Here is a 71,855-nt window from a genome sequence, read left to right as displayed (position 1 = left end):
GTCGCGGGGGGACGGCGCTTGCCTCCGTCTTGAACGCGAGGTCGACGTCCGGCGTTCCTTCCGTCGGGGCGTCGGGGGCGTCGATTCGCTCGACGGCCAACGAAGCGCGACCTCCCGCCTGGCCTTGATGGCCCCGCCTCCTCCTCCGTTGGCGGGGGAGAGGACGGTGCGAGCCCGAATGTTGCTCTTCCACCACGCGGGGAAGATGTCGTCGATTCCGCCGCCGGCGGGCGGGTTGTCGGCCGCCATTGTTGTCGTCGCGCGGCGGTGGAAGAAGTATCATGTCGTAGCTGCCGTCGAAGGACATGAACTCAAGAGTCCCGAAACGAAGCACCGTCCCGGGCCGGAGATGTTGCTGGAGACTGCCCATCTGGAGCTTGACGGGGAGCTATTCGTCAGCACGCAGCAGGCCCCTACCTGGCGCGCCAACTGTCGGCGTTTCGAGACAGGGGGGTCCCTAAGCCGACGAGTGAGTGTGCTACGTGCCCCAGCCCAGATGGGTCGAGCGCGTGGGCGAGCGCGAAGGGGGGAGAGGCGAGGTGGCCGGAGTCGAGCGTGAGAGAGGTGGAAGTCCCACGGCCTTCGTGTTCGTCCCGCGCCCAGGTCAGGTGCGCTTGCAGTAGGGGGGTTACAAGCGTCCACGCGGGTGAGGGAAGCGAGCGGCCCCAAGAGAGCGCCTGTCCCGTCCTCGGTCCCGCGCGGCCAACCTTCTCTAAGAAGGCCCTGGTCCTCCCTTTTATAGTCGTAAGGAGAGGATCCAGGTGTACAATGGGGGGTGTAGCAGAGTGCTACGTGTCTAGCGGAGAGAGAGCTAGTGCCCTAGGTACATGCCAATGTGGCAGCCGGAGAGATCTTGGCACCTTGCTGGCGTGATGTCGTGGCTGTCGGAGGTGCGACGGAGCCTGGCGGAGGGACAGCTGTTGGAGCGGTCAAGTCCCTGCTGACGTCGTCCTGCTTCCGTAAGAGAGCTGGGGGCCGCCGTCGTCACAGAGCTGGTGGAGCGCCATCATTGCCCATCCGGCGGAGCTGGCCGGATGGGATGCCGGTCTTGTTCTCCGTGACCCGAGTCGATTCGGGGTAGGATGATGATGGCGCTCCCTGTTGACGTGGCGGGTCTGTGCCCTAGGCAGGGTGACGTGGGGGCTCCTCCGAAGCCGAGGTTGAGTCTGTCTTCTGTTGCCGAGGCCGAGCCCGAGCCATGGGGTCGGGCGAGGCGGAAGTCGTTCGGCCGAGGCCAGGGCGGAGTCCGAGCCCTGGGGTCGGGCGAGGCGGAGTTTCGTCGTCTTCCGGGTCTTAGCCAGAGTCCGAGCCCTGGGGTCGGGCGGAGCGGAGTTCGCCGTCTTCCGGGTCTTAGCCCGAGTCCGAGCCCTGGGGTCGGGCGGAGCGGAGTTCGCCGTCTTCCGGGTCTTAGCCCGAGTCCGAGCCCTGGGGTCGGGCGGAGCGGAGTTCGCCGTCTTCCGGGTCTTAGCCCGAGTCCGAGCCCTGGGGTCGGGCGGAGCGGAGTTCGCCGTCTTCTGGGTCTTAGCCCGAGTCCGAGCCCTGGGGTCGGGCGGAGCGGAGTTCGCCGTCTTCCGGGTCTTAGCCCGAGTCCGAGCCCTGGGGTCGGGCGGAGCGGAGTTCGCCGTCTTCCGGGTCTTAGCCCGAGTCCGAGCCCTGGGGTCGGGCGGAGCGGAGTTCGCCGTGGCGCCTTTGGCAAGGCCTGACTGCCTGTCAGACTCACTCTGTCGAGCGGCACCGCAGTCGGAGTGGCGCAGGCGGCGCTGTCCTTCTGTCAGACTGGTCAGAGGAGCGGTGGAGTGACGGCGGTCACTTCGGCTCTGCCGGGGGGGCGCGTGTCAGGATAAAGGTGTCAGGCCACCTTTGCGTTAAATGCCCCTGCAATTTGGTCAGTCGGTGTGGCGATTTAGTCAAGGTTGCTTCTGAGCGAAGCCAAGGCCTCGGGCGAGCCGGTGATGTGTCCGCCGTAAAAAGGGGGGCCTCGGGCGAGACGGAAGTCTCTCGAGGTCGGCTGCCCTCGGCCGAGGCTAGGCTCGGGTGAAGCGTGATCGAGTCACTCGTGTGGACTGATCCCTGACTTAATCGTACCCATCAGGCCTTTGCAGCTTTATGCTGATGGGGGTTACCAGCTGAGAATTAGGCGTCTTGAGGGTACCCCTAATTATGGTCCCCGACAGTCATGAATAGAACACGATCCGTTTCCGAGCTTCGGTGAACCGACGATCAAACTTTGGCGACCAAGTGATCAAACTCTTCGAGTTCTACAAGGTTGAAGACTCTGAGCATCTGTTTGGTGAAGGCAAGTGTCCTCTGACCTATTTATGTCCTATTCACATGATAATTCATTTCCCCGCATTATATAATTGAAACCTAAGGATTGACTAGCTTTCTTGTTACCTCGTCCTTGATTACCTTTGGGTTTTCTTCAACTTGAGCTTCCTCTTATTGGGGCATGCCTTTGCAAAATGACCCATCTCATGGCATTTATAGCACATGAAGTGAGATATCTTATTTCCTTTTAATTCCAATTGCTTGCCTTTGATATTGCTCTTGTTGAAACCAAGGCCACTCTTGTCATCATATCTTCTTTGATTTTTCATTATAAGATCATGAGTGACTTTTGATTTATGCCACCTCTCAAATGTGTTGCTTAAATTCTTAACTTTGTTTTTGAGCTTATTATTCTCCTTCAAAATGTTAGTCTCACAAGACAAGGAATAATAATAATAATAATCTATAGTTGAAGAACATGGCATAGCTAATAAATCATCACAAGAGGTGGATACATGCTTCTTGTCTTCATCACATGGATTAGCAACATTTTGCAATTGGTCATATAATTCATGTGATGAGTTCTCACTAGTTTTAATTTCTTCACTATAAATCTTGTTATTGATAAAAACATGATCTTGTACCATATTTTCATGAGCAACACTAAGATCCTCATGACTCATTTTTAGCTCCTCAAGTGAACAAGTAATAACATAAAGTATATTTTTTGTTCACATGAATACTTTAGAAATGAGTTTTCACTTTCCAAAATTCTTGTTTTATCTTTCTCATTTTCTAAAGCAATGTTCATGCTAGCAAGTCTATCAACAAGCTCATCATATGAATATGAATGATTAGTCACATTAGCATTGTATACCTTCGTATTACCTTGTGACATGAAGTAATGTGGTGTAATGGATGGGCTTTTAGTAGCAATATCATTGTCTGAACATGAACAATCACCATAATCATCAAGTATGCATGAGATAGAACAATCATTTGCATCACTTGAGTTTGAGCCAACATAATCATGATTATCAAGTGAACTTATGGTATGTCTTTCATCATCGTCACTTGACCATGAGGTGGAGCGATCTTCCACAACCACATATCATGGGTGGTCTCCATATACATAATTTCGTTGAACACCTTATCACTTATCCATTGATATAAAATGTTAGTAACTTGGTGTTCAATATGTAAGCATTTCTCTTTGACTTGGGTGAGATCTTTTGTTTTCTCATCCAAGGGACTAGAAAAGCCAACACTCACAATCCACCATAATTTTGCATCAATAGCACAGAAATAATAACTCATACAAGCTTTCCATGGTGCAAAGTGTGTGCCATAAAAAATGTGTGGTTCACAAGTAACCTCTAGCCCTTTAGTCACCATCCAGCTTACTCTCGGGTCGGTTAAGACCACCAAATGAGGGAACCAGGCTCTGATACCACTTGTAGGGTCGAGATGGCAGACTAGACTGGGGTGAATAGTCCTTTCTAAAACTAATTATGTTGGCTAACACAAATGCAGAATTAATAATATGTTGGTCTAGCCAAGACTACACCCCTCTAACTATAACAAACACTTGACAAAAGATCCTAATTGAAGCAACTAAGGTGCCAAGTTAGAGAAAGAGCTCTCCCACACAAATCTAGTTAGCAAGGTCATACAAACTTATGCAACTATAATTCTAAGCACAACAAGAGCTCCTAAACATACTAGTAAGCAAGTCGCACAAAGCACAAGCACTACTAGCAAAATTCACTAGTTGCACTATACAAGCACAACAAGAGAGAAACAACTACTTAGCTACATAAGCTAAGCAAAACATATTAGCTACACAAGCTAACAAGTGGGTAAATATTTTACAACAAGTATGACTAGATATACAAGAGCAACAATCACTCAGTAGCATAAGTATATCAACAAATAAATACAAGCTAGTGAGGAAAGTTGCAAACCAACGGGAAGATGATGCCACTTGACACAATGATTTTTCCTGTAGTGTCGATGACTTGTCGGTCACCCCTAGTCCATATTGAGGTAGATTCAAAGCACCCAACCACTCCTCTATCAAGTCTCCATTTGATATCTTGAGTCGGATTGGTCAATGAACCCTCAAACCTTGATTCCACTAGAGTTGCTTTTCACCGCTCCAGCGAGGCAAGCACAACGCCCCTCACAATCACCACCACGGCCTCTTCACAATCTCCGTTAAAGAGCTCACGGGGAAACACCACCAAGCCATCTAGGAGGCGGAAACCTCCAAGAGTAACAAGCCAATGACCTCACTTGATGATCTCCCTAGTGCCTCAAAGATCAACAACTTGATGCAATGCATTAGATGGCTCTCAATCTCACTAGAAGGCAATCCCAACCAATATGAGTGAAAGAGAGGGAGAGGAAAGGCTCCAATATGCTCACAAGTGATCCAAATGGCCTCCTTCAACCTATCAACCTGGGCAACACAAATATATATAACCCCCTCTCCAAAACTAGCCGTTATGAGCCAATTGCCCCTTTTTCTGCGCAAACGCGGTGGGTCTGCAATTCAAGCCCGGACCATTCGCACAAGAATCCCAACGGCTATAAACGGTTATAAAATGTTAGAGCATTCAAAAATGACTTGAGTACGGTCTGCTCCTCAAGGCCGGACGGTCTGTGATGCATAAAACCAAGCCAAAATGAAGTTTTTGCTGACTCTGCACATTTGCTGAAATTTCTACTGTGGACGGTCCGAAATACAAAATATTTGTACTGAAGACGGTCCGCACTCAGGCCCTGGACGGTCCGCAGTTCAAAAATGAAAACTGAAACATAACTTACCAAGTTCTGTCCAAATACCATTCCTTCAACTGCGGACAATCTGCCACCTGGGACCAGACGGTCCATAGTACAAAAACTTCACGAAACACAGAAACTCTAGGTTTCTATCCATCACCTCAAGTAAGACCTGCGGACAATCCGCCATGCTGGCCCGGACGGTCCGCGGTACCTCAATTCAGCCCACATTCAAAAAATCGCTTTTGAATAAGTTTTTCTTTCATTAACCAAAACGATGTTAGCCCTCATGCAAATGCACCAACTATATGAGCAATGAGGCACTAAAGACATGTCAAGTAAGATAATTGACCCCTCTTGATAGTACGGCTATCTAGCCTACTAACCCGGTCAATTATCAATCTTTAAGAACCTCTTGACCGGTAAAACAAAAACCTATTGTTATACCTTTGCCTTGAGCATTCAATTCCATCTCCTCAAATGATGAACAATGGTCATCCATAAGTATAGCCAACCATGATACCTTTTACCATTTGTCCATAGCATGAAGTTCCTCCATCATCGTCATCAAGCCACTTGATCAATAACCCAGATCAACACATGGCTTGATAATTCTATAATGATATGATCCACTCCATGTTATCACATGGCCTTCTTGGTTCATCAATCTCAACATAGCTTGCTCTTCACCATTGCTTTATGTCCATCGGTGCTAAGTCCTTGCTCTTGCTTCACCGCCACGCGGTCCCTCACACATGAGCCTCTGACTTGCCCTTCACACTAGTTACTCGGTCCATCGAAGCCTAGCCATATCTATTGATCTTTTCCGTATAGCCACATGACGCCATGTCATGTCTTCATATGCAATGAGCTTAAATAACTCACATTAGTGTACATGAGGACTAATCACCTGTATATCTCAACATAAACACTTATTAGTCCATATAAGTTGTCAATCAATTACCAAAACCAAACAGGGTCTCACAAGGGTAGAAATAGTTTCAGTACTCAGATCACACGACGGTGGGATTGCATAAACCGAACTAGTGGGTAAAGTGAACACCTCTACGTAGAGTCATAAATCTATTTGAATAGTCAATGTCCACCGGTATGGATGAGTTATGGCTTGGATTTGAAAATTTGGGTTTTGTTTTCTAAAATGGTTTGAAAAGGTCCAACGGTTCAGCCATGAGCTATAGCGGACGGGAAGTCCAGTAGCTGCTTTTGGTTTTGAAAATGAAAACCGGTGGGAAACTACCGAGATTCTTGGATGGTTTACTCCAGGGGATTTGAGTTGATAATGGAAAACTTTATGCTCCTTTAGGAGAGAATGCACTTTGAAAAGGTAAAATGTTTTACAAAATAGCCCTGCATTAAAATACTTTTCTACAAAATAATCTGAGCTCCACTTACTCAATGCATGTATATCTGAATCCCCATTTCGTCGGTGAAGGTGGGCTGCTGAGTACATAAGTACTTACCCTTGTTTATTTGTTGTTTTTCAAAGAAGGAGATCATTGATCGTGTAAGAGTTATGTCTGTTTCTCAACCATACATGTAGTTGTTGGACTACTAGTTTGTTCCGCTATGTAAATTGGGCAGCTCTAGTCCCACTCTGATGATATGTCCTGAGTTGTGGACCAACTCTTAAAGTTGATCGCCACATGTATAGGTTTATCTCGTTTAAGCAGATCTAGAACCATCTGATGTATAAATGTGTATACTATCCTCCTGGGACTAGTATTTATATCACATTTGAGTACCAAAGGATGGGTATGCTTCACTCTTGGGGATAATTAAAGCAAAAATTTCATGAACACTTTTTCTCAGGAGAGTATGAACTAGAACTAATTGATTTGGCTTCACTACGATAGGAATGTGAGGAATGGATTAACGATTATATCTAGAGATTCTGGGACAGTAGAAACCTACTAGTTGCTTGTAAGTGAAAGCTGAGATCATCTATGTTATCTAAGGGGTCATGTAATACCCAAAATTCTATAAAGAAGATAAGGAATTATTTCTCTTATAGTAAATAATGTGTGCCTTGCATAAATTGAAGCATTTACCCTAATAAATAATGTAAATAGTAAAATTTACCTTGCATCCATGCTGGAGTTTTATTGATGCATTTAATTGATCTGAGACTTTGACTTAAAATTGAAATTGAAAATTTGTAAACCAAAATGGAAAGAGAAAACAAAGAAATATAAAAAAATAGAAAAGAGGAGCTCTCCTCAGCCTAGGCCGAAACCATTGTAGGCCCAACTCACCTCGCACTCACCCAGCCCAGGCTTGAAAGAGCGTCGACAGGCGGGGCCACAATGTCAGCCTCACTGGCGTTGTTTCCCCGACCTCAGCCACTACTTCGTGGGGCATCTTGTCAGTCGAATGGTCCTCGCGCTCCCGGCCCACGTGGGCCCTATGCTTAGTGGTGCTACCTTCATGCGTGATCATTCACTAGCTAACTGTAACACCGGGAATTTGGGGTATAAAATTTCTTTCTAAATATCTACCAAATTCAGGTGTTACCTCTTGTCTCTCTCTCTTTAGTCTCTCTCTTTCTTTTTGAGTAGAGTTAAGTGAATTGTTGCATCATGCTGAGCTTAAGTTATTTTTTTTGAATTGATGCACATGATTGAAAGGGTTTGAATTTAGATTGGATTTGAATTTGAATTGAGTTCACTAGAGAAAATAAAAGGAAAATGAATTAGAAATTCAGAAGGAAATAGGAAAAGCCAAAGAAGCCCAGCTGCCCCTGTCCCGGCCTTTCGGCCCATTTGGCCCGCGACCGTGCGCCCATCTCACCCCGCCCTCGCCGCCAGGTGGGCCTGCCCTGTCGGCGCAACCTCGTGCCCGCGCGTGCCCCTCTGCTCTCGCTGTCGTGTAGGACCCGCTTGACAGGCGCTTCGCTCGCGCGTAGCCACTTACGGACGGGTCCTGCCTGTCATCTCTCCCCCCTTTCCTCGCCGCAACCACGCCCCGCGCCCGCCGTGCCCACGTCCACGAGGATCGTGGCCACGATCGCGAGCCGAGGCATAAACCCACCTCAACGGTCATCTCCTCCTCCTGCTCGCATCATTCCACCACATTCCCTAGCCAATTCCTCTCCCCTTCGCCCACCGCGCCTCGCTGAAGTTCGCCGAGGAGCGCCGCCGTCCGCTCAATTGCCAAGCCTCGAGATCACCTCCGTCGTCGCCTGTGCACTTGCCGCGCTCGGAGCACCGCCACCCTTCTGTCGAGCTGCTCGGCCGAGCTCCACCGTGGGTGAGAACCGCCAATCCCCTTTCCCTCCTTTCTCTCCCCAGCCCGTTCTCCCCTCCCTTCTCTGCCATCGTCGGCATGCGCCTAGGGGCTGTGTCACGCCAAAGAGGCGAGCTCCCCGAGCGATCCCCACCGACCGACCCGCCCTCGACCCTCGCCGTTCGCAGATTCTGGTCATGGCGCTCTGCGCCGTGCGCGTGCGGGAGGAGGACGAAGGTCCTGACACCTAGGATCCTCGGGCCAGCCTCTCTCGCGCCGCTGCTCTCGCTCTCCCCTCCGAACCTCTGACGAGTAGATCCCACTCGCCAGGTTGCGCCTGTGCCTCACCCTTTGCCGCTGACTAGTGGACCCCCATGGCCCCACGCGTCAGCATCGCGCGCCGCGTACCCCGCACCGGAACCGCCACTGGTCAGTGGGCCCCGTTCCGCTGGGGCCCTTCTATCAGTCCGCCCTACGCCCAAGTGTAACACCCTGAATTTGGGGGTATAAAAATTCTTTCTAATTATCACCCAAATTCATGTGTTACTCTTCTCTCTCACACTCTAGGTTTTATCTCTCTCTAGATTCTCTCTCCCTTTTTCCCTTTTAAGTAGAAATAGCTTAAAGTTGGGGGATTTAATTATTTATTTTTGCCAAAACATTTATGAGTCATGACATGTTGCATCATGCTGAGCTTAAAATATTCTTTGAAGTGTTGCACATGTTTGAATTTATTTGAATTTGAAACCTAATTTGAATTTGGAATTGAAAACCCTATAGAAAAGAAATATAAAAGGAATTAGAAAATCCAGAGAAAAAGAAAAAGGAAATACAGCCCAGTCGGCCCAACTCGTCCCAGCCAGGCCACGCGCCCGCTCGCCTGCGCCGGCAACTCTCCCTCGCGCGCACCCTCCCTCTCTCACTCGCCGCCTAGTGGGGCCGACCTGTCGGTGCCGGTTTCTTCACCCGCGCGCCCCTCCTCTCTCTGTCTCGCGGGCCCGGTTCGCCAGTTGCTGAGTCGTTGCCCCACGTGTCCCCTTTTCTCTCTCTGCGTCGTGGGCCTGCCCTGTCAGATCCGCCCTCCCCGCGACCGCCGTGGACCGGCGAGTGCGCACTTACACACGTCGCCGAATTTCTCGGCCATGACGCCCGCCCACGCGCCCAGCTATCTTCTTAAAGCCCCGCCAGTGCCCCGCGCTCACCCCCGCCTCATTTTGCTCAGCTCCGCCCTCTCTCGCGCTCTGCCCACGTCGCCCGTAGCCGCAGGAGACCCACGCCCGCGTTCTCGACCATCCAGGTCGCCGGAGACCGCGCCAAGCCTCCCCGAGCTCCGCCCCGAGGTGAGACACCTGTCCCCATGCCCAATTTTCCCTATTGCGCTCTATGCTCGGCCAATTTCGGCTTCACCGGTGCTCGGCCGCGGCGGACCGCCATGCTCGCGCGGTGGCCGGCCGATTTAGCCTGCTCTAGTTCCCCGGCGTTAGTCCCTAAGGTGCCTCTGCCTCTGCTGAAGCTAGCCCAGGCCTTAGCGCGCCTTAAGCCACCTCCCCGTGGCTGAAATGCCTCACCGGAGTTACTCCGGCCTGCCCGAGACCTTCTCTCCGCCGTTCTCCCCTCTCTGCCCTCGGATTCGTGGCCTCTTCCCCGCCATTGAGTTCGCCGTGGCGTTCTCTCCCTCTCTGCCCAACTCCGACGACCCCGGAGCCACCCTAACTCGCTCCTGCCTCAACTCTGGCGACCTCACCGCTGTGGAGAGGAGCAGCGCCGCCCGCAGCCGTTCACCCCTCCCCGGTCTGATCCCCTCCGTCTGATCCTGATTGCACGGCCTAGATCGTGGGATACCGCTTCGCGCACGCGCGCCCTACGCCCCTGGCCCGCCTGTCAGCGCTCAAGTCCCCTGGCGCTGGGCCCGCTCGGTCAGTGCGCCCTCCCCCCTCTGTCGCTGACGTCCCTGGCCCGCCTGTCAGTGCTCACCCACCCACGCGTGCGCGCCCTCGGCCGTAGATCTAATCTCAGCCGTTGGTTTTAGATCCGACGGTTAGATTCATCTGATACCCCTTCGCTCGGTAGTTTTATTAAAGAGACCCTCGGTTTACTGGAAATCAATCTGCCGTCCCTGGTTTTCGCGCGCAGGCCCCTGTAATCTTGCAGATTTAACCCTGGACTTTTAAATATTCACAGAATTAGACCTAATTTCATATTTTGAATTCCCAAACTTGTTTATTTCATAACTTTTGCATACGAACTCCAAATTTAGCGATTCAAATTGCAAAATGTTCGTAGAATTATTCTCTGTCTAAATAAAATGTTTCATTTATTGTCTACACATTCTAATTTTTATGACTAAGTATGAACTAATGTAGATGTAGATTTATTTATTTAATAAAATAAATAAAAGGAAAACCTTATGGATTTAAACATGTTTAAGCTTGTGAGATTAATAATGTGTATTACATGAGTTCACCTCTGTTCTAATTTTTAGGTCACAAATAAAATAAATTGAACTATGATTATGTACTTGTAAGTAACACTTAGGGAAATAATAATCTATTTCCAAATGAAGTTAATTTATATTATAGTTCATGTTATACTTTGAATTCATTATCCCTTATGTAGTATTGGGTTTTTTAAGATGTGTTCCAATGTTTGTACATGTTTGGTGTGATGTTCATTTGTACCTTACAAATGTATTGAATGCATGCTCGCTTTATTTAGACAACGAGTAGTCTGAGGTTCCTGAGTGTGTTGTTGGAGACCTCCCTAAGCAACAACCTAGTGAAGGCAAGTGTCCTCTGACCTATTATGTCCTACATACTCTATGATTCACTGTCCCGCATTACTTTATGAAACCTAAGGATTGACTAGTCTGTATTTACTTAACCTTGTTTACCTTTTGGGTTATCATTGTTAGCATTTTGCTATTGCCTTAACTCTAATCAATGAACATGATGTGAACATTTATGATACGATACTGTTATCCTGATTATGTTTATGAGCTTATGATAATCTAGGGGGCTCAGGCCTTTTCCCTGAGTACCTCTCCGTAAGGACCTGTTCATGGAGTGACCACCCGGGATAACAGTGCAACCATGAGGGTGGAATGGGACACCCTTAGCTGATTAATTAGATGAACCTGGGGGTGTAGTTGGCTTTGCCGGAAGGTCGTTAATGGGGGTCGGGGCGTAGTGCTCGCTCTATCAAGGTTGGGGTGCAGAGGTTCATTCGATTTGGCTTTGTTAGTCACCCACCTTGGGGAGGTGTACTGCATTTGTACGACTGGCAAAACCTAACGAGCAGCTATGCACCAGGGGAGTCTTTGTAAAGGCTACATAGTGAAACCTTGTCGACTCACCTTGGTTGTGTTTGAGGGTTTGATCGACCCGAGGCATAAAGGGATCACGACTTGTGGGTAAAGTGTGCAACCTCTGCAGAGTGTTAAAAACTGGTATATCAGCCGAGCTCACGGTTAAGAGCAACCTTGGTGATTAGAAGAACTTTGGATACTTTTATGATGATGGTTAATAATGATGATATAAATCTGATCTCTGGTATTTCCTCTTTTGAGGAAGTACTTCTGGGTAATAACTGGGTTTATTACTAAAAACTTGGCTCTACTAATAATAATAAATATTTGACCAACTAAAAGCAACTGCTTGACCTCAACTCCATATACAGCTAGTCCACTTTAGGCAAACGGGACATTTGCTGAGTACGTTGATGTGTACTCACCCTAGCTTTACAAACCACCCCACCCCAGGTTGTCCCCACTGCACCTAGTGCTCAGGAGGTGATGTTGGCAACATGGATGACTTCGAGGAGTTCTAGGAATATGACGAGTTTTAGTTTACTTCAGTGGCAAACCCCCAGTCAGCTGCCTCTGTAGGCTTATCATCTATGTTTCATTTCTTCGCACTTTGATAGTTATGCTAAATACAATGGTTATGTAATAGACTATGTGGATGTCTTGGACATCTTGTTGTAATAAAGTACATTTCCGTTATTTACTTCGAGCATTGTGTGATGATGTCCAATTATGTAATCGCTGTGTACGTGAGTTCTGATCCTAGCACGTACATGGTTCGCATTCGGTTTACCTTCTAAAACCGGGTGTGACACCAAGCCACCCAACCGACCCGCTGGCTCGTGGGCCCGATGCGTCGGCGACTCGCCTCGCCCTCGGTCCACCTGTCAGGCGCCCGCACTCCGCACGCCCGCGCCCTTAATTAAATAATGACTTAAATAATGGTTATAATTTAACTAGATAATCTTTAATCAAATAATGACTTAGATTAAAGTTGAGATAATTATTTATAGAATAATCTCTCATGTGATCTATACTAACCAATTTATAATATAGTTTAATATTTAAATCACGTAGAGCTTTTATAGATCATAACTCCTTAACCATGACTCCGATCTTAGTAGTTCTCGATCACACGATCTCGTAGCAACGCGTAGATTATTATTATGCAGTATGTTCTTATGTTTGGTGTGATGTTAATTTTGTCTATACCATGTCTGTTTGTATTGCTACGACTAGCAGTGAGGTCACGAGGATATGAAGATCATCCTGGTACCTGGAATCTCAAGTGCCAGGAAAGTTGTGCCCTTGATCACTTTCATTTACCCAATAATGTTCTTTATTATCACTATTCAATGCATAGGGTAATTTTGATGGGACCCAACAGGTCACCCTAGTTTGTTTATCATTTTCCCTTGTTTACCCCTGAATCATTTAGGTAGTTATGTTATTGCTTTACATGGTTTTGGGTTAATATTTCATTATATCCATGTTCCAATTATTCTATTATTTTATTTATGTTCATGTCAAGATCATTATCTTTAATTGGAACATGGAGCTTAACTTGAAAAACATGTGCAACCACAAGGTAGGAATGGGATCCCTTGGTTAACTAATTAGGAAAGCTAGTGGAAGACTACCTTACCCGAAAGGGGCAAGGGCAGTAGGGGAGTTGCATGCAAGGAGGTTCTTAGGTTGATTTTGCTGCGATGGCGATCAGACAGGGGATTCTTGCAAGTGCTCTTCTCATAACTGTAGCGGGTTTTCGGAAGCTAGTGGAACTTTGTAAAGGCCTCGTAGTGGATCCCTAGACATTCACCTCGGTAGTGTCTAAGGGCCTTGCAAACCCTAGCGACGTGGTAAACATGACTTGTGGGTACAGGGTACCTCTGCAGAGTGTAAAACTGGTATACTAGCCAAGCTCACAGTCATGAGCGGCTCAGGACTCTCGCATGATTAATTTATGGAACTTAAACTCAATTTGTCATTTGCATTGCATGAGATTATTTATTAATTTTTGTTATATTATTATTATGGTTTGGTATTCACTTGCATCTAGTAACTGCTAATAAAATTTTGACCAAGTTTAAAAGCAATGCTCAGCTTTAACCTTTACTGTATTGATCAGCCTTACATATCACATGAACTCCCACCTTTGGTGAGTTCATGCCACATTATTCCCCACAACTTGTTGAGCGATGAACATGTGTGAGCTCACCCTTGCTGTCTCACACTCCCCACAGGAGAAGAACAGGTGGTTCAAGAGGAGCCACACAACGAGAAGTTCGATTCGATCTAGGTGGTGTCGCCCAGTTGACTTTCTGGCGCCAAGGATGGATTTTAGATCCTTTTATATTTATCTTTTATTTTGTAAGACTTCCGCTATGTAATAAGTACTCTGATGTTATTGTGACATTTATCTCTATACACTATGTTATTATATGTGTTGTCTTCTTTGGCGCATATATGAGATGCACCTAGCTTTGTCACTTAAATCCGGGTGTGACAGATTATGTTGTTCATCGAATACCAAAATCATGTCAATTAAGATTAAAACTTGCAGTAGCAAAATCATGTCTAAACAAATTAAATTAAACAGTATGTTGCTAACGATCGGGTAGAGAAGACGAACCAAGAGCTGCTCTCCCATTTGCTAGTGCGCGCCGACGATTAGGATGAATCGTACGGTAGAGAAGATGACAATAAGACCTGCCTCCTGTTTGCCGATGCACATCGACGATTGGACTGAAGCAACACAATTGTTAACGATTAGAGGCCTTCGTCCTTCGAAGCATTATCTCCCTTGGTGTATAATGATCTTCAAACGAAGGTCGTGAAGAGCATAACTTTATCATTTCAATGAACGAATATAAATAAAGACATATGAAACACAAAAGAATATGAATAATCATTACGAGTCATTAGATTATTTGAATTCTCATTTTATAACATGGATAAACATCAATGATATTTATATTACATTGATACCTTCAGCGCTAGAATGTGGAAATGCGAGAGTGACACGAGAGTGATTACAATTCAACGTGAACAATACGGTGTTACTGTTCATCTATTTATAGGCGCGGGACGTAGCCCGAACAAAATTACATTCATGTCCCTGACATTTACTGTTAATCATAAGGCGAGTTATCAAGGACTAAGTAGTCTTTTCCCCTTTAAGTCGGTTTCATCTTCCACATTCATCATTGTCGGGGACCATAATTAGGGGTACCCTCAAGACTCCTAATTCTCAGCTGGTAACCCCCATCAGCACAAAGCTGCAAAGGCCTGATGGGTGCGACTAAGTCAAGGATCGGTCCATTCGAGGGACTCGATCACGCCTCGTCCGAGCCCAGCCTCGGGAAAGGGCAGCCGACCCCGGAGGATCTACGTCTCGCCCGAGGCCCCCCTCCAGCAACGGACATACTTTCGGCTCGCCCGAGGCCCAGTCTTCACCAAGAAGCAACCTTGGCCAAATCGCCACGCCAACCGACCAAATCGTAGGGGCATTTAATGCAAAGGTGGTCTGACACCTTTATCCTGATGCACGCCCTCCAGTCGACAGAGCCGAAGTGACCGTAGTCACTTTGCCGCTCCACTGACCGGTCTGACAAGAGGACAGCGCCGCCTGCGCCGCTCCGACTGCTGTGCCACTCGACAGAGTGAGGCTGACAGCAGCCAGGCCCGGCCTCAGGCGCCATAGGAAACTCCGCTTCGCCCGACCCTAGGGCTCGGACTCGGGCTCAGCCCCAGAAGACGACAGACTCCGCTTCGCCCGACCCCAGGGCTCGGACTCGGGCTCAGCCCCAGAAGACGACGGACTTCGCTTCGCCCGACCCCAGGGCTCGGACTCGGGCTCAGCCCCGGAAGACGACGAACCCCGCTTTGCCCGACCCCAGGGCTCGGACTCGGGCTCAGCCCCGGAAGACGACGAACTCCGCTTCGCCCGACCCCAGGGCTCGGACTCGGGCTCAGCCCCGGAAGACGATGAACTCCGCTTCGCTCGACCCCAGGGCTCGGACTCAGCCCTGGCCTTAGCCGACGGTCTCCGCCTCGCCCGACCCGGGGGCTCTGAAAGGGAAATGTGCCCTTGGGCCATTTCTAAGTATTTTGGTGATTGAGTGCCAACACAAGTGCTTAAATGTGAATTTATGCTCATGGATGGACAAAGCGAAAATCAAGAGTAAAGGTATGTTTCTAAGCCGTAGTACATTGGTTTTGTGTACTAATATACTTGTCTAAGTGTTAGAAACAGAAAGAAGAAGAAAAGAAAAGAGGTGAAAAAGGCTTGGCTGTGTACGGCCAAGACTCAGCTCAGTCTGGCACACCGGACTGTCCGGTGGTGCACCGGACAGTGTCCGGTGCGCCAGGCTGACTCGGCGTGAAGTGGCCGCTCTCGGGAATTTGCCGACGGCGTACGGCTAAAATTCACCGGACTGTCCGGTGTGCACCGGACTGTCCGGTGAGCCAACGGTCGGCCGGGCCAACGGTCGGGCGCGGAATCTGCGCACGACACGTGGCCGGGCCAACGGTCGGAAGGGGGCACCGGACTGTCCGGTGCGCCAACGGCTCCCAGATCTGCAACAGTCGGCTGCGCCGTTTAAGGAAAGAAATCGGGCACCGGACAGTGTCCGGTGTGCACCGGACTGTTCGGTGCGCCAGTCGACAGAAGGCAAGATCAGCCTTCCTGGTTTGCTCTCAACGGCTCCTAGCCGCCTTGGGGCTATAAAAGGGACCCCTAGGCGCATGGAGGAAGAACCCAAGCATTCCTACAACATTCCTAAGCACCAAGACATCGATTCCGCGCATTTAGTTCATTGTGATAGCATCTAGAGCTCTTGTTGAGTTGTGAACTCATTGAGTTGTGTTGCGAGCTCTTGTTGCGACTTGTGTGCGTGCTGTTGCTCTGATTTTGAGTCTTGTGTGCGTTGCTAGTTCCTCCCTTACTCCGTATTTCTTTGTGAATCTCAAGTGTAAGGGCGAGAGGCTCCAAGTTGTGGAGATTCCTCGCAAACGGGATATTGAAAGGCAAAGCAAAACACCGTGGTATTCAAGTTGGTCTTTGGACCGCTTGAGTGGGGTTGATTGCAACCCTCGTCCGTTGGGACGCCACAACGTGGAGTAGGCAAGCGTTGGTCTTGGCCGAACCACGGGATAAACCACTGTGTCATCTCTGTGTTTGATCTCTTGTGGTATTGTGTTTTGTTGAGACTCCTCTCTAGCCACTTGGCGATTATTGTGCTAACACTTAACAAGTTTTTGTGGCTATAAGTTTAAGTTTCACAGGATCACCTATTCACCCCCCCCCCTCTAGGTGCTCTCAATTGGTATCAGAGCCGTTCTCTTCACAAAGGGACTAACCGCCCGAAGAGATGGATCCTAAAGGGAAGGGAATCGTGATCAACGACAAGGAGAAGGAGTCCTTCGTCAACGAGCCAAGGGATGACAAGTCCAACGACTCGGGCTCGGGCCACAGACGCAAAGATGGGAAGAAGAAAAAGACAAGACGCATCAAGGAGATCGTCTACTACGACAGCGATGAGTCTACTTCCTCCCAAAAGGACGACGACCACAACGAATACGAGAGAAAGAAACCGGTCAATTCGAACTTTTCTTTTGATTACTCTCGTATTCCTCAAAGTACTAATGCTCATTTATTATCTATTCCACTTGGTAAACCTCCTCATTTTGATGGAGAGGACTACGGATTTTGGAGTCACAAAATGCGTAGTCACTTGTTCTCTCTCCATCCTAGCATATGGGAGATTGTAGAAAGTGGAATGCACTTTGATAGTACGGATAGTCCCATGTTTATTAATGAACAGATTCATAAAAATGCACAAGCTACTACTGTGTTGCTAGCCTCTTTGTGTAGGGACGAGTACCATAAGGTGAGCGGCTTGGACAATGCCAAGCAGATCTGGGACACCCTCAAGATCTCTCATGAGGGGAATGATGTCACCTTGCTCACCAAGATGGAGTTGGTGGAGGGCGAGCTTGGACGGTTCGCAATGATAAGGGACGAGGAGCCAACTCAAACATACAACCGGCTCAAGACCCTTATCAACAAAATAAGGAGCTACGGAAGCACGCGATGGACGGATCACGACGTCGTCCGTCTAATGCTAAGGTCCTTTACCGTTCTTGATCCTCATTTGGTAAACAATATTCGTGAAAATCCTAGGTACACCAAGATGTCACCCGAAGAAGTTCTGGGGAAGTTCGTAAGCGGGCGAATGATGATCAAGGAGGCAAGATATGTGGACGACGCGTTGAACGGTCCTATTCATGATCCTCAACCCATTGCTCTCAAGGCAACGAGGAGCAAGGAGGCGCTACCGAGCAAGGTGGCGCAAGTTGAGGCGGCCGGGCTAAATAATGAGGAGATGGCCCTCATCATTAAGCGCTTCAAGACGGCGCTTAAAGGTCGCAAGGGACAGCCAAGCAAGACCAAGACAAAGGAGAAGCGCTCGTGCTTCAAATGTGGTAAGATTGGTCATTTCATTGCTAACTGTCCCGATAATGAAAGTGACCAGGAAAAGGGGAACAAAAGGGAGAAGAAGAAGCATTACAAGAAGGCCAAGGGCGAGGCACATATCGGAAAGGAGTGGGATTCGGATTGCTCCTCTTCCGACTCCGACAATGAAGGACTCGCCGCCACCGCCTTCAACAAGTCATCCCTCTTCCCAAACGAGCTTCACACTTGCCTCATGGCAAGGGAGAAGAAAGTAAGCACTCATGATACTAGTACTTATGCTTCTTCAAGTGAGGATGAGTCTAGTGATGATGATGAGATAGATTACTCATGCTTATTCAAGGGATTAGATAGATCTAAAATTAATAAGATTAATGAGTTGATTGATGCTTTGAATGACAAGAATAGATTACTAGAAAAACAAGAGGATCTTTTATATGAGGAGCATGATAAATTTGTTAGTGCACAAAATTCTCTTGCTCTAAAAATTAAAATGAATGAAATGCTCTCTAGTGAATTATCTACTTGTCATGAATCCATCTCTAAATTAAAAAGTGTTAATGATGATTTGAATGCTAAGTTAGAAATAGCTAGTAAATCAACATCTTGTGTAGAAATTGTTGAAACTTGCAATAGGTGTAAAGATTTTGACATTGATGCTTGTAGTGAACACCTAGTTTCAATTTCCAAACTTAATGATGAATTGGCTAGTCTTAATGCTCAACTTAAGACTAGCAAGAGTAATTTTGATAAGCTAAAATTTGCAAGGGATGCCTACACAATTGGTAGACACCCCTCAATTAAGGATGGACTTGGCTACAAGAAGGAAGCCAAGAACTTGACAAGCCATAAGGCTCCCATCTCCGCCAAGGAGAAAGGGAAGGCCCCTATGGCTAGTAGTGTGCAAAAGAACCATGCCTTTATGTACCATGATAGGAGACAATCTAGAAATGCTTATAGGAGATGTAACGCATATGATGCTTTTGATTCTCATGACATGTTTGCTTCTAGTTCTTCTTATGTGCATGATAGAAATGTTGGTAGGAGAAATGTTGTTCATAATATGCCTAGGAGAAATATTGTTAATGTTCCTAGGAAAGTAATGAATGAAGCCTCTACAATTTATCATGCTTTAAATGCTTCCTTTGCTATTTGTAGAAAGGATAGGAAAATAGTTGCTAGGAAGTTAGGGGCAAAATGCAAGGGAGACAAAACTTGCATTTGGGTCCCTAAGGATATTTGCACTAACCTTGTAGGACCCAACATGAGTTGGGTACCTAAGACCCAAGCCTAAATTTGCCTTGCAGGTTTATGCATCCGGGGGTTCAAGCTGGATTATCGACAGCGGATGCACAAACCATATGACGGGGGAGAAGAAGATGTTCACCTCCTACGTCAAGAATAAGGATTCCCAAGATTCAATTATATTCGGTGATGGGAATCAAGGCAAGGTAAAAGGGTTAGGTAAAATTGCAATTTCTAATGAGCACTCTATCTCCAATGTGTTTTTAGTTGAGTCTCTTGGTTACAATTTGCTATCTGTTAGTCAACTATGCAATATGGGATATAATTGTCTTTTTACAAATGTAGATGTGTCTGTCTTTAGAAGAAGTGATGGTTCACTAGCTTTTAAGGGTGTATTAGACGGCAAGCTTTACTTAGTTGATTTTGCAAAAGAAGAGGCCGGTCTAGATGCATGCTTAATTGCTAAGACTAGCATGGGCTGGCTGTGGCATCGCCGCTTAGCACATGTGGGGATGAAGAACCTTCACAAGCTTCTAAAGGGAGAACACGTGATAGGTTTGACTAACGTACAATTCGAAAAAGATAGACCTTGTGCAGCTTGTCAGGCAGGTAAACAGGTGGGAGGAGCGCATCACAGCAAGAATGTGATGACCACATCAAGACCCCTGGAGCTGCTACATATGGACCTCTTCGGACCCGTCGCCTATCTAAGCATAGGAGGAAGTAAGTATGGTTTAGTTATTGTTGATGACTTGTCCCGCTTCACTTGGGTGTTCTTTTTGCAGGATAAGTCTGAAACCCAAGGGACCCTCAAGCGCTTCCTCAGGAGAGCTCAAAATGAGTTTGAGCTCAAGGTGAAGAAGATAAGGAGCGACAACGGGTCCGAGTTCAAGAACCTCCAAGTGGAGGAGTTCCTTGAGGAGGAAGGGATCAAGCACGAGTTCTCCGCTCCCTATACACCACAGCAAAATGGTGTGGTAGAGAGGAAGAACAGGACGCTAATCGATATGGCGAGGACGATGCTTGGAGAATTCAAGACCCCCGAGCGTTTTTGGTCGGAAGCCGTGAACACGGCTTGCCACGCCATCAACAGGGTCTACCTTCATCGCCTCCTCAAGAAGACTTCGTATGAGCTACTAACCGGTAACAAACCCAATGTATCTTACTTTCGTGTATTTGGGAGCAGGTGCTACATTCTAGTGAAGAAGGGTAGAAATTCTAAATTTGCTCCCAAAGCTGTAGAAGGGTTTTTGTTAGGTTATGACTCAAATACAAAGGCGTATAGAGTCTTCAACAAATCATCGGGTTTGGTTGAAGTCTCTAGCGACGTTGTATTTGATGAGACTAATGGCTCTCCAAGAGAGCAAGTTGTTGATTGTGATGATGTAGATGAAGAAGATGTTCCGACGACCGCTATACGAACCATGGTGATTGGAGAAGTGCGGCCACAGGAACAAGATGAACGAGATCAACCTTCTTCCTCAACAACGGTGCATCCCCTAACTCAAGACGATGAACAGGTTCATCAAAAGGAGGCGTGTGATCAAGGGGGAGCACAAGATGATCACGTGATGGAGGAAGAAGCGCAACCGGCACCTCCAACCCAAGTTCGAGCGGTGACTCAAAGGGATCATCCCGTCGACCAAATTTTGGGTGACATTAGCAAGGGAGTAACTACTCGATCTCGATTAGTTAATTTTTGTGAGCATTACTCCTTTGTCTCTTCTATTGAGCCTTTCAGGGTAGAGGAGGCCTTGCTAGATCCGGATTGGGTATTGGCCATGCAGGAGGAACTCAACAACTTCAAGCGCAATGAAGTTTGGACACTGGTGCCTCGTCCCAAGCAAAATGTTGTGGGAACCAAGTGGGTGTTCCGCAACAAACAGGACGAGCACGGGGTGGTGACGAGGAACAAGGCTCGACTTGTGGCAAAAGGTTATGCCCAAGTCGCAGGTTTGGACTTCGAGGAGACGTTTGCTCCTGTGGCTAGGCTAGAATCAATTCGTATCTTGCTAGCATATGCCGCTCACCATTCTTTCAGGTTGTTCCAAATGGATGTGAAGAGCGCTTTCCTCACCGGGCCAATCAAGGAGGAGGTGTACGTGGAGCAACCCCCTGGCTTCGAGGATGAACGGTACCCAGACCACGTGTGTAAGCTCTCTAAGGCGCTCTATGGACTTAAGCAAGCCCCAAGAGCATGGTATGAATGCCTTAGAGACTTTTTAATTGCTAATGCTTTCAAGGTTGGGAAAGCTGATCCAACTCTTTTTACAAAGACATGTGATGGTGATTTGTTTGTGTGCCAAATTTATGTCGATGACATAATATTTGGTTCTACTAACCAAAAGTCTTGTGAAGAGTTTAGCAGGGTAATGACGCAGAAATTCGAGATGTCGATGATGGGCGAGTTGAACTACTTCCTTGGGTTCCAAGTGAAGCAACTCAAGGACGGCACCTTCATCTCCCAAATGAAGTACACGCAAGATCTGCTAAAGCGGTTTGGGATGAAGGACGCCAAGCCCGCAAAGACTCCGATGGGAACCGACGGACACGCCGATCTCAACAAAGGAGGTAAGTCCGTTGATCAAAAAGCATACCGGTCAATGATAGGGTCTTTACTTTATTTATGTGCTAGTAGACCGGATATTATGCTTAGCGTATGCATGTGTGCTAGATTTCAATCCGATCCTAAGGAGTGTCACTTAGTGGCGGTGAAGCGAATTCTTAGATATTTGGTTGCTACGCCTTGCTTCGGGCTCTGGTATCCAAAGGGGTCTACCTTTGACTTGGTTGGATACTCAGACTCCGACTATGCTGGATGTAAGGTCGATAGGAAGAGTACATCGGGGACGTGCCAATTCTTAGGAAGGTCCCTGGTGTCGTGGAACTCTAAGAAACAAACTTCTGTTGCCCTATCCACCGCTGAGGCCGAGTATGTTGCCGCAGGACAGTGTTGCGCGCAACTACTTTGGATGAGGCAAACCCTCAGGGACTTTGGCTACAATCTGAGCAAAGTCCCACTCCTATGTGACAATGAGAGTGCTATCCGCATGGCGGAAAATCCTGTTGAACACAGCCGCACAAAGCACATTGACATCCGGCATCACTTTTTGAGAGACCACCAGCAAAAGGGAGATATCGAAGTGTTTCATGTTAGCACCGAGAACCAGCTAGCCGATATCTTTACCAAGCCTCTAGATGAGAAGACCTTTTGCAGGCTGCGTAGTGAGCTAAATGTCTTAGATTCGCGGAACTTGGATTGAATTGTAGCATACATGTATTTATGCTTTTGATCATGTTCCTTTTTGCATTTTGTTGTTTAGTATGGTGCTCAAGTTGTACAAACACTCCCTGGACCTCACAAGTCCGTTGCAAAGTGATGCACAGTTTTAGGGGGAGATGTGTTACAACTTGACCCTTTGAGACTAACCATATGCTTGAGTTTGCTTGTTTTAGTCTCGAAGGAGAATTAAAAGGGAAAAGGTGGACTTGGACCATGCAAGACTTCCACTGCACTCCGATGAAAAGAGTAACTTTTCCAAGTTCATCTTTTAACTCTTATTGCCTATTTGCTCTTAATTGAAGATTTTGTGTGAGGCAATGGGGTTAAAAGGCCAAGATTAATCCCGTTTTGGTGCTTGATGCCAAAGGGGGAGAAAATAAAGGCCAAAGCAATAAATGGATCAGCTACCACTTGAGAGATTTTGAAAATAGTAGAATAGAGCTTTGGTTTGTCAAAACTCTTTTATTGTCTCTCTTGTCAAAAAGTTGGCTTCCTGTGGGGAGAAAATATGGATTATGGGAAAAAGGGGAGTTTTTGAAATCTTTGGAATGACTCTCTTTATGCTTCAACATGTGTGTTTGACTTAGAGATAGAGATTTGAGTTTGATTTGCAAAAACAAACCAAGTGGTGGCAAAGGATGATCCATATATGCCAAAATTGAATCAAAATAAATTTGAGTTTTATTTGAAGTGATATTGCACATGTTCTAGTTGCTTTATGTTGTGTTGGCATAAATCACCAAAAAGTGGGAGATTTAAAGGGAAATGTGCCCTTGGGCCATTTCTAAGTATTTTGGTGATTGAGTGCCAACACAAGTGCTTAAATGTGAATTTATGCTCATGGATGGACAAAGCGAAAATCAAGAGTAAAGGTATGTTTCTAAGCCTTAGTACATTGGTTTTGTGTACTAATATACTTGTCTAAGTGTTAGAAACAGAAAGAAGAAGAAAAGAAAAGAGGTGAAAAAGGCTTGGCTGTGTACGGCCAAGACTCAGCTCAGTCTGGCACACCGGACTGTCCGGTGGTGCACCGGACAGTGTCCGGTGCGCCAGGCTGACTCGGCGTGAAGTGGCCGCTCTCGGGAATTTGCCGACGGCGTACGGCTAAAATTCACCGGACTGTCCGGTGTGCACCGGACTGTCCGGTGAGCCAACGGTCGGCCGGGCCAACGGTCGGGCACGGAATCTGCGCACGACACATGGCCGGGCCAACGGTCGGAAGGGGGCACCGGACTGTCCGGTGTGCACCGGACATGTCCGGTGCGCCAACGGCTCCCAGATCTGCAACGGTCGGCTGCGCCGTTTAAGGAAAGAAATCGGGCACCGGACAGTGTCCGGTGTGTACCGGACTGTCCGGTGCGCCAATCGACAGAAGGCAAGATCAGCCTTCCTGGTTTGCTCTCAACGGCTCCTAGCCGCCTTGGGGCTATAAAAGGGACCCCTAGGCGCATGGAGGAAGAACCCAAGCATTCCTACAACATTCCTAAGCACCAAGACATCGATTCCGCGCATTTGGTTCATTGTGATAGCATCTAGAGCTCTTGTTGAGTTGTGAACTCATTGAGTTGTGTTGCGAGCTCTTGTTGCGACTTGTGTGCGTGCTGTTGCTCTGATTTTGAGTCTTGTGTGCGTTGCTAGTTCCTCCCTTACTCCGTATTTCTTTGTGAATCTCAAGTGTAAGGGCGAGAGGCTCCAAGTTGTGGAGATTCCTCGCAAACGGGATATTGAAAGGCAAAGCAAAACACCGTGGTATTCAAGTTGGTCTTTGGACCCCTTGAGAGGGGTTGATTGCAACCCTCGTCCGTTGGGACGCCACAACGTGGAGTAGGCAAGCGTTGGTCTTGGCCGAACCACGGGATAAACCACTGTGTCATCTCTGTGTTAGATCTCTTGTGGTATTGTGTTTTGTTGAGACTCCTCTCTAGCCACTTGGCGATTATTGTGCTAACACTTAACAAGTTTTTGTGGCTATAAGTTTAAGTTTCACAGGATCACCTATTCACCCCCCCCCTCTAGGTGCTCTCAGGCTCGGACTCGACCTCGGCCTCAGAAGACAGACTCGACCTCGACCTCGGAGGAGCCTCCACGTCGCCCAACCTAGGGCACGGACCGACCACGTCAACAGGAGGCGCCATCATTACCCTACCCCAAGCTGACTCAGGCTACGGGGAACAAGACCGGCGTCCCGTCTGGCTCGCTCCGCCAGACAAGTAATGATGGCGCCCCGCACGCCCGATGACGACGGTGGCTCTCAGCCCCCTTACGGAAGCAAGAGGACGTCAGCAAGGACTCGACAGCCCCGACAGCTGTCCTTCCGCCAGGCTCCAGCTCTCCTCCGACGGCCACGACACCACACGAACCGGGTGCCAAAACCTCTTCGGCTGCCACATGGCATGTACTTAGGGCGCTAGCTCTCCTCCGCTAGACACGTTAGCACGCTGCTACACCCCCCATTGTACACCTGGATCCTCTCATTACGCCTATAAAAGGAAGGACCAGGGCCCTCTTACAGAGGGTTGGCCGCGCGGGGAAGGACGGGACGGCGCTCGCGTGAGGCCGCTCGCTCCCTCCCGCGTGGACGCTTGTAACCCCCTACTGCAAGCGCACCCGACTTGGGCGCGAGACAAACACGAAGGCCGCGGGATTTCCACCTCTCACGCCCGTCTCCCTCCGGCTGCCTCCCCCCTTCGCGCTCCGTCTCGCGCCGACCCATCTGGGCTGGGGCACGCGGCGACAATTTACTCGTCGGTCCATGGAACCCCGGGTTTCGAAACGCCGACAGTTGGCGCGCAAGATAGGGGCCTGCTGCGTGTTGACGAACAGCTTCCCGTCAAGCTCCAGATGGGCAGTCTCCAGCAACCTTTCCAGCCCGGGACGGTGCTCTGTTTCGGGAGTCTTGAGTTCATGTCCCTCGACGGCAGCTACGACATGATACTCCTTCCCCCGCCGTGCGACAGCGACAATGGCGGTCGACAGTCCGCCCGCCGGCGGTGGAATCGACGACGTCTTCCCCGCGTGGTGGAAGAACAACATTCGAGTTCACCCCGTCCCCTCCCCCGCCGACGGAGGTGGAGGCGGGGCAACCAAGGCCAAGCAGGAGGCGGCACCTCGTCGGCTGTCGAGCGAGTCGACGGCGCCGGCGCCCCAACGGGGGGCACATCGGGCCTCGACCTCGCGTCTGAGACGAAGACGAGCGCCGTCTCCCCGCGACACGCCAATCCCAAGCAAGCTGACGATGCCAGCACGCTCGCGAAGGACTTGCTGGGCGTCACCCTCGTACCTGAGACGACGGTGCAGTCAGTCCCTGACGTGACTTCGTCACCGCCCGTCGACCAAGAGGTACCAACCGATTTCCATCTCACGCCTTTTGGATTCAGCCTCAACCCGCCAAGCGACTTCGCTTTGGCGGACGCTCTCGTAGAGGCGAGTCCAAACCCTCTGGGGTATCGTGTGCGGTCACCCTGGGACCGGCTGACGGACGTCTCGACCTACAGGCCCTCGGGGTCCGAGGAAGGTGACGAGCCCGACTTCTGTTGGGATTTCTCCGGACTTGGTAACCCTAGTGCCATGCGGGACTTCATGACCGCATGCGACTACTGCCTTTCCAACTGTTCTGACGGTAGCCGCAGCCTCGGCGACGAGGACTGCGGCCCAAGTCGTGAATGTTTCCACGTCGATCTAGGGGGTCCGAACGAAGCCAACCATCTTGGTATGCCGGAGAACGGTGACCTCCCTAGGTCTGTGCCTCGCGTTGACATCCTACGGGAGCTAGCTGTCGTCCCCGTTCCGGCGGGGGGTCATGACCCACAGCTCGAGCAAATCCGCGGGGTGCAGGCCAGGCTCGACGAGGGAGCAGGAACACTTGAGCCGATCCGCCGGGACGTCGGGCAGGAATGGGCGGGCCAACCTCCGGCCGGAGAAGTGCGTCATCTACCCCAGGGTATCCAGCACCGCATCGCCGACGATGTCAGGGTGAGGCTGCCACCCACTTCCAGTGGAGTCGGCCAGAACCTGGCTGCAGCAGCAATGCTTCTCTGCGCGATGCCGGAGCCATCAACCACCGAGGGGCGACGTATCCAGGGAGAGCTCAAGAATCTCCTGGAGACGCCGCGGTCTGAAGGGCTGAAAAGCTCTGCCTCCCGAAGGCAGGGGTACCCCTCGGAACATCGCGTCGCGACTTCCCGATTCATGCGGGAAGCCTCGATCCACACCGGGCGCACGCGCAACACAGCGCCTGCGGCCCCGGGTCGCCTCGGCAACGAGCACCATCACCACAATCGTCAGGCCCACCTCGATGAGAGGGTGCGCCGAGGCTACCACCCTAGGCGTGGGGGACGCTACGACAGCGGGGAGGATCGGAGTCCCTCGCCCGAACCACCCGGTCTGCAGGCTTTCAGCCGCGCCATACGACAGGCGCCGTTCCCGACCCGGTTCCGAACCCCGACTACTATCACAAAGTACTCGGGGGAGACGAGACCAGAACTGTGGCTCGTGGACTATCGGCTGGCCTGCCAACTGGGTGGAACGGACGATGACAACCTCATCATCCGCAACCTCCCCCTGTTCCTCTTCGACACCGCTCGCGCCTGGTTGGAGCACCTGCCTCCAGGGCAGATCTCCAACTGGGACGACCTGGTCCAAGCCTTCGCCGGCAATTCCCAGGGCACGTACGTGCGCCCTGGAAACTCCTGGGATCTCCGGAGCTGCCGACAGCAGCCGGGAGAGTCTCTCCGGGACTACATCCGGCGATTCTCGAAGCAGCGCACCGAGCTGCCCAACATCACCGATTCAGATGTCATCGGCGCGTTCCTCGCCGGCACCACCTGCCGCGACCTGGTGAGCAAGCTGGGTCGCAAGACCCCCACCAGGGCGAGCGAGCTGATGGACATCGCCACCAAGTTTGCCTCTGGCCAGGAGGCGGTCGAGGCTATCTTCCGGAAGGACAAGCAGCCCCAGGGCTGCCCACCGGAAGATGCCCCCGAGGCGTCAACTCAGCGTGGCGCCAAGAAGAAAGGCAAGAAGAAGTCGCAAGCGAAACGTGACGCCGTCGAAGCGGACCTTGTCGCCGCCGCCGAGTACAGGAACCCTCGAAAACCCCCCGGAGGTGCCAACCTCTTCGACAAGATGCTCAAGGAGCTGTGCCCCTATCATCAGGGGCCCGTCAAGCACACCCTTGAGGAGTGCGCCATGCTTCGGCGCCACTTTCACAAGGCCGGGCCACCCGCGGAGGGTGGCAGGGCTCGCGACGACGACAAGAAGGAAGATCACCAGGCAGGAGAGTTCCCCGAGGTCCGCGACTGCTTCATGATCTACGGTGGGCAAGCGGCGAATGCCTCGGCTCGGCACCGCAAGCAAGAGCGTCGGGAGGTCTGTTCGGTAAAGGTGGCGGCGCCAGTCTACCTAGACTGGTCCGACAAGCCCATCACCTTCGACCAAGCCGACCACCCCGACCGCGTGTCGAGCCCGGGGAAATACCCGCTCGTTGTCGACCCCGTCGTCGGCGACGTCAGGCTCACCAAGGTCCTCATGGACGGAGGCAGCAGCCTCAACATCATCTACGCCGAGACCCTCGGACTCCTGCGTGTTGATCTGTCCTCGGTCCAGGCAGGCGCTGCGCCTTTCCACGGGATCATCCCCGGGAAGCGCGTACAGCCCCTCGGACAACTCGATCTTCCCATCTGCTTTAGGACGCCCTCCAACTTCCGAAGGGAGACCCTCACGTTCGAGGTGGTCGGGTTCCAAGGAACCTACCATGCAGTACTGGGGAGGCCATGCTACACGAAGTTCATGGCCATCCCCAACTACACCTACCTCAAGCTCAAGATGCCAGGCCCCAACGGGGTCATCACCGTCGGCCCCACGTACCGACACGCGTTCGAATGCGACATGGAGTGCGTGGAGTACGCCGAGGCCCTCGCCGAATCCGAGGCCCTCATCTCCGACCTGGAGAGCCTCTCTAAGGAGGTGCCAGACGTGAAGCGCCATGCCGGCAACTTCGAGCCGGCAGAGACGGTTAAATCCGTCCCCCTCGACCCCAGCAGCGACGCCTCCAAGCAAATCCGGATCGGCTCCGAGCTCGATCCCAAATAGGAAGCAGTGCTCGTCGACTTTCTCCGCGCGAACGCCGACGTTTTCGCGTGGAGTCCCTCGGACATGCCCGGCATTCCAAGGGATGTCGTCGAGCACTCGCTGGATATCCGAGCTGGAGCCCGACCCGTGAAGCAGCCTCTGCTCCGATTCGACGAAGAAAAGCGCAGAGCCATAGGCGAGGAAATCCACAAGCTAATGGAGGCAGGGTTCATCAAAGAGGTATTCCATCCCGAATGGCTTGCCAACCCTGTGCTTGTGAGAAAGAAAGGAGGGAAATGGCGGATGTGTGTAGACTACACTGGTCTAAACAAAGCATGTCTGAAGGTTCCCTACCCTCTGCCTCGCATCGACCAAATCGTGGACTCCACTGCTGGGTGCGAAACCCTGTCTTTCCTCGATGCCTACTCAGGGTATCACCAAATCAGGATGAAAGAGTCCGACCAGCTCGCGACTTCTTTCATCACACCCTTCGGCATGTACTGCTATGTCACCATGCCGTTCGGCTTGAGGAATGCGGGTGCAACGTACCAACGGTGCATGAACCATGTGTTCGGCGAACACATTGGCTGAACGGTCGAGGCCTACATCGATGACATCGTAGTCAAGACGAGGAAAGCCTCTGACCTCCTTTCCGACCTTGAAGTGACATTCCGATGTCTCAAGGCGAAAGGCGTGAAGCTCAATCCCGAGAAGTGTGTCTTCGGGGTTCCCCGAGGCATGCTCTTGGGGTTCATCGTCTCCGAGCGGGGCATCGAGGCCAACCCGGAGAAAATCGCGGCCATCACCAGCATGGGGCCCATCAAGGACTTGAAAGGCATACAGAGAGTCACGGGATGCCTCGCGGCTCTGAGCCGCTTCATCTCGCGCCTCGGCGAAAGAGGCCTGCCTCTGTACCGCCTCTTAAGGAAGGCCGAGTGCTTCACTTGGACCCCTGAGGCCGAGGAAGCCCTCGGGAACCTGAAGGCGCTCCTTACAAACGCGCCCATCTTGGTGCCCCCCGCTGCCGAAGAAGCCCTCTTGATCTACGTCGCCGCGACCACTCAGGTGGTTAGCGCCGCGATTGTGGTTGAGAGACGAGAAGAGAGGCATGCATTGCCCGTCCAGAGGCCAGTCTACTTCATCAGCGAGGTACTGTCCGAGACCAAGATCCGCTACCCACAAATTCAGAAGCTGCTATACGCGGTGATCCTGACGCGACGGAAGTTGCGACACTACTTCGAGTCTCATCCGGTAACTGTTGTGTCATCCTTCCCCCTGGGGGAGATCATCTAGTGCCGAGAGGCCTCGGGTAGAATTCCAAAGTGGGCGGTGGAAATTATGGGCGAAACGATCTCGTTCGCCCCTCGGAAGGCCATCAAGTCCTAGGTCTTGGCGGACTTCGTGGCTGAATGGGTCGACACCCAGCTCCCAACAGCTCCGATCCAACCGGAACTCTAGACCATGTTCTTCGACGGGTCGCTGATGAAGAGAGGAGCAGGCGCAGGCCTGCTCTTCATCTCGCCCCTTGGAAAGCACCTACGCTACGTACTACGCCTCCATTTCCCGGCGTCCAACAATGTGGCTGAGTATGAGGCTCTGGTCAACGGTTTGCGCATCGCCATCGAGCTAGGGGTCTGATGCCTCGACGCTCGCGGTGACTCGCAGCTCGTCATCAACCAAGTCATGAAGAACTCCCACTGCCGCGACCCGAAGATGGAAGCCTACTGCGATGAGGTTCGGCGCCTGGAAGACAAGTTCTACGGGCTCGAGCTCAACCACATCGCCCGACGCTACAACGAGACTGCGGACGAGCTGGCTAAAATAGCCTCGGGGCGAACAACGGTTCCCCGGACGTCTTCTTCTGAGACCTGCATCAACCCTCCGTCAAGACCGACGACACGCCCGAGCCCGAGAAGGCCTCGGCACAGCCCGAGACACCCTCGGCTCAGTTCGAGGTACCCTCGGCTCAGTCCGAAGCACCCTCGGCACAGTCCGAGGTACCCTCGGCTTGGCCCGAGGCACCCTTGGCTCAACCCGAGGCACCCTCAGCTCAGCCCGAGGTACCCTCGGCCCCCGAGGGTGAGGCACTGCGCGTCGAGGAGGAGCGAAGCGGGGTCACGCCTAATCGAAACTGGTAGACCCCGTACCTGCAATATCTCCACCGAGGAGAGCTACCCCTCGACCGAGTCGAAGCTCGGCGGTTGGCGCGGCGCACCAAGTCGTTTGTCTTGCTGGGGGACGGGAAGGAACTCTACCACCGCAGCCCTTCAGGCATCCTCTAGCGATGCATTTCCATCGCTGAAGGCCAGGAGCTCCTGCAAGAGATACACTCGGGGGCTTGCGGCCATCACGCAGCACCTCGAGCCCTTGTTGGAAACGCCTTCCGACAAGGTTTCTACTGGCCGACGGTGGTGGCCGACGCCACTAGAATTGTCTGCACCTGCGAAGGGTGTCAGTTCTACGCAAGGCAGACCCACCTGCCCGCTCAGGCCCTACAGACGATACCCATCACCGGCCTTTTGCTGTGTGAGGTCTGGACCTCGTCGGCCCCTTGCAGAAGGCACCCGGGGGCTACACGCACCTGTTGGTCGCCATCGACAAATTCTCCAAGTGGATCGAGGTCCGACCCCTAAACAACATCAGGTCCGAACAGGCGGTGGCGTCCTTCACCAACGTCATCCATCGCTTTGGTGTCCCGAACTCCATCATCACCGACAATGGCACCCAGTTCACCGGCAGAAAGTTCCTGGACTTCTGCGAGGATCACCACATCCGGGTGGACTGGGCCGCCGTGGCTCACCCCATGACGAATGGGCAAGTGGAGCGTGCCAACGGCATGATTCTACAAGGACTCAAGCCTCGGATCTACAACAACCTCAACAAGTTCGGCAAGCGATGGATGAAGGAACTCCCCTCGGTGGTCTGGAGTCTGAGGACAACACCGAGCCGAGCCACGGGCTTCACGACGTTCTTTCTAGTCTATGGGGCCGAGGCCATCTTGCCCACAGACTTAGAATACAGTTCCCCGAGGACGAGGGCCTACGCCGACCAAAGCAATCAAGTTAATCGAGAAGACTCACTGGACCAGCTGGAGGAGGAGGCTCGGGACATGGCCTTACTACACTCGGCGCGGTACCAGTAGTCCCTGCGACGCTACCACGCCCGAGGGGTTCGGTCCCGAGACCTCCAGGAGGGCGACCTGGTGCTTCGGCTGCGACAAGACGCCCGAGGGCGGCACAAGCTCACGCCTCCCTGGGAAGGGCCGTTCGTCATCTCCAAAGTTCTGAAGCCCGGAACGTACAAGTTGGCCAACAATCAGGGCGAGGTCTACAGCAACGCTTGGAACATCCAACAGCTACGTCGCTTCTACCCTTAAGATGCTTTCAAGTTGTTCGTATGCCTCGTTCCTACGCAAAGTTTAGTCATCAAGGAAGGGTCAGCCTTGCCTCGGCAAAGCCCGACCCTCCCTCGGGGGCTAAAAGGGGGGAACCCCCTCTGCGTCGAAATTTCCCTCGAAAAAAGATCTTTTCTGCCAGAATGTCTTTCATGCTTTTCGACTACTTCGAAAGTGGATCCTGAAAACGGCGGAGTACACGTAAGTAGCCAAGGCTGACCGAGCCGAGGGACTCCTACGCCTCCAGGATACGGATACCTCACTCATCACCTTCTGCGATAAGTAACTCATGTTCGGATAAGTGATTATGTGGACCGAACAAGTCTTCACGCTTGAAAGCTCCTCTGCCGAAACGATTCTTCGGGCCTTCTCGACTACGTCGGTGACAGAACCCTATGGACGGGTAAGAGTGCGCGTAAGCGGCGAGGCCGACCGAGCCGAGGGATTCCTACGCCTCCGGGATACGGATACCTCACTCATCGCCTTCCGTGAAAAGCAACTCTCGCTCGCACAGACAATTCTGTTACCGGCAAAAAAGTCCAGATACTCGAAACAAGGGGAAAAGAGACGCAGCTTTACAACACGACGATGGTGTGTTTGGGCCTCGGCGGCCTCAGAAAACACACACTACAAGATAATCTGATCCTGCAGGCTCGGATCTTGACAGTTGAAGGGAGCAGCAGCACCCTCGGCATCAACTACACCTTCGGCGAGGTCCGACCTAGCCTCGGACGGCGACGCAGTCGGAGAATCTCTACTCTGAAGGACGACATCATCACCACGCCTAGGCCATCGCCGCCAGGGTCTTCTCCAGGAATCTGGCTCGAGCAGACGGCTCGGCCGGTCACCCCGAGGCCTCGGCCAGCTGTCCCCCGAAGACATCAGCCCGGCCCGAGGCCTCGGCAACTCAATTCCGGCGTCGGTCCCGCCAGTAACCGACCTGGCCAGGCTCTAGCCGACCAAGTCTTCTTTTCGAGCCAACTCTGCCTCTGTCTATGCTGACACCGCTACCCCTGGCTTCGGCTCATCGAAGAGCGGCCGAGGGGTTCCTTTAACTAAGCAAGAGAAGCCTCGGACAGCAAGGCCGACCGAGCCGAGGGACTCCTACGCCTCCGGGATATGGATACCTCACTCGTCACCTTTGCACGGGGCGACTCACGCTTGGTGAAGCGGTTCTGTTAGCCGACGGACGAGTCTTAGTGCTCGAAATGAGGAAAAAACACGGCTCCGCGCCGAAAATACATACATGTTCAGGCCCCGACAGCCATAATGAACAAAAGACCGGCATTCAAGGTGCCATTACAAACGGAACTCCGGTTCCACCTCCGCAGGTACGAACAACCCCACACGATTGGGGGGCCTGCGGAGCAACAGAAGGCCGACAGACGGCTCACCGTCGCCCGCTCCAGCAGCAGCGACAACGACCCCCGCTACGGGTGGCCCAACTGCAGCAGCGATGGCCTCAGGGCGGACGCCGCTGCAACCTTGCCCTCGCCCACGCCGACGCTTGAGGGGCGAGGACAAGTACAAAGAGCCGGAGGCCCGAAGCGCGGATGGTGGCGGTGATCCCGTCGGCAACGGGGACTTCTCGAGCCGCCCCCACCTCGGCACCGACAACAGGAGCCGTCAGCCCTCCGGCAGATCCCCACTTAGATCCTCCCGGACGAGTGGAGCACCGACCTCCGCGCGGAGGCGCCGTACTGGTGCAAAGGCAGGACAGCCCCAGAACACGAACGCCGCCCTAGCAGCGCGCGACGTCTTGGGCGGTCCTCCCGTGCGCGCTGCGCGACAACCGCCCTTGCGGCAGGAGGGGGCACCGGGAGCCAAGCCGGCGAGCCCAACGCGCTAAAGCTGACGACGCCCGCCGTCGACCAGCCCCACGTTGTCGAAGTCCGCCCCTCTCGCAGGGCCAGTGAGCGCCCTCTCCCTCGAATGCTGAAGGAGAGGCTGACCCACGAACCCGCGCGGGAGGTAGAGCTCCGGCTTAGCCCGGCCTCCGCCCCGGCGAGGATGATGAACATCCTTGAAGCTGAGGGCGGGACCAAGATCGCAGCCCGGCTTGCTTCTCCCCACCAGGAGCTGGTGGTCACCGTCTTGGGTGACCACCGGCGAGGGGATGGCGCCGGGCTGACTGATGAAAATCCTTGAAGTCGAACGATGGTTGAAAGGTACCAACTTCCACAAAGTTGCGTTCCTCCAACGACAAGGCGGAAGGATTGCGGGTGTCCCCCATCTGGGGGCTCGGAAGGTGGAAAGACACGATGCATAAGGGAGCGCGAAGACATGGTCGCCTTTCAAGGGGGTCACCCTCCTTTTAAAGGCGACTCTCCCTACTTGCGTCCCCAGCCGTCGTGGGCTGAGTCTTCTCCAACACGCTCCAAGGTCCTCCCCCTACGGCGCGGGGGCTGGGTCCCACGCGTCATGCAAACTGACCCAGGGCGGAAGAAGCCAAACCGCCGCGCGCGGTGCATGCAACCGCCCAGCGGTTACAAGCATTCCTCCACTTTTTCCCAGACCAGCGGGTGAAAGGACGGACAGCCGTGCAGGCGGCATGCAACCGCGCCAAGTGGGCGCGCCCCTCCGACTTCCAACACACACAGCATGGAGGCCCAGGCCCACACGTCATGCGACCGGCGCGCCGGTTGCTGCGTGTGAGCAACTGCACCGCCACTCGCACCACTACCACGCCTCCTCGACTGTGGAACCAGTACCGCGACTCGAGGCAACCCTGCGTACGACCCAGCAGTGCCAGCCTGGCGCGACGGTCAATACGGCCAAAAATGGGCCGGTAGTAATGGCGGTGGTAGGCGGGCAGGAGCAGTGGTCACGTCGTCAGCCAAGCTTATGTCCCATCCAGGGGCAGTGAGAGAACCCTCTCTCACGGCGTGAAGACGGCACACCCGTGTTCCGTTCCTCGAACGGCTCGCGCACGCGCAACGGCCACCTCGCGAACCACTCGCCCCGTCGCATTAACTCCGCGGCGGGATAGGCGGCGCCTCTGGCAGGAGAAGCGAGCGACGCTTCGCCTTCGCCATAATGACCGCGTCAAAAAAGGTACGCCACGTCGTTCGATTTTCTATCCTTTTCCTTTTCCTCTTTCTCTCTCTTACAACAGGGACCGGGAAAGGGGGATACCCCGAAAAGGATCCTTCTCCGTGAAGGAAACAGGCCCCGAGCCTCCCTACTGATCAGAGGTTCAAAGGCTGGCCCCTCGGAGGGGTTTAACAGCCGCCTCAGAGCGCGTGGGCTCCGCACCCACTACTGGTCAGAGGTTCGAAGGCCGGCCCCTCGGAAGGGTTCAACGGCCGCCTCAGGCCACTCGGGCTCCGCGCCCACTACTGATCAGGGGTTCGTAGGCTGGCCCTCGAAGGGTTCACAGCCGCCTCAGACACAGAGCGAGGGATGACCCTGGGTACGTTCGATACATAACCAAGGCTCGGGCTACGCTCCCGAGGTACCCTAGGACATTTCCGAGACTAGCGGGAACGATCTTGTAACGAAATCCCATCAGAGGGAGGCATCGAGCCCTCGGACCCCGTCGAAAGGGGACCGGGTCCGGCAGGTACTTTTGAGCGCGCCTCCGGGCCTCTAGCCGACTCCTAACAAATGGGGCACGGGCGTCCACTCGGATTACCCGCCAGCAGCTCACCGGAGACACCATGTTCAGCGCCCTCCGAGGAAAACATGGCGCTTCCCCCCCCCCCCTCCTCCTTGCGGAAAGGCGACGCAGGGGCGTATGTAAAAAAGTCGAGTCTGTCCTTGACCGTCCTCTCGCCCTGTGCAGAGGCTCGGGGGCTGCTCTCGCGAACCCGGCTCCGGCCAGACCGTTGACAGCGTCAACATACCAGCCCGAGAACTTGGGACCCGACCGTGCACCCGGGCTACGGCCAGCTCGCATTGCGCGAGGCATTAAGACCTCAGAGGAGTCAAACCACTCCTCCGAGGCCTCGGGGGCTACACCCGGCGGGTGCGCTCGCGCGCACCCATCGGAACAAAATGCAACCGAGAAAGGCTGGTCCCCTTGCAAAAAAGTGCGACAAAAGCCTCCAAGCGAGTATTAACACTCCCTTCGAGGCTCGGGGGCTACTGTCGGGGACCATAATTAGGGGTACCCTCAAGACTCCTAATTCTCAGCTGGTAACCCCCATCAGCACAAAGCTGCAAAGGCCGGATGGGTGCGACTAAGTCAAGGATCGGTCCATTCGAGGGACTCGATCACGCCTCGTCCGAGCCCAGCCTCGGGCAAGGGCAGCCGACCCCGGAGGATCTACGTCTCGCCCGAGGGCCCCTCCAGCAACGGACATACTTTCGGCTCGCCCGAGGCCCAGTCTTCACCAAGAAGCAACCTTGGCCAAATCGCCACGCCAACCGACCAAATCGCAGGGGCATTTAATGCAAAGGTGGTCTGACACCTTTATCCCGACGCACGCCCTCCAGTCGACAGAGCCGAAGTGACCGTAGTCACTTCGCCGCTCCACTGATCGGTCTGACAAGAGGACAGCGCCGCCTGCGCCGCTCCGACTGCTGTGCCACTCGACAGAGTGAGGCTGACAGCAGCCAGGCCCGGCCTCAGGTGCCATAGGAAACTCCGCTTCGCCCGACCCCAGGGCTCGGACTCGGGCTCAGCCCCGAAAGACGACGGACTCCGCTTCGCCCAACCCTAGGGCTCGGACTCGGGCTCAGCCCCGGAAGACGATGGACTCCGCTTCGCCCGACCCCAGGGCTCGGACTCGGGCTCAGCCCCGGAAGACGACGAACCCCGCTTCGCCCGACCCCAGGGCTCGGACTCGGGCTCAGCCCCGGAAGACGACGAACCCCGCTTCGCCCGACCCCATGGCTCGGACTCGGGCTAAGTCCCGGAAGACGACGAACTCCGCTTCGCCCGACCCCAGGGCTCGGACTCGGGCTCAGCCCCGGAAGACGACGAACTCCGCTTCGCCCGACCCCAGGGCTCGGACTCAGCCCTGGCCTTAGCCGACGGTCTCCGCCTCGCCCGACCCGGGGGCTCGGACTCGACCTCAGCCTCAGAAGACAGACTCGACCTCGACCTCGGAGGAGCCTCCACGTCGCCCAACCCAGGGCACGGACCGACCACGTCAACAGGAGGCGCCATCATTACCCTACCCCAAGCTGACTCAGGCTACGGGGAACAAGACCGGCGTCCCGTCTGGCTCGCTCTGCCAGACAAGTAATGATGGCGCCCCGCACGCCCGATGACGACGGTGGCTCTCAGTCCCCTTACGGAAGCAAGAGGACGTCAGCAAGGACTCGACAGCCCCGACAGCTGTCCTTCCGCCAGGCTCCAGCGCTCCTCCGACGGCCACGACACCACACGAACCGGGTGCCAAAACCTCTTCGGCTGCTACATGGCATGTACTTAGGGCGCTATCTCTCCTCCGCTAGACACGTTAGCACGCTGCTACACCCCCCATTGTACACCTGGATCCTCTCCTTGCGCCTATAAAAGGAAGGACCAGGGCCCTCTTACAGAGGGTTGGTCGCGCGGGGAAGGACGGGACGGCACTCGCGTGAGGCCGCTCGCTCCCTCCCGCGTGGACGCTTGTAACCCCCTACTGCAAGCGCACCCGACCTAGGCGCGGGACAAACACGAAGGCCGCGGGATTTCCACCTCTCACGCCCGTCTCCCTTCGGCTGCCTCCCCCCTTCGCGCTCCGTCTCGCGCTGACCCATCTGGGCTGGGGCACGCGACGACAATTTACTCGTCGGTCCAGGGACCCCCGGGTTTCGAAACGCCGACAATCATTATACTAAGTTGAAGCTCCTTCAGCCACAGCTTCGGCGTCCGTTCATCCTACCTTCGGGTTGTATATCTATATCACGCATACCTTCATCTCAAAGCCAAAGCCTACTATAGCAGTCTATGTTACACTAAAAACATATTAGTCACATTTCCTCATAAATGGGTCTCCTATATTTTCTAGGAAAATTAAAATAGGTTAGACCTAATAATTCTAACATATAAAACTTGCATGACCTGGTGGGGTTTCAACGAGGTAGAGTACGGTGCTCTTTCAATATGGGCATAATGTGTGCTCTGTGTAGTTAGCAAACGCTATGTAAGTGGTTTTGTAATGCTCTAGATAAGCTGATATAAGCTTCTTACCTTCGTAAGAAAGGCAATGGAGACAACAACGTCCTCGAATAAGTTTCAAAAATCTCTACATCCTCTTCTCATGCTCTCAGCAGCTGGACGACACTACAACAGTGGGTAGGTGATGAACCTCTTAAGGCATCCAAAATCATTTGAGTTAATCAGAGTTTATATAAATTGGATAAGCAAATCAGCGAGGAATCGTTCCAGATAACTATTCCGTGAAAATCGAACGGTCCCTAAAATCTCCTACCAATTTTCTCCAAAAAAAACGTGACTTGGACTTCTCCCATCCTTCTCATGTATCGAAGCTGATGTTTACGTGTTTAGATAGGACAACAATCATGGTTGCCTTGATTTAAGTTTAAAAATAAAAAATACTTGATTTGGTTGTTAATCTTTGTATCTTTATCTAAACCAAATCAAGTCTATATCTCATGTCTATACAGAGAAGATCATATACGATTAAAATTTAAGGGCAACTATACTGTTTTATAGCCTCCCTCGAACAAACATTTTCTAGATTAAGATCACACTTAACATTTTCCAACTTTATTACCGACTTGATCTTCTGTAGACACAAATTCAACATCAAGTAGTTTTTGGTCACTCTTTCTCTAATAAAGTAATTTGCACCCATGTTATTAGCCCATAACTTTGCACATGGAGGATTTGAAGCCTGTAATTCACGAAGTAAGGTTGTATCCATATCATCTCGGTGGTAGCATTTCCTAATGCTTTGTATTCTTCTTCAATATAGGATCTAGACACTGTTGTTTGTTTCTATTTTTTAATAGGGTACAAGGACGTCACGAACTCACACCACACCACACGTACACACACTCATGTGCGTCCAATATACACATTAGAAAGGGATTGAGAAGCCTAGACCTCTAGTGCATGAGAAACATGCAGTACCACTAAACGCATATAAACCCTATCGAGGAAAACCCCAAGGTCAGGTACGGGGCATCCATCCTAGGGATAGAACCTACGCCTGGCCGCTCGCACACCTGGCGAACAAACCAACTGGGCTACAATCCAATCCTTCTATTGTTAGTTTCTTTACATTATAGAAAATAATATTATTCCTTAGAAAATTAAGAAAACCTCTTATAGATTTCTTGTCATCTAGACAACATGTCTAGTCTATATCTGAGTAACCATTCATTACCATTGAGAGGGATTTGTAAATCTTCAAACCAAGATTAGTATATTATTTGATGTATCTTAATATTTGCTTTAATATTATCCAATGCATTGTAGTAGAAGCATGTAAATATTGACATAGCTTGTTAATCATGAATGTAACCCACTAGTCTTATATTGTGTTGCATCTTTTCCTAGCAACGTTACTTCATGAATAGATAATTTATATTGTGTTGCATCTTTTGGTCCTAGCAATGTTACTTCGTGAATAGATAATTTTTCGCTAGTGCAAAATGATGTGTTTAAAGCTTTGTAGTTTGCCATGCCAACTATTCGAAAGAGATTTGTTGTGTCAAAATTATACCGTCATATCTCTTGTTTATTTCTATTTCTAGGCAGTGAAGATTCTCCAGATCCTTCAATGAGAAAACTTATTTAAGATCCTTCAATGATGGTTATACATGTCATACATATGGATGTTAATTTTACTCAATATATCTAGAAAAATATTCGTGACAAACATTGTCCAGAACACAAACATTTAGGTGATGTTTAGTTCATTGTAGGGAGTGGTTAACGTAAAGTGAATAGATCCTAATGCTATTGGTTAGAGATATGTTTGGTTAGTTAACATCCCAACGCTATTGGTTACAGTGTAACAGAAAGTGAGTATGTTTAGTTAGTTAACGCTATATATTTATAATACTAGCTAGGGAGTGGTAATGAAAAGATATGGCTCCGTATCCATTTAATTTACAGTATAAATCGTTACGGACTGGTCCAACCAAATATAAAAGAAAGGAAATAGATACCACTGTAAATAGATCATGGCCAAAAACATATAACCAAACAGCCTCTTATTAGTATTTGTAACCGAGCATCCAGTCATGTCTGTATTCGACAGCTATCCATAGTTGATCCTATTACACCCTTTGTGCTATAACACAACATTACTAGCTACTCCCTCCGATTTTTTATATTTTTTTAGTATAAAATTGAACCAACCTGCGTCAAATAAAAAAATGGAGGTAGTACAACATTAGCAAAAATGCCTTCCGTTTGCACTAGGAAACCAAACAGGCCACGGCAGATGCTTATCAAATGTCTAGCGACCGACAAAATCAGCTCCAAATCTAAATTTACAGTGTAAAGGATGAGCTGGGCGTAATTCTACTACAAAAGCTGAACAATCAGAGTGGTGATCCTAACTGTTTCTTTGGTTAGGACCAATCAGAAGTACCTACGGCTAAATCTAGAGAGAGAAAAATTAGCGTCAAGATTTTACAACAGGCAAAAAATAAGCTAATGAAGGAATTTTGTGTACACATTGGCAGGTTTACATGGCATCTGCATCTCCAGCCATGTGGCCGTCCATGGTCATATCATCCGCATATCTTCCTCCATGTTGGTTCCTCCATCCACGGTTATACTCCAAAGATCGCACACGATCATCTGCTTCAAAAAAGAGAGAACATGGAACATGTTAGACTCGTTCTATAATATTGTTAGCACATTACACAGCCCAATTCTTATGCTCACAGAGTTGAAAAGAGGAATTATGCACAACACTTAACACCCTCACCATCAGACGCCTCAGCAAGCCTTGCAATCGCATCAATTAATGATTGTTCGTGCTCCTGCAAGAACAACTGTTAGTTCAGGAGAACGGGAGAATCCCAATAATGTTTTGCACGTCCTTGTTACCTTTAGCGCTTTCTTAGCCCTCTCCATCTCAAGGGGGTCAGGGTTGGCTGAACTGAAAACCCGCTCCACCTATATAGGCAGATCGTCATGATAAAACAGACAATTTGATAGGATTCTAATATAGGCAGATCATCATTATAAAACAGACAATTTGGTAGGATTATAATAAACGAATAAGCTGAGTTCCTCCCAAACAAACCTCCTTTATGAGTGTCTCTGTATGGAGAATTTCTATGTAGTCAACACTCTTCTTCCCAATACCGTTTTGTGATGGATAATCTTTCTTGAATGAGTTCTTTTGGGGACCTCTGTCTCTTCCGGTACCTGACATGGGGCCACCACGACTGCTTGACTTCATACCATGGACGGGAGCACCACGACCTATAAGGTTTAAATCAGGCTCCTCGCCATCCCATCTTATATCCTCAGGTGCCATCTGCAGCAAAGATAAAAAAAATATATTAAGCATGGATTACTGTGCAGGCTGTATGCTTGTTGCTTAACTATAGAACTTGTTCAGCAAATGTGTTAGGCTGTTAATGTTACTGTCATAGTCTCTCTTAATTTTTTCATGATGGAGGTCATCCATTAATGTCCTTAGCCAACCAGTTCATTAACAGTTTGGTCAGTATTCAAACCAACATGATGTTCCATGGAAACAAATCCAAGACCAGCCATAGGTTATTTGAATTTCTAGATTGTATTGCTGGTCAAATCCAGTTTTCAAACTATGATGCAGTTATGACTTAATCCAAGTATATATGACACTTCAATAACATTGAAATGCTTCATACCTTTTAAAGTTGACTTGAGAATTAAAAGAAACTCTTTCCTTGAAAAATATGATTATGACGTGTCATAATATACTGATATGATATATGTTGAAGTGTATAAGTGGATTGTCTACCTTTTGGGAGCTTTTGGATTGAACTGGTTAGTGTGTCCACCTCTGTTTACAAGTCGTCCGACTAATCGCGATTAGTCGGGCTAGTCGCCTGAAAGTGGCTGATTAGCCGAACGACTCGATCAGACTTTCTGGTCGTACAGATCGTCCGATTAAGCGTCCAGATCGTCGATTAGGCGTCCGATTAGAGCGTTTCTGGTCGTCTAGTGGCAGCTAGGGTTTATTATTGGGCTTCATTGTTTTTTCGACCCATCTATAGTAATTAACATAAACAGTGTGCCTCCCCTGCCGAAACCCTAGCCCTGACGAAACCAAACCCTGCCTGCGGCCCTCTCCAACCCGTTGTCTGCACTCAGACGCCATCGGTCGTCCAGTGTAGTCACCGGCGGCTGCTCCAATCAACCCGCACCGGCTCCGCACCCACTTCTGGCGTCTCCAGGTCACCGGCATCGGCTCCAAACCAGCACAGCAGCACCAGTGACAACTTATGACTGACGAGATGAGCTCCCCTCCTCCCCTTTTCTATCTTATTATCGGTATGTCTGCAGTCTTTAGTTCTTGCCTTCTTGGTTTCACCATCACATTCACAGCACCAGTGTTCGGTTATGTGACTTCTGTCTGCTCTAGTCAATAGTCACTAGACCGATTAGGCGTCCTAATCATCTCCCTAATCACGATTAGGCGCCTGGTTAGTCCTCTGGATCGACTAGCTAGTCGCCCGACTTGAAAACAGTGGTGTCCACTATAATATGTATCAAATCAGAGGTCTCGAGTTCAAATCCTGCAGATGCTTCATTCGTGCCTCTGTCCATTTATTTCCATGTTTGTGCCTTCCTCTCTGGTTGCACGTGAGTGGAGGTGTTGAAGTGTATAAGACCGTGTCTTCACCCATATGGTCACTCAAAACACTGTTTTGCACTGTAGACTGCACTATTCGCAGAGTGGAGTTTGAATATGAGGTATAGGGATGGGTAAGCTACTGGAGATAGCCTAAGTGGATCGTCTACCTTCTCCTAAAAGCTTAAGCTTTTGGACTGAACTGGTTAGTGCGCCCACTCTAATAATATCCCAATATTGTGTATGTATTTAAGAAAATTTAGAAATTCGGTATCAAATACTAATCAGGTAGCCTATACATGCATTTGGTTCATGGCTCAACAAGTCAACATCCAATGAACCAAAGCAAATCCCGTAACTCTGCATAGTTGGAAAAACATCACAATTATAGATGGATGGCAGAACTGAAAAACGTGCCTTGCTACATTGTATCCTCAAACCAAACCCTAGGCTCAAAAGTTACACATTTTCTAACTTGATTAGTGAGTAGGTGACAGAGATACACTTTTGTTGCTATGAGCCAAAGTAATTGTGTCAGAGAGCTACATTAGTGGCCTTTAAAGACTATCGTTGTTGTAGAAGTATGAAAGTGTTGTATTGATAGGAGATGGGGTACACATATATATAGGGACTCAACCCTAACCCTAATGGGCCGACAGCCCAACAGTGGTGCCGGCCCACACACACTCACACACACAGTCTAACATCCCCCCGCAGTCGCAACGGGGGCACCACACACGATGAGACTGGAGTAGAGGCCGAAGGTAGGAGCCGACGGGTTGAAATCCCCCCGCAGTCGCAGCGTCGTGATGGTACGAATGTTGCGGCTGGAGTAGAGACCGGTGTGTGCTCCAAGAAGACGATAGCCCCTAGATGCCGAGGTAGCCGAAGTCGAGGTGGTCGCGGTCGGAAGACGCGCAGCAAAAGCCTGATCTTCGGGAGGGTTCGACGTTCGAGCGTCAACGATCAGCAGGGCGACATAACAAAAGGGCACCAGCAGGCCGACCTTCCTGCTTCTTCGATCGTCCAGGCGTCAAGGAGCCCCGCCAGGGAGGCCGACGGCAGCGCACGCGTCTGCGCCGGTCATGGTGTCCGCGCCCGCGGCAGAAAAGAAGGGGAATGTTGGATCCGGCCGGGAAGGCCACGGCAGCGACGGATCCGGACGGGAAGACGCGATCCAGCCAAAGGGACGGCGGATCGAGCCGAGAAGGCCGTAGCAACGTGGATCCGGCCGGGAAGGCTGCGGCAGCGACGGATCCAGCGAAGGCGAAGAGGGGGCTGGACGGTGGGGCGGATCCAGCCGAGCAGGGGCCTGCACCGGACCTAGCAAGGGGTGTGAACTGCGCCGGCGACAGGAGAAGGTCGAAGGGTGAGGCGCTGCTGCGCTGAGCGCCATGGGAGACGGGCGCTATATGCCAGGGAGGCCGACGGCCATGGGGCAGAGAGCTCCATCCGTCCTACTGCTAGAGGGAGTGAGGGCACCGAGCAAGGCTCGTGCAGGGGAGAAAAGAAAGCAGGGGCGGAGGGAAGCGACCATGGCTGTCGAGCTGAAGGCGGCGGCCGGAGGAAGTAGAGGAGGAAGAGTAGCCGCGCAGGGTCGGAGGGAGCCAAGCTCGACCACCACAGCTGGGGGAAGCCAAACTAGGGAGGGGAGGCACTGGGCGCAGGCTCATGCACCTGTCCATGGGAGGAACAGGGAGGAGGAGGAGGCGACCAGGGAGGAGGGCCATGCGCCATGGAAGAGGAGTTCACGCCCTGCATGCTAGGGACAGAGGGAGCAGCGACTGCTGAGTGCGTCCCTGGTGGAGAGGGAGGTCGAGCCCGCCATGGCTTCGAGGGAGAAGCCCGGCGGCCAAGGGAAAAACACAGGGGCAGACACCATGGCCGCCGTCGGTGGTCGCATGCCCGTGCCGCGCAGGGGCCGCCCTCGCCGGGGCCATGCCTGGCCGACCGCATGCGCAGGGGTCGCGCCCGCCGGTGGGGCCAGGGGAGGGGGCGCCTGCGCACCAGTGCCGGGGAATGGCTGCGCGCGCCGCCAGGGCCTGCGCCGCGCGTGCTGGGACCGGAGCAACCGAGGCCGCGCAGCCGCACCCACGTAGGGGCCGACGGGGCCTGGCCGCCGCGCCTCGCGCCCACGCGCGCCGGGGGAGCCTCGCTCGCACTGGACAGGCGTGCCGCCGAGGCCACACGCCCGTGCGCCGAGGCCGGGCAGACGCAAACCGCGCCATGTCGCCGATGCCCTCGCCGCCCGCGCCGTCAGGGCCGCCGTCGATAGATGGGGAGGAGCGGCTGGAGGGAGACCGTGCTCCCTGGAGGAGCTGCTCGCAGGGGAGGTGCCATGGGAGAGATGGTGGAGGTGGAAGAAGACTTGGCAGAGGGCCGGCGGCGCTAGGGGCTCTGCTGCAGCGGTTGGGAGGAGGGAGGCCGCCCCCGGGAGGGAAGGATGAGCCTCCCGGGGGGCGGCGGCTGGTCCTAGGGCTGGGTGGCGGCTGTGGGTGGGAGGAGGAAGAAACCCTAACCTAGTCTGATACCATGTAGAAGTATGAAAGTGTTGTATTGATAGGAGATGGGGTACACATATATATAGGGACTCAACCCTAACCCTAATGGGTCGACAGCCCAACAGTGGTGCCGGCCCACACACACTATTGCATAGAGGTGGACTACAATATATAGACACAGGAAACCCTAACCCTAATGGGTCGGCAGCCCAACAGTGGTGCCGGTCCACAACACTCACACACACATAGTCTAACATCCCCCCGCGGTCGCAACGGGGGCACCACACACGATGAGACTGGAGTAGAGGCCGAAGGTAGGAGCCGACAGGTTGAAATCCCCCCGCAGTCGCAGTGTCGTGATGGTGCGAATGTTGCGGCTGGAGTAGAGACCAATGTGTGCTCCAAGAAGACGATAGCCCCTAGATGCCGAGGTAGCCGAAGTCGAGGTGGTCGCGGTCGGGAGACACGCGGCAAAAGCCTGATCTTCGGGAGGGTCGACGTTCGAGCGTCAACGATCGACAGGGCGACACAACAAAAGGGCACCAGCAGGTCGACCTTCCTGCTTCTTCGATCGTCCAGGCGTCAAGGAGCCCCGGCAGGGAGGCCGACGGTAGCGCACGCGTCTGCGTCGGTCATGGTGTCCACGCCCGCGGCAGAAAAGAAGGGGAATGTCGGATCCGGCCGGGAAGGCCACGGCAGCGACGGATCCGGACGGGAAGACGCGATCCAGCCAAAGGGACGGCGGATCGAGCCGGAAAGGTCGCAACAACGTGGATCCGGCCGGGAAGGCCGCGGCAGCGACGGGTCCAACGAAGGCGATGAAGGGGTGGGCGGCGGGGCGGGTCCAGCCGGGCAGGGGCCTGCGCCGGACCTGGCAAGGGGTGTTGGCGGCACCAGCGACGAGAGAAGCTCGAAGTGGGAGGCGCTGCTAGGGCGTCAGCGCGAGCAATTAGGATGTGGCAAGCGCGATGACAAGGGGATGCACGGGCAAAGATGCCGACACAGGGGAGAGGAGCGCAGGGTATCCATGCCGGGGAAGAGGTGGCCGGCACTGGTGAGGACGGTGGCGCGCGCAGGCCGCGCAGGAAGGCCGGGTGGCGCTGCGCGTGGGAGCGGCGGTGAGCAGGAAGCGCAGGAAGGCCGCGGGACGCGGCGCGTGGGGGCGCGGACGTCAGGAAGGGCGCTGCGGGCGCGTACACCGAGGAGGGGCGCGAACGCCGGGGAGGGCGCTGCACGCAGGGGCGGCAGCGCGAAGGAAGGCGGAAGGGAGCACCAGCAGGGCGCGTCTATGCCTAGGGAATGGGCGTTGGCATGCTGGTGGAGGCAGGAAGAGAAGCCTGGCGGCTGGAAAGAAAGGGGAGGGTTCCGACAGCGGCAGGGGAGAGTGCGCTGGCGCCCATGGGCGTGGCGGGGCACGCAGCCAAGGCAGCGGGCGCGGGGGCAGAGAAGACGCGGCCGTCAGCGCCTTGACGGAGCCGTCGCTCCTCCGTGGCCGAAGCACGCGAAGCGCCGGAGGTTGGGCTGCTGCCACGCCACGACGTCGGAGAGGTCAGCAGCTGTAGCCCAGCCGCGGCGGCGAGCAGCTTCGCCTCCTATTCCGCGCCATCCATGAGGTAGGCCGCGGGGACGAGCAGCGCGAGCGGGGAGGCCGCGGGGGCGGCCAGGAGCAGGAGCGCGGGCGGAAGGAGCGCGAGGTGGTAGGCGGCGAAATGGGGGCGGGAGCCGAGCGTGGCGTCGAACGGGGGCGGGACCGGCGTTGGAGCCCGGCGGGCGGAGGACTGCGCGCGGGGTGTTGGAGGGGACGGCGTCCAGGTGGATGTAGGTGTGGAGGGCATAGAGGAAGAGGGAAGGGAGGTGGAGGAAGTGGGCAGCGGCGGCGAGCGCGAGCGCCGCAGCCGCGTGGAGGAGCGTCGGCGGGATCGGGACGGGTAAGGACACGACCATCGCCGGCGGCTGGAGCTGGTAGGTAGGTGGAGCACTGGATCTCACTGAGTGGTGATGGGAGGTCGAGCCTGCCGGCTGGGGGTGGCGGCGGCCAGAGGCTGGCGGCCGGCTGGAGAGAAGGGCCGCCCGGAAGGGATGGATGAGCCTCCCGGACGGCGGCTGGACCTTGGCAGGGAGCAGCCGGTGGCTGCAGTGGTGCAGGGAAACACGGGGAAACCTAATCTGATACCATATAGAAGTGTAAAGTCGTTGTATTGCATAGAGGTGGACTACAATATATAGACACAGGAAACCCTAACCCTAATGGGCCGGCAGCCCAACAGTGGTGCCGGTCCACAACACTCACACACACATAGTCTAACAGTTGTTGGTCGGAAGATGGGTATGGAACGCCACAACAGACCAAATGGCAGTTCTTGTTGTATCAACCAAAGGCTGCCATATAAATATTTGACCATACCACATGGCACTTGAGTTGGCCAAATATTGAAGAGAGCTAATGTATTTATAAAAACATGTATCGGAGAAAATCTCTATTCTTGCATCCATTTTTAGGAGACAAACACTGCACTAAGGTATTTCTTTTGGGAGTGGCATAGCTATCATATAGGGTCATCATCTAAACTATGTCTTGCATCCAACCATTAGAGAATGTCAATACTGGTCAGTAGAATATGCCAAAAGGCAATCTAGCAAATAACTTCATAGTTATCTGAAGTTTATATATCATTCACAAGAAAAATCGTTGTTTGGTCCCCACACAACCTCCTACGTCCCAAAAAATGCAACAGATTTTATTCCCATCCCTAAACAAAACCAGAGAGGAATAGGATTCCTGATTCTCAAAACCAATGCAAATTATCTGCCAAAGCATATGGCAGACAAAGCATCCACGAGGAGACGCAATACAGCTGCACTACAGGAGTGATGTGTCTGTCCCTGCAAAAACAGGTGATGTTGGCAGCCACAGCAAAAATTGCTGATGTGGCAACCACACCACCTAAAACCACCCGCAAAACCAACTTTAGGACGATAGTTTACACTTTACAGTGTTTCGAGTTTCAACAGTTGAGGCCTTGTTTGGATACTCTCATATTCACCTTAATTCACATGTGTTGAGGTGTATCGGGGTGGAACTTAAACTACACCCTAATTTACCGCAACACATGTGGATTGACGTAGATGTGATTCGAGTTTCAACAGTTGAGGCCTTGTTTGGATACTCTCATATTCACCTTAATCCACATGCGTTGAGGTGTATTGGGGTGGAACTTAAACTACACCCTAATTTACCGCAACACATGTGGATTGACGTAGATGCAAGGATATCCAAACAAGGCATGGGGAATGTATTTTATTGAGTTCCGGACATGATAACAAAATTAACAGCATGAAGAGTAAAGGATTGAAAAATAGACTTTTTTCAGCATTCAGAGTAAATAAACATTTACCTCCTTGAAGTCAACCCATTCCCATGTCTCGTCTGCTGTATTTATGTCATAAACCAGTGTATAGATATCCTATATAATTAGAGCGACTTGATTAATTATATAAACAAATATAAGTGAATGAACCCTTAGAAATAAGGCATACCTTTGATGCATCATAGTCAGTTATTTCAGCTTCATAAAAGCTATTATCGTCAGGCCACCGAGTCATGACTTTACGACCAATTAATGGATTTAATTGTGAACTTTCAGGTGGAAGGCCAGCAGACATATTCCTATTGATAATAGTTCCTCGCCCACCAGGACCAGCAGAAGATGGCATAGATTTGACTGCAGAGCCACCAGGTATCTTCTGGCCCTTCAAGCACAATTAATTGCCCATAAAATAACCCATACCATGTTACAAAAATTATACCAACAAAATCATTTGCAGATGTTTCAACCATCACTTACTGGTTTGGTCTTCTTCACTTTTGTGCCGGGTTGAGCTCCCTTTTTTGCTCCTGAAGATGATGGTTGCATCGGTGCAGTTAAAGGCTGTGAATGCATAGCAGATGGTGCAGGTACACATGCAGAGAGAATGGGTTGAGACATCTTTTGCCTCTTGCGAGCAGATGTCGTAGGGCTGGGAATAGGGTCATGTGTACGCTGAGAATTATTCACCAAATTAATCATAAGCCCACCAGTTGACTCTCTCCATTTCCTTATTTTAAGAAAAGAACACGTGTGAGGAAGAGTGGCAAAGGAGTTATTATGTTTGGGTCCATGTGTTAGAAGAGAGGGTATTGCACAGTTAAGATGCATCATGTGTCCACACAATACCTTATTCTTCGAATAATATCATCGCCATTAACTTTGTTTAGCAACTCCCTGTGTTCCTTGTCAGATACTTGTAGCTCCTTCCTAAGCTCAGTAATGAGACTTTCTTTTTCCTGAGACAATGAATTCAAACCCTTACAAGACTCCATGAAATCTAGGCCAACCAGAGTAAATAAATTAATTACATGAAGAGACAAGAGTGTACCCATGTTATAGCATCAGATTGAGCCTTGAATGCTCTAAGAACTGAACAATATGCTTCTTGCTCAAGCTCATGTATTTGTGTTTCCATGTCTGTCTGAGGTTGAACTCTAGTATACAGAGAAGCACCAACACTATCTCTTCCATTACCAGTGATGCGTCCACTGCCTTTCATGCCTCTGCTGTTCTGATATGATTGTGGAAGATCATCATCGGTTCCTGTAACCAATGCCAAATTTCTGAGTATAGCATCTCAAATGTTGTTACCTGACTGGTTCAAACCAGTGGGTAGGTACCAATGGCCAGTCTGTCACTGGCAGAACCTGTGCGAAACAATTCCAGAACTCACATATGAAAATTTTGTTGATGAAGGTGACCATTTCAATGCTATAAGCCTATAACAATGTTTTCTTATTTTTAATGCTCTGGTCTCCTAGTAGATTGAACCAAACACAACCCAGCTTCAAAATACATAGTCAATATTCCCTACTGACAAATCATGATTTGCATTGGCCATTTGGCCTTTTCTGTCTTCTTTTGCAATGGGTGCACATAGTCATAACCGACAAATCCAATTGTAGTTCCACCGGAGTGTTATGTGGAAAGAAAAATAGCAGCTGATGAACAGGCCAGTGAAAAGTTGTATCCCACTGGCACTGTTAGCAGTCTTGACTGCGCCATGCAGGCAGTCCCTACAGGCTGGCGCCATCTCTGTCCCTATCAGCCACATAAGGACAGCCATCTGCTGATTGGTTCTGATTAGGACAGCTAGAGATATGTAGAGATATGAGGGGATCCTGATTGGTTATGTTTCTATAGCTAGAGACCCTGATTGGTTATGTTTCTATAGCTAGAGATGTAAGGAGATCATGATTGGTTCTGTTTCCATAAACCACACAGATCTCCTCCCTATATATATGTAAGCTTTAACCCTCATATCATCAATCAATATTCAGCAGTTCATCTGCTTTCATGGTATCGGAGCGGGGCGGGGTGTCTTGGTTGGCAAAATGTTGAGAAGACGAGTAGTGGTGTTGAGTGCCTCAGCCCAGTAAGACGGGGGAATGCTGGCCTGAAAAAGAAGGGAGCGAACAACGTCATTAATGGTGCGAATGATGCGTTCGGCTTTGCCGTTCTGAGGCGAAGTATAGGGGCATGACATCCGGAGATGGACACCATTGGTGAGGAAGAAAGCGCGGGTACTAGAGTTGTCAAACTCACGACCGTTATCGCACTGAACACCTTGAATGGGGACGCCAAACTGAGTATGCACATAGGAGAAGAAATGAGTAAGAGTGGCAAATGTGTCAGACTTAAGGCGTAGGGGGAAAGTCCATAGGTAATGTGAGTAATCATCAAGTATAACCAGATAATATTTGAAACCAGAAATACTCAACACAGGAGAAGTCCACAGGTCACAGTGAATTAACTGGAAAATTTTAGTGGCACGGGATGATGACACACTAAAAGGAAGACAAGTATGACGACCTAACTGACATGCATGACACAAAGTATCAGTAGTAGCATTCTTATTACAAGAAATCCCCGAAATGTGTGCTAGTTTGGACATGACTTCGCGACCTGGATGCCCAAGACGTTGATGCCAGAGCGATGGTGAAACAGCAGCATGAAAGGTGGATGCTGAAAGCCGCAGCGGGTAGAGAGGACCGGAGCTGTCACAGCGGACGATCTCTTTCCGAGAGAGAAGATCCTTCACAGAGCAGCCAAAAGGGTCAAATTCAACTGAGCAATTATTGTCAGAAGTGAACTGGCGCACAGAAATAAGATTCTTAATGAGATTAGGTGCAACAAGAACATTGTTAAGACGAAGGGAATTGGAAAGAGCAGCATGACCAGCAGAAATAACAGGAATGGAATGACCATTGCCGACAATAATAGAGCAAGGAAGCTGCGTAGGAGTGGACTGGGAGAGAGTACCAGCATCAGAGGACATGTGAGTGGTGGCGCCCGAGTCGAAGTACCACTCACGCTGCTGAGGGGGCTGCAGTGTCATGGTGCTGAAGTCGGAGAGGAGCGCCTGCTGATCCCAGGAAGGGAGAGGAGCGCTCGAGCTGTAGAAGCCAGGCGGTGGAGCTTGCCACTGCTGCTGGGTAGTCAATGGCGGCGGTTGCTGGCTCCCAGGCCATGGTGGAAGTGGCTGCTGGATCCCAGACCACTGCCCCTGGGCACCGGCGAGTAGGGACTGGGGCAGCGGGGGTGGCTGTTGCTGAGCATCGTGGCGAGGAGTCGAAGGAGCGCCTGGAGCCCGCGGGCCGGGCCACATGTGGATGGACCCGGACCACGGATTGTGGGGGGACGGCCACTGTCCACGGATAGGGGACGACCACTGTCCACCAACAGAGGGGCCGGAGAAGAAGCCACCGGGAGCTGCGCCGTTTGGCTGCGAACGCCCGCCCTTCTTCCCAGCACGTTTGCCCCGTGACTGCTGGTGCGGCTGCTGCTTCGGCTTGGAGTTGTTCGGCGACGCCTTAGGTGGTCCGGAGGCGAGCAGAGCGGTGGCCGATGTCGAGGAGTGATGTGCCAAGGTAAGTTCCTCGAGGAGAAGATCGTTTCGTACCTCCAAGAAGGTAGGAAGAGGCCGCCCGCGTCGAAGATGAAGACCGATGCTGCTGAAACGTTCGTTGAGGCCGCGGATGACGTTGAGGACGAGAGTGCGGTCGGGAACGGGCTCACCAAGATCACCGAGGGCATCGGCCATCCCTTTGAACTTGCGACAGTAGTCGGTGATGGAGAGATCGCCTTGGCGGAAGTTGCGAAACTCCGCGTCGAGGAAGAGAGCTCGAGTCTCCCGGTTCCCGAGGAACTGGGATTCTATGGCGAGCCACGCGGCGCGGGCGGAGACGTCGCGAATGAGAACGGCGTCCGCTAGCTCGGTGGTGATGGTGCCGACGATCCAAGACTTGACGACGCAATCCATCCGCACCCAATCTGGAGAGAAGGGTGTGTAGTCGTCGGTGAGAACGTGGCCTTCCAGGGAGTACTTGCCGACGGCGAGCAGGAAGGCGTCGCGCCACCGGGTGTAGAGGGTGGACGACACGTCGAGGAGGACGGGAATGATAGCCCTGATGTTCTGAACTGCAACCGCCTGAGCGTGCAGATTGATGAGCGCAGCGGCTTCATGAAGGAGAAGAGCTTCACGCGTGCGAGCGTCAGGAGCGTCGTCACGAATGGTGGAGGCGTCGTCGTTGTTGACCTCCTCGTCCAAAGGATCAGCAGCGGCGCGGGCCTGGGCGGCCCGGGCGAGAGCGTCGCGGATGCGGGCGGCGGCCGCGTCGCGCTCCTTGGTGGCCTCAGTCGCCTCGCGTTCAGCATCGCGGGCACGCGCAAGGGCGAGCTCGCGAGTTTGAAGACGAGCAGCCCTCTCCTGCTGCGCGCGCAGAGCAGCCTCTGCCGCAGCAGCGTCGTCGACTCTGGGAGAAGGGGGCTGGTGGCTAGCCATGGACGGCGCGCAGGAGCAGCAGCCGTAGCAGCGTCGGGTGAGCGCGCTAGACAGCGGAAGGTGAGTAGAAATGAACCTAGACTCGTGATACCATGAAAGCAGATGAACTGCTGAATATTGATTGATGATATGAGGGTTAAAGGTTACATATATATAGGGAGGAGATCTGTGTGGTTTATGGAAACAGAACCAATCATGATCTCCTCACATCTCTAGCTATAGAAACATAACCAATCAGGGTCTCTAGCTATAGAAACATAACCAATCAGGATCCCCTCATATCTCTACATATCTCTAGCTGTCCTAATCAGAACCAATCAGCAGATGGCTGTCCTTATGTGGCTGATAGGGACAGAGATGGCGCCAGCCTGTTGGGACTGCCTGCATGGCGCAGTCAAGACTGCTAACACCCCCCCGCAGTCGGAGCGTCGAAAGCCTGGACGTTCAGACTGGACCGGAACTCAGTGAACAATGAAGATGGCAGGCCTTTGGTGAAGATGTCGGCGTACTGGGAAGTGGTAGGGACGTGAAGAACACGAATAGTACCAAGAGCAACCCGCTCGCGGACAAAGTGAAGATCAATCTCAATGTGCTTCGTGCGCTGATGCTGAACCGGATTAGAGGACATGTAGACAGTGCTGATGTTGTCACAGTAAACCAATGCAGCGCGCTGCAGAGGAGCATGCAGCTCTAGAAGAAGCTGGCGCAACCAGGTAGCTTCGGCAACAGCGTTAGCGACAGCACGATATTCAGCCTCGGCACTGGAGCGGGAGACAGTGTTCTGTCGCTTGGAAGACCAGGAGATAAGACTGTCTCCTAGGAACACAGCGTAGCCCGAGGTAGACCTGCGTGTATCTGGACAACCAGCCCAATCAGCATCAGAGTAGACCACCAACTCAGTTTGCGCAGAGGGGCGAAGTAACAATCCGAGGTGGAGAGTGCCACGAACATAACGAAGAATCCGTTTCAGAGCAGCGAGGTGGGGCTCGCGGGGATCATGCATATGAAGGCAGACCTGCTGAACAGCATAAGCAATATCTGGTCGAGTGAAAGTCAGGTACTGGAGAGCCCCTGCCAAACTGCGAAAATCCGTAGGATCAGTGGCTGGAGTACCATCTGTGCCTGAGAGCTTGGGATTTACATCGACAGGAGTGGAGCAAGGCTTGCATTCGGCCATGCCAGCGCGAGTCAGAATGTCAACCATGTACTGCCGCTGAGAGAGGAACAGGCCACTCGGAGTGCGCTGAACCTGCATCCCCAAAAAGTGATGAAGCTCGCCGAGATCCTTCATGGAAAACTCCTGCTGAAGAGTTCCAATGATGCGCCGTAGGAGAGCTGTGGATGAGGCTGTGAGCACAATGTCATCAACATAGAGCAGGAGATACACCAAGTCAGTGCCGCGACAGTAGACAAACAGAGATGTGTCAGATTTAGCCTCCACAAAACCAAGTGAGAGCAGAAACGAGGCAAACCGGCTGTACCAGGCGCGGGGCGCCTGTTTGAGACCATATAAAGAACGATTCAACCGGCAGACGAAGTCGGGGTGAGCTGAATCTGTAAAACCAGAAGGCTGGGAGCAATATACTGTTTCTGACAGAGTGCCATGAAGAAATGCATTCTTGACGTCGAGCTGATGAACAGGCCAGTTGCGAGACAGTGCAAGAGTCAACACAGTGCGCACTGTAGCAGGCTTCACAACCGGACTGAAGGTCTCATCAAAATCAATGCCAGGACGCTGTGAGAAACCTCGAAGAACCCAACGAGCCTTGTACCTCTCAAGAGAACCATCAGCATGGAACTTGTGCTTGAAAACCCACTTGCCGGAGACAATATTGGCAGCCGGAGGACGAGGAACAAGATCCCAAGTGTTGTTCCCCAAGAGAGCCGAGAACTCCTCTTCCATGGCCTGGCGCCAGTGAGGATCAGCAAGAGCAGCTCGATAGGTCCGTGGCACAGGTGAGAGTTGTGCTGCGTGAAATAGAGCTGGCTGTCGAAACCCCAGTTTTGCTCGAGTAGTCATGCGGTGATGGTTGACGACCGGGGGAACAGGAACAGCGCCGGGTGGGAGCTGAGATGCGGCTGCTGAAGGCGAAGAAGCAGCAACAGGCGTCGGTGCAGCGGGTGCAGCAACGGGCGTTGTTGCAGCGGGCGCCTGCGGTGAAGGAGTAGCATCAGCAGTCGGAGCTGGCGCAGAACGACGAGTGTAGACGAATCCGTCGAAGCGTCGAGGGCCGGGACCCGGCTGGGTATCCGGGGCGCGGTCGGCAACGACTGCAGGTGCAGCGTCGTTTGTCCGGGCGGAGCCAGGATCAGGTGTAGGTGCGGCGGTAGGCAGGGGCAGCAGCTGGTCGTTGGAGCACGGACTGCTGACTGCTGCTACAGGGGCCGCACGTGGCTGTGCGGGAGCGTCTGTTATACCTGCAGGAAGGAGACAGAAACGTGCTGATCCAATAGGAGCAGGCACGGCAGGGTGAGAATCTAAGAGAAACTCGAAATCCTCGGCAGTGGGTGTGGATGACTGTTCGGCAAAGGGAAAAGAAGTCTCATCAAAGACTACGTGCCGAGATATGATGATCTTGTTGGAGTGAATATCGAGGCATCGATATCCTTTGTGATGATCAGAATAACCAAGGAAGACACACAAAACAGAACGAGGAGCAAGTTTGTGGGGGAAGTGGCTAACAAGTTAGGATAGCATTTGCAACCAAAGACACGAAGATGATTATAGACTGGAGCTGTACCGAAGAGGGCTTGGTGAGGGGTGGAAAAACGAAGTGTCTTGGTTGGCAAAATGTTGAGAAGACGAGTAGTGGTGTTGAGTGCCTCAGCCCAGTAAGACGGGGGAATGCTGGCCTGAAAAAGAAGGGAGCGAACAACGTCATTAATGGTGCGAATGATGCGTTCGGCTTTGCCGTTCTGAGGCGAAGTATAGGGGCATGACATCCGGAGATGGACACCATTGGTGAGGAAGAAAGAGCGGGTACTAGAGTTGTCAAACTCACGACCGTTATCGCACTGAACACCTTGAATGGGGACGCCAAACTGAGTATGCACATAGGAGAAGAAATGAGTAAGAGTGGCAAATGTGTCAGACTTAAGGCGTAGGGGGAAAGTCCATAGGTAATGTGAGTAATCATCAAGTATAACCAGATAATATTTGAAACCAGAAATACTCAACACAGGAGAAGTCCATAGGTCACAGTGAATTAACTGGAAAATTTTAGTGGCACGGGATGATGACACACTAAAAGGAAGACAAGTATGACGACCTAACTGACATGCATGACACAAAGTATCAGTAGTAGCATTCTTATTACAAGAAATCCCCGAAATGTGTGCTAGTTTGGACATGACTTCGCGACCTGGATGCCCAAGACGTTGATGCCAGAGCGATGGTGAAACAGCAGCATGAAAGGTGGATGCTGAAAGCCGCAGCGGGTAGAGAGGACCGGAGCTGTCACAGCGGACGATCTCTTTCCGAGAGAGAAGATCCTTCACAGAGCAGCCAAAAGGGTCAAATTCAACTGAGCAATTATTGTCAGAAGTGAACTGGCGCACAGAAATAAGATTCTTAATGAGATTAGGTGCAACAAGAACATTGTTAAGACGAAGGGAATTGGAAAGAGCAGCATGACCAGCAGAAATAACAGGAATGGAATGACCATTGCCGACAATAATAGAGCAAGGAAGCTGCGTAGGAGTGGACTGGGAGAGAGTACCAGCATCAGAGGACATGTGAGTGGTGGCGCTCGAGTCGAAGTACCACTCACGCTGCTGAGGGGGCTGCAGTGTCATGGTGCTGAAGTCGGAGAGGAGCGCCTGCTGATCCCAGGAAGGGAGAGGAGCGCCCGAGCTGTAGAAGCCAGGCGGTGGAGCTTGCCACTGCTGCTGGGTAGTCAATGGCGGCGGTTGCTGGCTCCCAGGCCATGGTGGAAGTGGCTGCTGGATCCCAGACCACTGCCCCTGGGCACCGGCGAGTAGGGACTGGGGCAGCGGGGGTGGCTGCTGCTGAGCATCGTGGCGAGGAGTCGAAGGAGCGCCTGGAGCCCGCGGGCCGGGCCACATGTGGATGGACCCGGACCACGGATTGTGGGGGGACGGCCACTGTCCACCAACAGAGGGGCCGGAGAAGAAGCCACCGGGAGCTGCGCCGTTTGGCTGCGAACGCCCGCCCTTCTTCCCAGCACGTTTGCCCCGTGACTGCTGGTGCGGCTGCTGCTTCGGCTTGGAGTTGTTCGGCGACGCCTTAGGTGGTCCGGAGGCGAGCAGAGCGGTGGCCGATGTCGAGGAGTGATGTGCCAAGGTAAGTTCCTCGAGGAGAAGATCGTTTCGTACCTCCAAGAAGGTAGGAAGAGGCCGCCCGCGTCGAAGATGAAGACCGATGCTGCTGAAACGTTCGTTGAGGCCGCGGATGACGTTGAGGACGAGAGTGCGGTCGGGAACGGGCTCACCAAGATCACCGAGGGCATCGGCCATCCCTTTGAACTTGCGACAGTAGTCGATGATGGAGAGATCGCCTTGGCGGAAGTTGCGAAACTCCGCGTCGAGGAAGAGAGCTCGAGTCTCCCGGTTCCCGAGGAACTGGGATTCTATGGCGAGCCACGCGGCGCGGGCGGAGACGTCGCGAATGAGAACGGCGTCGGCTAGCTCGGTGGTGATGGTGCCGACGATCCAAGACTTGACGACGCAATCCATCCGCACCCAATCTGGAGAGAAGGGTGCGTAGTCGTCGGTGAGAACGTGGCCTTCCAGGGAGTACTTGCCGACGGCGAGCAGGAAGGCGTCGCGCCACCGGGTGTAGAGGGTGGACGACACGTCGAGGAGGACGGGAATGATAGCCCTGATGTTCTGAACTGCAACCGCCTGAGCGTGCAGATTGATGAGCGCAGCGGCTTCATGAAGGAGAAGAGCTTCACGCGTGCGAGCGTCAGGAGCGTCGTCACGAATGGTGGAGGCGTCGTCGTTGTTGACCTCCTCGTCCAAAGGATCAGCAGCGGCGCGGGCCTGGGCGGCCCGGGCGAGAGCGTCGCGGATGCGGGCGGCGGCCGCGTCGCGCTCCTTGGTGGCCTCAGCCGCCTCGCGTTCAGCATCGCGGGCACGCGCAAGGGCGAGCTCGCGAGTTTGAAGACGAGCAGCCCTCTCCTGCTGCGCGCGCAGAGCAGCCTCTGCCGCAGCAGCGTCGTCGACTCTGGGAGAAGGGGGCTGGTGGCTAGCCATGGACGGCGCGCAGGAGCAGCAGCCGTAGCAGCGTCGGGTGAGCGCGCTAGACAGCGGAAGGTGAGTAGAAATGAACCTAGACTCGTGATACCATGAAAGCAGATGAACTGCTGAATATTGATTGATGATATGAGGGTTAAAGGTTACATATATATAGGGAGGAGATCTGTGTGGTTTATGGAAACAGAACCAATCATGATCTCCTCACATCTCTAGCTATAGAAACATAACCAATTAGGGTCTCTAGCTATAGAAACATAACCAATCAGGATCCCCTCATATCTCTACATATCTCTAGCTGTCCTAATCAGAACCAATCAGCAGATGGCTGTCCTTCCCCTCACCAAGCCCTCTTCGGTACAGCTCCAGTCTATAATCATCTTCGTGTCTTTGGTTGCAAATGCTATCCTAACTTGTTAGCCACTTCCCCCCACAAACTTGCTCCTCGTTCTGTTTTGTGTGTCTTCCTTGGTTATTCTGATCATCACAAAGGATATCGATGCCTCGATATTCACTCCAACAAGATCATCATATCTCGGCACGTAGTCTTTGATGAGACTTCTTTTCCCTTTGCCGAACAGTCATCCACACCCACTGTCGAGGATTTCGAGTTTCTCTTAGATTCTCACCCTGCCGTGCCTGCTCCTATTGGATCAGCACGTTTCTGTCTCCTTCCTGCAGGTATAACAGACGCTCCCGCACAGCCACGTGCGGCCCCTGTAGCAGCAGTCAGCAGTCCGTGCTCCAACGACCAGCTGTTGCCCCTGCCTACCGCCGCACCTACACCTGATCCTGGCTCCGCCCGGACAAACGACGCTGCACCTGCAGTCGTTGCCGACCGCGCCCCGGATACCCAGCCGGGTCCCGGCCCTCGACGCTTCGACGGATTCGTCTACACTCATCGTTCTGCGCCAGCTCCGACTGCTGATGCTACTCCTTCACCGCAGGCGCCCGCTGCAACAACGCCCGTTGCTGCACCCGCTGCACCGACGCCTGTTGTTGCTTCTTCGCCTTCAGCAGCCGCATCTCAGCTCCCACCCGGCGCTGTTCCTGTTCCCCCGGTCGTCAACCATCACCGCATGACTACTCGAGCAAAACTGGGGTTTCGACAGCCAGCTCTATTTCACGCAGCACAACTCTCACCTGTGCCACGGACCTATCGAGCTGCTCTTGCTGATCCTCACTGGCGCCAGGCCATGGAAGAGGAGTTCTCGGCTCTCTTGGGGAACAACACTTGGGATCTTGTTCCTCGTCCTCCGGCTGCCAATATTGTCTCCGGCAAGTGGGTTTTCAAGCACAAGTTCCATGCTGATGGTTCTCTTGAGAGGTACAAGGCTCGTTGGGTTCTTCGAGGTTTCTCACAGCGTCCTGGCATTGATTTTGACGAGACCTTCAGTCCGGTTGTGAAGCCTGCTACAGTGCGCACTGTGTTGACTCTTGCACTGTCTCGCAACTGGCCTGTTCATCAGCTCGACGTCAAGAATGCATTTCTTCATGGCACTCTGTCAGAAACAGTATATTGCTCCCAGCCTTCTGGTTTTACAGATTCAGCTCACCCCGACTTCATCTGCCGGTTGAATCGTTCTTTATATGGTCTCAAACAGGCGCCCCGCGCCTGGTACAGCCGGTTTGCCTCGTTTCTGCTCTCACTTGGTTTTGTGGAGGCTAAATCTGACACATCTCTGTTTGTCTACTGTCGCGGCACTGACTTGGTGTATCTCCTGCTCTATGTTGATGACATTGTGCTCACAGCCTCATCCACAGCCCTCCTACGGCGCATCATTGGAACTCTTCAGCAGGAGTTTTCCATGAAGGATCTCGGCGAGCTTCATCACTTTTTGGGGATGCAGGTTCAGCGCACTCCGAGTGGCCTGTTCCTCTCTCAGCGGCAGTACATGGTTGACATTCTGACTCGCGCTGGCATGGCCGAATGCAAGCCTTGCTCCACTCCTGTCGATGTAAATCCCAAGCTCTCAGGCACAGATGGTACTCCAGTCACTGATCCTACGGATTTTCGCAGTTTGGCAGGGGCTCTCCAGTACCTGACTTTCACTCGACCAGATATTGCTTATGCTGTTCAGCAGGTCTGCCTTCATATGCATGATCCCCGCGAGCCCCACCTCGCTGCTCTGAAACGGATTCTTCGTTATGTTCGTGGCACTCTCCACCTCGGATTGTTACTTCGCCCCTCTGCGCAAACTGAGTTGGTGGTCTACTCTGATGCTGATTGGGCTGGTTGTCCAGATACACGCAGGTCTACCTCGGGCTACGCTGTGTTCCTAGGAGACAGTCTTATCTCCTGGTCTTCCAAGCGACAGAACACTGTCTCCCGCTCCAGTGCCGAGGCTGAATATCGTGCTGTCGCTAACGCTGTTGCCGAAGCTACCTGGTTGCGCCAGCTTCTTCTAGAGCTGCATGCTCCTCTGCAGCGCGCTGCATTGGTTTACTGTGACAACATCAGCACTGTCTACATGTCCTCTAATCCGGTTCAGCATCAGCGCACGAAGCACATTGAGATTGATCTTCACTTTGTCCGCGAGCGGGTTGCTCTTGGTACTATTCGTGTTCTTCACGTCCCTACCACTTCCCAGTACGCCGACATCTTCACCAAAGGCCTGCCATCTTCATTGTTCACTGAGTTCCGGTCCAGTCTGAACGTCCAGGCTTTCGACGCTCCGACTGCGGGGGGGTGTTAGCAGTCTTGACTGCGCCATGCAGGCAGTCCCTACAGGCTGGCGCCATCTCTGTCCCTATCAGCCACATAAGGACAGCCATCTGCTGATTGGTTCTGATTAGGACAGCTAGAGATATGTAGAGATATGAGGGGATCCTGATTGGTTATGTTTCTATAGCTAGAGACCCTGATTGGTTATGTTTCTATAGCTAGAGATGTGAGGAGATCATGATTGGTTCTGTTTCCATAAACCACACAGATCTCCTCCCTATATATATGTAACCTTTAACCCTCATATCATCAATCAATATTCAGCAGTTCATCTGCTTTCAGGCACCAACAATATCACCCACTAAAATGGCCACTGAGCACAATACCACATGACAGATGCACAACTATTCAGAAGAACATGCACAAAGTCCCTGCTTTAGTTGAGCCAATATCACCAATACATCCATCTGTAACACTGCATTAAGTTCTCAGTTTGGTAGGGGCACTACAAATGCTCCAAATGCTAACAGATAATGGAATATGATACACCTCAGTGCAGCACCCACAGCAATTAATTGTATCGAAAGCCAAAAGGAGATGAGGGGAAGACAACACAAATGTTTCAAGTTCTCCCACATGCACTTCAAATCACTAAGTGCGACCCTCTGCAACCAACAGTGGAGGAAAGCAACAAAAGTCCATGGGAATAACTGGAAACAGGTGACACTATTCAGTCCATGGAAACACATGTAACCGCGGTTGCAACACAGGAGGTTGCAAACACGAGATCGGGATTCAAAGGTTTTAGTGTCTCTTACCGCAATAGATTGTATGTTATCTTGTACTCAATGTTAACAACTTCTAGAATTTAGATAGAAAGGTAGAGAATGGTACAATCCTTTGTACCGAAGAAGATTTTAAACCGCATATTTGGGGTAGTCTCTAGCTCCAAAAGTTCTTAGATCTAAAGCCCTGAGCATTAGAACGTATTTGGTTGAGCAATTTTCTTACTCCGTCTGTACCAAAATAAAATTTGTTTTCCTTTTTTAGTAGATTCATACAATAGTCAGTGTATATGTTCTATATATGTCTACATTCATCATCATCTAGTTGAATATAGACATAAATATCAAGAGCTAAAACGAATAATATTTTGGAACGGAGGGAGTATTATTTTGGATCATATCTTTAAACCATTCTACTTTACCTACAAACTACAAATCATGCATAGATCCCAGATCTAGAGCTATGTCAAATAACCCCAAAGTCACATGCTCTATCACTGTTAATGTAGTTCTACAGTTCAGACCAACCAGTTGAATGAAAATGCAAATTTGAACTTGACAATACAGAGTTAAGATCATTCAGAGCATAGCTAGTGCCTAAGCAGGAAAAAAAACTCAGACCGTGGCACTAAAGGTCATAAGTCATAGAAAAGCTCTGTTAGCTCAGGGTGAATGGGTGATAACTTAAAACAGTATCACCTTGTTTACTTTTTAACTGAATGGCATCACCTTGCTTCCAGCCAGGCAACTAGGAGCGAATGATAAGACTTCCATACAGCATGGCTTATGTGTGCACTTGGCATTACTTCCATCGAGGAACTGTATGGCTCCAAAGGGATGGCAATCTAGCCTGATAACCCAATTATTTGCAGGTAAATAGCCTAATAGAGCCATATATGTTACAGCTTTTCTGTATATAAAGGCTTGCTCTTAGAATTGAAATGCTACCCAATGGGGAAATGGGTAGAAATCTGAGTAAATACTGCCAGTTTCGAACACCTCTAAAGCCAAATTGGTGAGGAGCGCACGAGGAAGAAAGGAAAACATAGAAACCAAGATATTATATACTGTTTTACATCAAAATGATTAATATAATACCATCACATCTTAGCCACTTGTTCTTCATATCCCATACCCTTTTTCTAAACCAAAACTCAACTAAATACCAAATATAATGCACCTTACCACATATACACTACAAGAAAGTTTAGCAGCAAATTATGTTTTACATCAGAATTCCAGAAAGAAAAACATAAGACTCCGAGAAGTCTTAGATTATCCTGAAGTTAAACCAAGACTCAAGCGAAAGTCCTGTCCCACAGGATAGGTGCTATTGAGAGGGGGCAATGTATCCATGCACGCATAAAATACTCGACCTGCGAACATGTGAGAACAACCGCGACCTCACCCATACATTGTATTAAGAAGAAGACCTTCTCACAGGTAGAGAAAACCTCCAAACCCGTACCTCACTCATACACAGTGGCACCGTAGTCCATGTGAGAACGACCGCGACCAGAGAGCACCAAGAGACCTGGGCTAAAACCGGCTTGGGAATTATCAATTTCCCCATAATAACATCAACACACAACAAGGAGAGTAGATTATCTTGTGCATAATTATCTCTTCTTGTGTAATTTACCATTTATAGCTTTTAAGTGTGCACACAAATACTAATTTCAGGTAGAAGAAAACAAACTCTCTTCTACATATGCACGATCATGTTCTACACGCATAACATATATAACCATGTCCATACTAACAAGAGGGGAAATTTTCACGTTTGAAAACTATTATCCAATGACTGCACAACCTTACATACGACCTTTTTCCTTGTTGCAAGGGACAATTTCTCATCACCCAATAAAATGACTAACTTCACAGAATTACTCAACGAAATGACACAAACCTGAAACCTTAAAAAAAGGAAGTGATGTGCGACCCTACATCAACGAAAATCTGGGGAAAAAACATGTGCCCGTCCACGACTAACAAAAAACGAGTCCAATTACTCCAGTGATCAATACATGATGGTATAGAAAAATAACATAATCCTGACAATACAACTGTAAAAAACCTTTAAGTAAAAAACGATCGTGCCACAAAATACTAATGGTAGCATCCACCACACTCACCGCTGCTGTCCACAGCTCCGACGCAGTCCATGCCGTACTCACAAATGCCTTCTAAATCACACCTCGTCGATGCCTGCCACCGACAGAAACGCTACACGATGCTCTTCCTCCGATAACACCCAGATCCGCCACTTTCCGGGATGGCCTACCCCTCCTGCCTCTCTGCCCCGATGGAGCCCTGGTTCCGGAGCAAAAATCAAGACGAGACGCGGCAAACCCTGGCGAGATCTAGGCGGACCGAGGGAGAGGGGAACGTAGGAGGGGACGACGCGGCGGAAGAGGGCAGGGCAGCAGGGACTGGCGTGCGGGAGGCGAGGGAAGGCGACAACGGGTAAGCCGGAAATTACTAACGGCCCCTTTCAGTTGCGAGAATTTTCGTGTTTTCTATGTTTCTTGTGTAAAGTGAAATTCTCATTGTAAAGGAGCCTAAAAGGTAAAAAGGGTATTCTCGGCTTGAGAAAATTCATTTGGTGATCAAAAATCATGGAATTGGGATTGCGAAACTTTAGAAAGCACTTAGATAAGAGTGACATTCAATACATTAGATCTAATAGTTAAAGCCTATTTGATCCACCATGCTAGATTTATACTTTTAGTAAACTTTAGCACTTAAAGATCTAAATAAAAGTGTTAAAAAGTGCTAAAAGATATTAAAAATGAAGTGCTAAACTTTAGCACTCCTTGTGTCACCTATTAGCACAAGGGGTGCTAAAGTTTATCAAATGGGATCAAATATGCCTTTAGTTGATTAAAAATTGCTAGTATAATGTCACACCCGGGTTTTAGGGGTCCAAAGCCCGGGCGCGAACATAATCACCAGGTGTGCTGGGACCAAGTCTCACACATATGATGAATCATGGCACAGGATCGAATGTCACAGCTTTACTATATAATAGGAGTTCTATACAAAATAAATAATTACATATAAGGAGACAACGGTCCAGCAACCCAAAGTTGACTGGGAGACGACGACCTAGACCTCTCACGAACACATCGCAGCATCCTCCCACTACACCAAAATCATACACTTCCTACGGTTTTTTAACTTCCTACAGCTTTTATAACAAACCGTAGGAAATAAATAACTTTCGAGAGGCAACTGGTAGCTCTAGGAAATAAACATAACTTCCTACGGTATTTTACAAAAGCTGTAGGAAGTTAGATTTCACATGATGACCCATGCATGCGGTCAAACGAGCCGTTAACTTCCTAGAGGCGGCCGTAGAGCAGCTAACTTCCTACTGCTGCCTCTAGGAAGTTAGCATGAGCAGCTAACTTCCTACGACCTCCTCTAGAAAGTTAGCTTTCAGTTCCTTATCCGCGGGTGCGGTCAAACGAGCCGCTAACTTCCTACGGCCGCCTCTAGGAAGTTAGCTGCACATGCTAACTTCCTACGGCCTCCTCTAGGAAGTTAGCTTTTAGCTTTTGACCAGTCAAACGAAAAGCTAACTTCCTACGGCCTCCTCTAGGAAGTTAGCTTTCGGCTTTTGACCAGTCAAACAAAAAGCTAACTTCCTACGGCCGCCTCTAGGAAGTTAGCTTCATCCACCATCTAGCTTATTACTTTATCCTCCACAGCCGTGGAAATCTCTTAAGTTTCCATCTCCCTTATCTCTTTCCCTCACCCACGTATTCTTTTCTCTCTGAAATTTTTCCCCGGCAGCACCGGCCGCCCTTCTCCTATCTCCCTGCTCGCCCTGCCTCTTCTTCCTTGAGCCGTGCCCGGTGCTCCTCCACCAAGCCTCGCCGGCGTACTCTCCTGGCCGTGGTCGGATCTGTCCCCCTGCTTCCTATTCCCAGCTCCCTACCCCTCTCCATGGCGTCGCCCAGCTCCAGCTCGCCCCCCTCTGATCTACACGCAGGGGTTTCTTCCATGGCGAGCTCCCCCAGGCCAGCCGCCATATGTGCAGTGGGGGATAGCTTCTCGGTCCTCCGTCGAAAGATCAAGTGTATTTCTCCTCCCTCCCTCTCCTTTTGCTTGATGTGTGTGTGTATTTTCTGCTGTGAAGTCGTCACAAAGCTAGCTAGTAATAAGCAGGCCTCCTTTTTATACTTTAGATTTCGCTTGGCTCTATATACCTAGCTACCTCACTGCAGTTTGGTCGTTGCAGTACACATGAATCTGCAAGGGCATATAATTCGATGTTGTTGTGTGTCTATAAGCTGGTATTGTGCAAATTAATCTGTATTTTGGCAGTGGATCATTTATATATAAGCAGGATGTGGGCTCAGCGCATCGTTCCACATTAAGCACCCTTCGTTCACTAAACACTCTATTCTTGTACTGTTTGCAGTTTAGATTGATTAGTTGTCAGTGTCTTGGCCTTCCGCTTTTGATTGATTAGTTGGTGAATTGAAACAAAAAAGGTAGTCTATATTGAAAATAGAAGTGGGTATGTATGTATGCATAATTAATTAATTCAGTTGTTTGTCGTCATTCTACATATACTACTGCTTCTGGAGATTTCTCTATCCAATCACCTACGACGCATTACCAGACAACCGTTTGCTTTTCGTACATCCATAGAAAGCAATAGATTTCATGTGTAGGTATAGCTGACCACGAGCTAATTAAGGTCTTCGTTCAATGCCCTAGCTACAAAGATATGTATGTTATAAGGTTTCGGTATGGATGAATTTGTATTTTTGGTTGTACGTGGTTGCTATAATAATCTGGTTTACATCTTCATAGTTACAATTAGAATGTTTGGTTCTACTATTCAGTCAATGTAATGTAGTTTTCTATTTTTGTTTACGATTTAGCGATCCCAATATTACATAAAGATGTCAGATTCTCCTACTAAAAATGTGTTGCTGACCGACTACTAAAAAAACTCCTCATCTTCCGTCCCCTTCTGCTCTCTTCTGTTGTTGGCCCACATTCCCCTTTAGATTTGCTTCTCTTGCTCCTAACTTTTTGTTGCATTATATATACCTTTTGACAATGTTTCTACTTAAAATTGCTGGTGGCAGCAAAAGTGATGGTACACTATACTACACTGTGATGTTATTTCATGTCTGTGAAGTTCATTGCTATTATTGAATAATCTTTGATTTAGGACCACAATATGTCACATCGCAGGTTAGTTAAGTTATAGGTTTTTTCAGTTATCTTCGCTGTTGTAATCATAGTGTGACACACTTTGGGGGCGGGCGGCGCTCCGGGGCGGCGGCGTTGGGGGCGGGCGGCGCCCGTCGGGGGGCGTCGCGGGGGGCGCTGGGGGCCGGCGGGGTAGCGACCCCATGTCTTCCCCATGGGCGAGCTCAGCCATGGTGGCCGTCACCCTCTCCCCGGCAGCGAGCTACCCCACCGGCGCCGGTCCACAGCAGTAGCCACTGGATCCCCTCGTTAAAAGTATGTTGAGGTTAGCACTGAGTAATTCTCATCAGTTTATTGGACTGCAATACACTTCCATCTGTCAAGGACCGCATCAAAAAATTTGAAATGTAGTATTTCTATGTTATTCATTCCCTTCTTTCATTTATACTGTCTATAAATGTTCATTTTGTGATGCTGCATTTTATTTTTTGGGTCATTTGTGATTCACAGCCTATTTTTTAATACATTCCGGGATTTGATACAACTAAGTTCAATGTTGGATCTAGTCTATTTTTAATACATTTCGTTCACGTTGTTGGTTTTGGCTGCTCAGTTGGTTTGGTGTTGTATGAAGCGTGGATCTGGTTGATGCATCTGTGGTTGATGTCACATTCAACCATGTATAGCTGATTGTACCTATCTGTGAAGATCTATGATGCATTTAGAAATCATGAACTACATACTAGATTAGGCATTTTAAATGTGGATGGCTAAATCACTATAATATATTGCATATTGGTTCCCTGTGTTGTTTTTTCGCAAATATGCAGGAGCCACACATCTTATTAAGAAAGAGAAATTAGCTCCCAGTACAAGACAATCCTAGTTGGTTCTCCGTTACATTCAGAAGAGAGATAAATGACTGGAAGCTGCCTAAACAAATGCCCCAGACAATATTTTCTCTAGTGCCTTTGCCACAGCCATATGCCTAATAGCCAGGCTTCCTCAGAAATATCTCTCAAAGTCAATGCAATGCATAGGGTTCCCTGTTATGCTCCTACTCAAGCATTCTTAGCCGAAAAAAACTTATGCCATTGGTATTCAACAGAACACAGTTTTGTTGAAATATAAGTGGCAATAATGATTGTAGATAGATATGTTATTATTGCATTGCAGTTCATCTATATCGATCACTCCAGTGCTTTTGTTTCATTGTATGCTTGCAGCCTTGCACTTCAATTTTTGCAGTCCTACCAGGAAAAAATGGTTTATATAAATGTCCCAACTGTATACATCTATCTGCGGTTAAAACACCTCCTTTTCTATCTTTTTGTTGGTGGTTTGCTACCCCAACTTGCTCGGAATTAAGTGTTGTTGTTGTTTATTGAATTTCATTAATGATGATATAACAACTAGATGCATCTCCATAGTTTTGAATCGATTTAATGTATTGGATCGTTCCTTAATAATATTCTTATGTGGCACTGTTCATATCTAACATGCATGTCAAGCTAATTCTTTTCTTTGCAGTATCCAACAAGGTACCCTTTAGGGCATGGTTGGTTGGGAGAAAAGGGAGCTTAACTGCAGGAGTATAGTACAATTTTACCAGGCTAAATGGTCCAAAGTTATATTCTTTACTTGGATATATGACTCTCTTAAAACATCAATTCATTGTTTTGCATTCCTTTGTTTATTTGTAGATATGAACAAGTCCTTTGTTCTTTAGTGGGTTTGATTTTTCTAGCTTGAACTCTTTAGGTTTTTGAACTAATGATAACATGTGCAGACCTGAAAATTTGTAGACTATTGTACTGAACCTTCTGATGTTTGTTCCTTTCTTCATGTTGTAGGTTGCTGATCAATTTTTAAGCAAGAAATCTGGTATGACGCATGACAAGGTTGTCTGCTATGGCATACAACTATGTCTCTATTTCATCCTATAATGAGTTGTAAGTCCTTGTCAGACTCTATGTTGCTAGTAACTTCGTTTGTTAATATGAATTGAATCTGCTTATGTCTGTGGGCACTACATTCTGTCATTGCCAAATGTGTTGGTTTTTAATAGTATGTTTCAGAATTTTAGAGCATGTGTTTAGTTACTTGGAGTTTCAGCCCGCTGGAGATTCAACCCTCGTTCGTATTTATTGGGGCCTTCGGCCACCGATGTTGCTAACAATGTATGGATGAATTGAAGGAAGTAAAGAAGACAGACAGCCGTACACAAACTCTGCATCTTGAAACTACCATGGTTGGCAAAGAAGCTGGATGCATCCTTTACATTGGTGTCTTCTTATCACTAAGCAGTAATGTGAAGCAAGTTCATTTGTTGACTAAGAACGGATGAACACAAATCAGTGAAGATTTAGTTGTGCTAGAGATGGAGGATGGAGAGGTAGTAAATTTCAATATGGCTTTGATACTATTTTCCCTTACAATCTTTGTACGGAACAAGAAAAATGATGTTGTATGTGGATACTATTGTAATTCTATAATTTATTTCTAAACAATAAATATGACTACGCATGAGACTTTTGTGATGTAATTGATGAGATTATGGATTTAAATATTGATATGTGATTGTGTGTGAGATGTTTTATGTGAAAATACGTTGTGCTATATAGCTGTTGATGTATTTGTTATGTTGTGGAATGTGGTGTAAAATAAAAATAAACAACATTTGTAATGCTGGTCAAATTAACTTCCTAGAGGCCAATTGGGCAGTAGGAAGTTAGCCAACTAACTTCCTAGGGGCTACAGTCAGCCGTAGGAAGTTAGCTGGCTAACTTCCTAGGGTTACAGTCAGCCGTAGGAAGTTAGTCGTAGGAAGTTAGTCAGCTGACGGCGCTAACGGCGTGAAGCTACTAACTTCCGAGAACCTACTAACTTCCGAGAGGCTTCTTAGGCTGTAGGAAGTTAGCTAACTTCCTAGGGGGCTCTAGGAAGTTAAGCTAACTTCCGACAAAAAATTTCCGAGAGCCAAACTTCCGACGGGATGGCTTAACTTCCGAGAGTTTAGCTAACTTCCTAGAGTTTAGGGCTAACTTCCTAGGGTTTAGGCTCTAGGAAGTTCACTATTTTGGTGGTGTCCATGCGCCTCATCCTGTGGTACCTATTCTTGACCTGTGGGGGGGTGTGAGACAGCAAGAGTGAGCTCACATACGTTCATCGCTCAACAAGTTGTGGGGAATAATGTGCATGAACTCGCCAAAGGTGGAAGCTCACGTGAAGTGTAAGGCTTACCAAAGAGGATGGTTGAAGCTGAGCATTGCTTTTAAAGTTGGTCAAAATTTTATTAGCAATCACTAAGTATAAGTAAATATCAGCCCAATTAAGTAGTAGAACAAAAGTAACAACCTCACCTGCGATGCAATGCATATGACAAATTGAGTTTAAGTTCCATAATTTAATCATGTGAGTGTCCGAGCCGCTCATGACCGTGAGCACGGCTAGTATACCAGTTTTACACTCTACAGAGGTTACACATCTTTACCCACAAGTCATGTTACCCATCTGCCAAGGGATCGCGACTTCCCATACACCTCTACCGAGGAGGCGAGGCAAGGTAACACTACGAGGCCTTTACAAAGTTCCACTAGCTTCAGAAAACCCGCTACAGTTTATGGGAAGCTCCAATGCAGGGTTCTTGCCTGACCGCCATCGCAGCAAAATCAACCAAGGACCTCCCTACACTGACCACTCCCCTACTGCCCTTGCCCCTTTCGGGTAAGGTAGTCTTCCACTAGCTTTCCTAATTAATCAGCCAAGGGCGTCCATAAACCCTTGTGGTAGCACTGTTTTCCCGGGTGGTTCTCCATGTTCCAATTAACATAATGATCTTAACATGAACAATAAATAACAACTGATAACAAAAGTATAATCATGAATAGTGTAATCTTCATACCCAAAACCACATAAAGCACTAGCAAGTACTACCCAAAAAGTTCAGTGGTAAACAAGGTATAAAGATAATCAAACTAGGGTAATTTATTGGGTCCCATCAAAATTAACCTATGCAGATCATTATGATTAATTAGAACATGAGTAGGTAAAAAGAAGTAATCAAGGGCACAACTTGCCTGGGACTTGAGATTCCAGTTACCAGGGTGATTCTTCGGATCTTCAAAACCTCGCGCTAGTCGTAGCAATATAAACATACATGGCATAGACAAAATTAACATCACACCAAACATAAGTACAAACTGAATAATAATGATATACGCGTCGCTACGAGATCGCGGGATCGAGAACTACTAAAATCGGAGTTACAATTAAGGAGTTATGATCTATGAGAGATTTATGTTGTTGAACATTAAATTATATTATAAATTGATTATTATGAGAAAATATACTCTAAATAATCATTTCAACTTTAATCTAGATTACACTTGACTAGCGATCATGTTTAGTCACCTTATAATCATACACAGATTAATCTTTGATTAAAAGGGTAAATCTATTAACACAGATTAAACAAATATCTCACTATAAAATTATACAATAATTAATATTGCCACTGTATACTAAGTATTTATACGAAACTAAGGCAACTTGAACGGATCAAATCGGAGTTATAGTTTTTAAGTTATGAATTCCTAAAGATTTCATGTGTTTTGTACAAGATTAAATAGGATACAAATTTTAATGTGACTTTCATGTCAAAACAGTGGTACAAAATGATAAAAATTAATAATATGAAATTATAGGAATTGGAATGGATTAATTTGGGCTTCACATGAATTTTCTATGGATTTAACAAGATTCTAGAATTGTTTTTATATCAGAAATCCATTTTGATTATGTTTTCTCTTATTTAATAACTGTCTGGACTTCGGCTGTGAATTAAGAGAGCACAGGGTCTACTATGCAAAT

General features: G+C 50.5%; 1 protein-coding gene across 6 annotated transcripts; it reads right to left on the bottom strand.

Moving 5' to 3' along the window:
* Nucleotides 1-40,165: 40,165 nt before the first annotated feature.
* Nucleotides 40,166-64,300, bottom strand: LOC100193058 (uncharacterized). Of its 6 annotated transcripts, XR_004857514.1 has the most exons (11): nt 63,944-64,038; nt 50,031-55,994; nt 49,686-49,900; nt 49,484-49,593; nt 49,115-49,364; nt 48,807-49,019; nt 48,665-48,733; nt 41,227-41,463; nt 41,028-41,096; nt 40,906-40,960; nt 40,166-40,775 (listed from the first exon to the last, which is right to left on the bottom strand). XR_004857514.1 is itself a non-coding variant. In XM_008678295.4 (10 exons), exons 1-10 carry the CDS (start codon nt 63,972-63,974, stop codon nt 40,660-40,662), a joined length of 1,368 nt encoding a protein of 455 aa, XP_008676517.1. In that variant the 5' UTR covers nt 63,975-64,300; the 3' UTR covers nt 40,166-40,659. The 6 variants fall into 6 exon arrangements, 5 of the variants coding, with proteins under 5 accessions (XP_008676517.1, XP_035822539.1, NP_001131697.1 ...); XM_008678295.4 differs by lacking the exon at nt 50,031-55,994 and having other exon boundaries at nt 40,166-40,778; nt 63,944-64,300; XM_035966646.1 differs by lacking the exon at nt 63,944-64,038 and having other exon boundaries at nt 50,031-50,942.
* Nucleotides 64,301-71,855: the final 7,555 nt, after the last annotated feature.

Source organism: Zea mays, chromosome 4 (genome assembly GCF_902167145.1).
Source record: "Zea mays cultivar B73 chromosome 4, Zm-B73-REFERENCE-NAM-5.0, whole genome shotgun sequence".
NCBI lineage: Eukaryota > Viridiplantae > Streptophyta > Magnoliopsida > Poales > Poaceae > Zea > Zea mays.
Note: the sequence above shows the minus strand (reverse complement) of the source record. Positions and strands in the feature narration are given on the sequence as shown.

Coding starts and splice junctions, on each gene's coding strand:
- LOC100193058 (XM_008678295.4), bottom strand. CDS start 63,974: ATGGACTGCGTCGGAGCTGTGGACAGCAGCG. Junction 49,594..49,685: donor AATCTGATGCTATAACATGG/GTACACTCTTGT, acceptor TCATTGTCTCAG/GAAAAAGAAAGTCTCATTAC. Junction 48,734..48,806: donor CTGACTATGATGCATCAAAG/GTATGCCTTATT, acceptor CTAATTATATAG/GATATCTATACACTGGTTTA.